The 72,089-nt window shown below is 32.7% G+C and overlaps 2 protein-coding genes and 2 pseudogenes across 2 annotated transcripts; 2 read left to right on the plus strand and 2 right to left on the minus strand.

The window, feature by feature from the left end:
• Window positions 1–14,484: 14,484 nt before the first annotated feature.
• LOC118045228 (protein NRT1/ PTR FAMILY 7.2) lies at window positions 14,485–17,514 on the plus strand. The gene is made up of 5 exons (XM_035053810.2): window positions 14,485–14,677; window positions 15,009–15,126; window positions 15,259–15,476; window positions 15,599–16,167; window positions 16,251–17,514. Exons 1-5 carry the CDS (start codon window positions 14,651–14,653, stop codon window positions 17,122–17,124), a joined length of 1,806 nt encoding a protein of 601 aa, XP_034909701.1. The 5' UTR covers window positions 14,485–14,650; the 3' UTR covers window positions 17,125–17,514.
• An 18,479-nt stretch (window positions 17,515–35,993) lies between these two features.
• On the minus strand, window positions 35,994–44,386 carry LOC140954553 (uncharacterized; annotated as a pseudogene).
• Window positions 39,992–41,062, minus strand: LOC140954520 (uncharacterized; annotated as a pseudogene).
• A 16,448-nt stretch (window positions 44,387–60,834) lies between the features above and the next one.
• Window positions 60,835–66,545, plus strand: LOC118045232 (uncharacterized). The gene is made up of 5 exons (XM_035053814.2): window positions 60,835–61,099; window positions 61,188–61,304; window positions 61,606–61,640; window positions 65,756–65,856; window positions 66,191–66,545. Exons 1-5 carry the CDS (start codon window positions 60,921–60,923, stop codon window positions 66,275–66,277), a joined length of 519 nt encoding a protein of 172 aa, XP_034909705.1. The 5' UTR covers window positions 60,835–60,920; the 3' UTR covers window positions 66,278–66,545.
• Window positions 66,546–72,089: the final 5,544 nt, after the last annotated feature.

Raw genomic sequence — 72,089 nt, forward strand, 5'->3', positions numbered from 1 at the left:
ATGAGAATTCATCCATGAATGAATATATGGCACCCTTCGCAACATTATCAACCAAGATGTCTAAGGTAGAGGAAAGTCATTCTTCAAGCTTGCTTTGTTCAAGTCTTTATAATCCACACACACCCGGATCTTGCCATTCTTTTTGGGAACTACAACCATATTAGCACGTATTGAGGGTAGTAGACCACATCTAAAAATCCTGCATCCTATTGTTTTTGTATCTCTGTCTTTACTTTAAATAGCATAACTGAGTGCATTCTTCTGGTTTTCTGTTTATCTGGCTTATTATCTTCTACTAAAAGAATCCTATATACCACTATGTTAGTACCCAAACCAGGCATATCCATATAAGTCCAAGCAAAAACGTATGCATACTAATGTAGCAGAGAGATTATCCTATCTCTCTTTCCTCAGTTGTAATAAGAATGTTAATCTTCAATTCTTTCTTTTCTTACTCAGTTCCTAAATTTATGATTTATAGCTCTTCACTAGCAAGTTTCCAGATTTTTTTGGACTTTTCCACCTACCTAGTAAACTCTTTCATATCCTCTTCTTCCTAATCTTCATCACCTATTGCAATAATATTATCAAAGTTTGGCTAATTATTCTTAGTGAAATGGGTTTGTGAATTGATGGAACTTTCAGGATTTCTAAACGTGTAAAGTATGCTCATGTAAGTATGTTATTTGCAAAGAAAATGAAAACTCATCATGAAAACAAGGAAATGCATGATCTCATTAAAAAAAAAAAAAAAGCCTCATTTGATAGAGAAGGCCTTATGGCATTATGAGCCAAATTACCATCAAGACTAAAACATGTCAAAATAACATGCAAGTAAAAACACTTCTTATAGACATGATCATCCATCTTCCAATTCTGGTATGCTTCTTCTATAGCTAGTTTCTACACAAAAGCTTTTGCAGGGACCTCATCGATAGTGTGGACAACCAGCTGTGGTAGGATTTTTTGTCTTTTATTTCATCCTCCACCTCCCCAATTTGTTTATTATCTTGACACACCAAAGTATTGATATGAACATCTACCATGCCGAAACCAATCACCTCTATAGACCTTAAGAAGATCATTCAGAGTGGTGGGAAAATGAGTTCCTCCTCTTCTAGTTCTCGTCCTTTAATCTTTATCATTCTTGCTGTCCTTTTGATTTTGACGGCCCACTTGTAGTCATCTTTCTTGGGCTTATATCCAAGACCAAATCTCTAGTATGCACATTTCAATATCATCATATTGATCAGCTTAGGTATCCTAGTTTTTGGATTATATTATAAAGGAATCCCATTCTTTAAAAAGCAATTAGCAACTATCCTTGTAGCTTCTGAAATTTTCAGCCTTCTTAACACCGTTCCTTCAGGAACTCATTCAGCATTCATGATTTTAAAAGCATGAATATTCCCATCTTTAAAATCTTCCACCTTGATAAACGATACAACCATATTTTTTTTATCATAGAAATTTTATTTTTAGTCTTGACAGTTATTAGCATTCCATTCATAATACATTTCAAGCATTAGTATAGTGAGGAAGTTACTACTCTAGCCGTATGGATCCATGGTCTTCCTAACAATATGTTGTAAGATGGATGAATGTCTATCACCTACAATGTAACCAGGAACATTTATGGCCCCACGTACAATTCCACCTCCAAGGTCCCATTTATTTTCCTTAGCGAGTCATCATATGCTCTTGCCATCATTGTACTGGGTTTTATGTGCGACTCATCAACATGCATTTCTTTCAACATGTATCTTGGTAGCATATTTAGTGCAGTATTGCTGTCAACCATTACCTTTCCAACCAGGACGTCTTTACATTGTATTGTAATGTACAGTGGCTTGTTATGCCTAGTATCGTCAAGACTCGATTCATCTTTAGTGAAGTACAAATAATTTGAAGCTTGGATTTTCTCACTAGATGCCTCATGGTTTCTTGGTTAATATATTGAGTCATGTAAGCCTCATTTAACACCTTTTGCAGGGCCTTCCTTAATGGCCTAGAGATTAAAATCAATGACAATAATGATATTTCTAGCAGGAGTTTTCTTAAGTTGCTTAATAACACTATATTCATTATGTTTTATCAGCTTTAAAAACTAACCGGTCTCTTCTCGATAACAAGTTTATTCATTTCCTTAGTCAGGTCAACCACTTATTTTCCCTTAACCCTTCTTTGTTTCTCAATTTCTTCTAAGATGAAGCATCTTCCACTACAAGTTAGGCTTCTGATTTTCTCTTGAAAGACAGGTGTTGGCTGCGTGCTCTAGAAGGAGTACATGTAGTTATGAGGTTACGCACTGTAGTTTCCGTTAAGTGCCATTATAGGTTTGGAAAAGACCAATTTGGGCAACCCGCCTATAGTAAATTGCATTCGGCACACTTCTTTATTTTTGTTAGATTCATCCAACATGGACACCTCTCTATTCATTCCTTTTTCATTTCAAAGAATTCCTTGAATCATCATTTGCATTACTTTATTATGGAAGCCTTTGCATTAGTTGATCATGTGGTTTTTTTTACCATGATACTTACAAAAATTCATGCTTATTAGTCTTTTATAATTACCTTCTTTATACCTAGCTTTTACCAACATCTCATAAACTTTATTCATCAATACTTTTAAACACATTGGGTATTCCACTTCTAGTGTGTTTACCGACCCATTACCCGAGGCATGATTGGGTAAGGGTTTGTACTCATGTTTGGAGCTTCTTCAAATGATACTCACCCAACTTTAATTAATTGCAGGAACATTTTATTGAAGACATTGCAAGTATGAATCTTATATCCTGCAATGCCAACATGGTAGTCATAGTTGAGGTATGGTTTGTTTCAAATGGGGTAAAGCGGATGCAGAGGCGCGAGTGGTACTGGAGCTACATGTCCAATGCTTAGTAGCTTTGGTACATCTCGTTTAAAGGTCATGGTAACAGGGGTAGCTATTTTTGGACTCTTTGGTAATTTTTCTTTGGAAAATTTTTATCTTGGCTTTTTACTTGGTTATTTTAAGGCTTAGATTTTCTAGCAAAAAGTGAAGAGCTAAAGTTGATATTGGCAATTGAGGATGAAGGGGATGAGGTGTTGTAGTTTAGGAATTGGTTTTTCTTGCTTCTGTAGCCACCTTCTTCTTCCTTCTAAAGCCCTTTTTCTCAATAGGTGCGGAGATTCTGCCACTCCTTATATCTTTCTCTATACGCTCAGTGATTGCTACAGTGTTAATGAATTATTGTGTCAAACTACCCATCACATACTTGTAGTACAACGTCTTGAATGTATTTGCGAATAAGATAACCATTTTTTATTTATCTAAAAGTTGAGGATGTTCTTGTGCAGTCAGATCTCTCCATTTTTTAGCATATTCTTTTATGCTTTCTTTATCCCCTTCTCTAGATAGGACACTCTGGTTCTATTAAGAGAAATATTCATATTGAACTTATATTATTTAATGAGAGCATCCACTAGATCTTTCCATCTTTGAATCTTTGTGTTGTCTAGTCTCCTATATCAGCTCAGCGCTACCCCACTTAAATTATCCTAAAAGAAATGTATTAGTAGTTTTTCATCGTGTACTACTTCTGTTATTTAGTTGTAATAGGATTTGAGACGGGTAATAAGGCATTGTGTTCTAGTGTATTTGATGAACTCAGGAATGTGAAACTTCTTTAGTACAATCATGTTTAGGACTAGACACATTTATGTGGCTTATACTAGATCACACAAATCTCCTTCCTTAATAACCCTTATTTTGGCTTCTAATGCTACCATCTTATCCTGATCAATATCTTCAGATGATTTTGTCTTATGAGATTCATTGACAAATACATCTACAATTGCAGAGGCTGGTGTCGATACTGTCAACTGCACAAATATTGCATTATATTAGGGGTACTGATCTTGTTCGCTCATCCCCTCTTTGCGTTGAGTTGTTACTTAAGTTTGAACAAAAAAGACAAACTGATTGGAAGAGCCTTTACCAAAGGCATTTTTAAGCTCTTAGTCAAGTAAGCTAGCGATGCAAGCCATACTAACCTTCAGACCAATTCTTCTCGGAAATGAGTATCATGGTAAGCGCACTCTTTATTTTTCACATTTCTCTGTTGGAGTGGTGTGTTATAGATTTTATGGATTAGAGCTCTTTAGGGACCTATATTTCAACTTGAAATGTATTCATGTCATTTAAAAATGAATGTATGAGTGCTTATGAATGCCAATGTATATTGAACAAAGTATTATCTTGAAGTAATGTACCGTTGCTTGTGGCTAATGATTTGTTATTCCTATCTAACATCTGACATGTCTTCTCTAATTATTAGATCTAGTTTCCAACCTTTTGAAGTTATTTCATCTCTACATCGAGCTCAACTATCTTTGTATTTAGTTGTGCATTGAAATTGCCGACATGGTTCTACCACTCCTTAAATTGGTCTTTCATTTTCTCCACCTCTTCTTCCCAGAACTCCAACTCATAATGGATTATAAAGACCTGGTCTCTCAAGGGATTTGCTCTATTCTAGTATTCCCTTATATCTAACTCAATTGTCTTTTACACTTCTCTCTCATCATCAACTCGAGCCTTGTATTGAGCTTTTAAGAAATAATTTGGAGATGGAGCAAATGAAGAATATTTAATATGCTTTTAAAGTTGGAAGTTTAATGCATGCTCAAGTTTGTTTAAGACCTGACATTGCATATGCAGTTGATATGTTAGAGAAATATCAAAGTAACCCCATTTTAGACCATTAAAGAGCTACAAAGAAAGTCATGTGATACATTCAAGAGAACAAAGACTACAAGTTTAATTATAGATGATTAGATTATCTGTAAGCAATTGGATATTCAAATTCTGACTTCACTAGCTTCTTTGCCTCGAGAAAATAGACATCGGGATATGTTTTTTTTATTAGCAGGAGGGTCTATTTCTTAGAGAAGTGAAAACCAATCTTTGGTTGCTACTTGTACCACCAAAGTGGAGTTTGTATTATATTTTGAAGTGACATCACAAGTAACATGATTGATTTTTATTTTGTTGACATAATTTCCAAGCTAATGAGGATTTATTGCGATAATTTGCAATGTTTTTGGCCAAAGCGGAAGTCGCAATAAACACATCGACATTAAGAATCTAGCTATTCGAGAACATGTGAAAGAAAAAATATAGTTGTTGAACACATCATCATAGATTGATGTTTACTTATCCATTGATAGAATGTTTACCACCTACTTCTTACAAGGAACATGTTGAGCATATGAGACTCAATTGTATTATATAGTTTTATTTGATTAAGATATCCTTTATGTTTGTAGCATATTTTGTCAATTTGAAAGACTATTAATTTCATATTTTTTTTTCTTGTTTATTTGTATTCATAAAGTTTAGAGAATGACATTATCTATTTGGATTTTATTTGAGACCATGAATGAACAATTGGATGTTTTATTTCATCCATAATTTTTTCCACATTAATAATTTTTCCATGAAAGGTTGTATGTTTTGGATATGTTAATTGCCCATTAGTTTATATAATATATATTCATGGAAAAGAAGAATTAAGAAGAAAAATACATTTTCATAGAAAAAATAAAATGAGTCTCTAGTCTACCACTCAAAACATGTGAATTTCGAGAAGGATCCTATTGACAGATAGAACCTGTCTGCTTTCTTGCTGCACCAAAAAGCTTCAAAAGGACAAGAAAAAGGTAGGGGGGGATGGCCGTCAAGCAGAAAGCTGCCTTAAAGGTCCAAGAAGTCGTAAGCTTCCCTGTTAATGTTATCATCATTGTCCCACATGAATGACATGAGCTCGACGATGACATATATCTAATCCTCTTCCCTGAAGGTAGATAATGAGGTCTAGCCAGTAGCTTAACCTCAGCACAAACATCATCTTTAATTAAACTAATAAAGATGGAGGATTAATTAAGTGATTATTCATTATTGATGGCCATAGGTGACATGCATACTCATCTGTAATCGCAGCCGTGGAAAGACTTGCTTGCACAGCGATTCCATTTGATTCATCAGATCAAGGGTCAATCCGTGCTTATCCATGCATGAAAGTGAATGATAAAAGAGACATGTAATTTGAAGAGAGGCAAGTTGCTGGATAGGCGGCCGGCCTGGCGTTTGTTTTTCTAAACATGATAAGCAAGCTTTACAGAAGATATTTACTTGTGCTTATTCATGGATATATGTCTGTGTATGTATTGACCATTTTTTAATGTTTATGGTACGTAGGTTGTCTGACTTTTAGTGATAAGCAATTATGGATATAGCAGCCGTGCGTGACTTGAATTCGAGCTGCTTTTCAATTCCATGCATCTTTCCGGCAGGAAAAAAGGGGAGGTGGAAAGGGAAAGGGGAGGAGGATTCAAAGCCTGGCCTACCACTTTTCATCTCTTCTGGGCTCCAAAATAGACTCCGTTAATGTCTTCTTCCACGTCTTCTCTAAGCAATGACATAATTGACAGTTTTGTTTTCTTTGCATCGATCCTCGCAGTTTCTTTACAATGACATGTTCTAGCTATTTAGTAAATAAATAAATAGTAGGTTTCTTTCAAGCTGCATAAATGGTGGGTGATCTGTGTCTAGAGATCATAGCTAGCTGGAATCTTTTGGGTTTATTGGCTGTAAGTGCGTCTTAATTTTGGAGCCGGGGAAAATGCATCCCACTATATATTGTTATATATAAGATATTGATTAATTAATTAGCTTGTAACTTATCATTTCTGAATTGTTATATTATATATTCTGAGAAGCTGGGTTGATGATTAAATGCGTGTTTGGAATTTATGGATATGATGTTGTTTTAAAATGTTTTTTACTCTAAAATGTATTAAAATGATCTAAAAATATCAAAAAAAATATTAATTTAAAACAAATTAAAAAATTTCAAGATTTTTTAAAAGTGTTTTTTTTAAATAAAAACAAATAGGGTTAATATAAAAGTGATGACGCATCTTTTAACTTCCTAAATTTTAAAACTAATATTCTTAATTAAAAAACAGTAAATTACTTTGAATATATACGTGAAAAACTATATTGATGTCGTTGAAAAACTATACTATATTTTTTCTATGTCCCTTCAACAATCTGTACATATAATAGCGGTCGTGATAATCTCAAACGACTGAGAAAATGGAGAAAGAAGAGCTTTTTCTTTCATTTTTTGAACAGAAAGTGATGGTTATCATTTCTCGCACGAATGCCTTCCTCTGTTTCAAGGAAAAACAGGTGGTGTTAACGTGGCAGCAGCCAATGGCAGCTAGGTTATGGACCAGACGGACCTGTTTGAATTAATTCGTAAATCCTTGACATTTCCATAGCAAGAAAATATGAATTTGCACGCTAAATTGTCAAGGTACTGCCTTACTCTTTACGCTTGTATGGATTCCATAGCAAGAAAATATGAATTTGCACGTTAATTCAATACTAAGTTCTTCTATATTCCGTATTAAATTTAATGCTTAAGAATAAATAAATAAGATAATGCTTTTCCTCGTGCGTGGTGGTTCCTTGTGTTTGCAGGGAAACAAAACAGATTTTCAGTTCCATTTTTCCTAGATCCAGGGGTGAATGCGTGTCGGGCACCGGTTCGAGGTTTCTTGCATGCTAACTACAGCAGAGGCATACATATCTGTTCTTAGCGTGGAAATCTTAAGTTACGTACAAAATAGAGGAAAAAATTGTTAGTTTAATAGTAGTAGGTAATTGGTTAGATAGATATGGTATTATTATATTTATTATTAATAAAAGTATAATTTATTTTTAATATTCATATAATATTATATTAATGAATCTAAAGGTAAAGATAAAGTTCACGTAACAAAAATATTTTGCAAAAAAAATTATAAGATTGTTATAATTATGGAATTTCTATTGCATCAAAGTATTGTTTCTCAAATATACATGGTCGATACTCTCTTAAAAATTAGACATTCAATAGAGTTGTGGAGACTGATACATATTATGTCATTTCTTTTATGAAAGAAAGCAGTTACTTTCACAAGCTGAGATATAAGGGATACTTGAAACTGATATGTAAGTGTTTGTCATAAGATATGTACACTGAACTGACTCGCATGAGAATTTCATATAAAGAGATCTGTTATGTTTATGGAAAGGTTCGTATGATGGTTGTGTAAATGATATTTAAACTTGAGATCACTAAGTTATCTTATATAGAAAATATTATGCTTTGATCATATTACATTTATCTTAATCGAGGTAATGAAGGGGCAGACATTAAGTGTAGCATGAACTATATGAAGGTACTTGAATGATCAAAAGAGGATTCATCACTTTAGGTGAATTAGAAAAAATGTTTCATCTATTTTTAAATAGTATTGACTGATAAATACTTGGCTAAGGTGGAATGAGATTTGAAAAGAGTTTCAAATCTTATTCAAATGTTCAATGACTATTATTTGAGAACAAACATAATTTAACATAACAGACATACTTTATGCTTTAATGTTAAATCATAACATTATTAATGAAAGGATATTAATTACATTGAGAAACTAATCACTAAAATATTAAGCCAAACTACTAATAAATTTTATAATATTTTGGGGATCATCACACATTGCTTGACGATGATCTTCAAATATAAATTAATTAGTTGTTGAGTTAACAATAAATTAAATTGTTTAATTTATTTAAGTATAATTATAATTTATATTTGATCCAACATATTAAAAACATAATGGGTAACACATATTAAGAACCATTAATCAAAAATTAAACTAGAATGATTTAATTAAATATGACTTTATTAAAATATATTTTAGAAATTAAGGATAAGAATATAATTAATATAGAGATTATATTTCTAGATCTGGAAAAATCAAGTAAGGACTTGATTGATTAAATTTTTAAAATTATTCTTAAATAATATATAGATATTATTTAAAGGAAAAATAGATATTTTGTCATTTATAGGGTTTTTAAGATTTATTATAAATATAAAGCTAAGCCTGTTATTTTGTAAGTATAAGAGGAGTGGTTGTATGCTGGACAAAAAAATTACTTAAATACATAATGAATTTAGTCTAAAAATAATATAAATATATTAAAATGATATCATTTATAAAAAAAATCAACGAAAACAAAAGACTCATGGCAACTCGTGTTAACTTGCCTAGATTGTAGTCTAGGACATAATATCAAGATAACTCCACATAAAGGAAAATGAAAAAAAAATAAAATCATAAAGCTCAATCTCAAACCACCCCAACATTGAAAACGAACCAATGTGAAAAAAGGACCTCAAAAAATATCAAAATCAACTCGAGCTAATCCTCAAAACTCGTAACTCGAGACATGAGCCGAGACTAACCCTATAAAAGAAAAACCTAAAAAAAAACATTCACAAAGCCAAATTCCTAATCAATCAAACATTAAGGGGTGGAATTGAAGAAGAAAAAAGATTCAATAAAAAAAGAAACAAAAAACAAATAGTAATCAAAAGAATGATGATCAAATTTGACATAAAAATAAACTTAAATCAAATGTTGAAAGATTAAATTGAAAAAAACAATTAATTTTAAAAAATAACAATTAAAAAAAATAAGAGTCACATTTAATATAAAAATTAAATGGCTTCAAATACTAAGGGATTAAATTAAAAAATAAAATCAATTAAAAAAATAACTCAAAACAAAATAAATAATAATCTAAAGAACGATGACCAAATTTAATACAAAAATAGAATAACATGACATCTTTCAATTTTGATAGATTAACGTAAATCTCAATGAGAAAAAAAATATATCATTATAGCCCAATCATCACATCGCTACTGACACATATTATACCATTAAGAAGTGGAAGGGAAGCCCTGTCCACTGCCACCTTAGAAACCAGTGTTTGGACATAATGTGATGTCTAAAAAATAGGTAAAGGGATAAAAAAAATTGAAAAAAAAAAAAAGAGCATGAATTTTCCCTAGGCAGTGCAAACCAATTCCTGATGTTAGCAATAAAAAAAAATTAGATTTTTTTTAAGCTTCAAATTCAGTCCCTAAACTCTAATTATTTTAAATCAATCACATTGAATTTTATTTCAGTAAATCAAAAATTAACTGAGTGCAAAATATTTTTTTAGCACCTTGAGATTCTATACACATGCATGAAAAATAAATCACATAGACAAATTACAAACCAAAGCAATTTTAGAAGACCAAATAAAAAGACAAAGAAACTGAGATACCAAAGTGTTAAAATACCTAGGGACTATATATATATATATATATATATATATATATATATATATATATATATAAAATAAACATTATTCGAATGAATTGTGCTTCACCTCACTATTCAAGATTGAGGGGCTTAGATTTTTTTTATAATTTTAAAAAAATTCTAAAATGAGCTATTATTTTATAGAAATTATATATTTTTCCTGAGTTTTTTTCTTCAAAGGGGCACAGTAAAAAAAGAGAGGAAATTAACACAGTTTAAAATTTATTTTAAAAAATAACATAATTTAGTGAATAAACGGATAGAGGCAAATTTAAAAACTATTTTTAAATTTTGAATATTTAAATTTAAAAAATAAAGCAAACTCTACTTAAATATTCAAATAGAATTTGGTTTATTTTTTAAAATGAAATATATTTGATTTTATTTTTATTTTTATAAAACTAAACTCTATTTTATCTCCAATAATTTTTTCTATGATATGCATTTTACATAACTTCCGGAATGTAGAACGTATTCCCGAAGCTACCAACTAAATGTTCCATCCACCTCTTTCGGAAAGCAAAATCAATTGCTATTAGAATAAAGTGAAACTCACAGCTGGAAAGGTTGAGAAAATTGAATTTTAGTTTAAACAGATTTGATGATAATTTTAACTTTGAAAAAAGGGAAACACAATTTCAATTTTAAAGGCTGTCGAGATATTTATGGATTATCTTGGCCACTAATTTGAAATCAAGTGTGATACATGATCACATCAAGCTACGTAGAACCTGTAGTTTTTCTTCACTAAATTAACATCAGTCTTGCATCAAATTTCCCTACCCACCAAGAACATTGACAGAATATAGACAAAGTACAGTCCCCACATTGAACTACTTTACCACTTTCTCTCACATCATGCTTTAAACTAATTTCTGTGTTTTAAAAATATTTTTGAATAAATTTTTTTATATATTTTTTATTAACTTTAAATTAATATATTTTTTAATATTTTTAAATTATTTTGATATGGTGATGTTAAAAAAAAATTTTAAAAAATAAAAAAAATATTATTAGCATATATTTTGACACAAAAAATTATTTGAAAAACAACCGCAATTATATTGTCAAACAAGCTCATATGATCTTTCAGGGCATGGATTAAGTAGTGAAGATTTTAATTGTGCTTCAAATTGAATATCTATGTGATATTTTTTGCTAGAAAAAAATCTTAAAAACAATTTGGATCTGGTAAATATGTAAAACTCAAAAAACTAGACTTGACAATTAGTAAATTTTAAAATAGCGTAGTTTGGCAAACATGATAGACCTAGAGCATTTGGATATAACCATTACTAGATTCTAAAGCTATATGTTTCATCCTAGATAATCCCTTAAATTAAAACTATTGTAGGCATGATAAACTATCATGTCTCTTCATCTACAACAATTATATAAGTCATTCATATCCAATATAATGATTTTTCTTATACCCATAGGTGTACAAAGGATCTTTTAACGGGCATACCACACTTATTATCTCATTAATAAAATATAAAGAATATTTGTCTTTTATTAATGTAAAAAAAAAACAGAGAATTTTTCAATCTTTTTTTCTCTGAATTCAACAAGGTTTAAGGAGTACAAATACCCCATAAACCATCAAGGTACAAGTTAAGAACTTTCATTTTTTAAAATAAATTTATATAGATTTTAGAGTATTAACTATTTTAAAACTCAATAACAAATAAATATTTTTGTTCCTTAAATTTAAAGCTTTTTTAAATTGTTTATTGACTTTTTCATAAAGATATTAACTTTATTATTGAGGGGTTTTTAAATTCTCTCAATTAGAAATATTTTTACAATACACCAACTTGTACTGTTAATATAAAATTCCTTGGTCTAAATAAAATCTAATTATCTGAATATATTAATTAACTATCATCTCCAACATTAAATAACATATTATTTATACTTCCTGAATTTTAAGATATCATTATTGATGATCAGTGTACGTGCATGTTTTTAAATATTCATACATAAAATTCAAAAAGGCTTGCTGAATTAACAATTTATTTCATTAGAAAAATATTATGCTAAACTAATATGATTTGTAAACTTTTTAATTAAAATAATTTTTTTTTTATTTTTAAAGAATTAATTTTATTATTAGTATATTAAAATGATTTGAAAATATTTAAAAAATATTATTTTAAATTTTTTTAAAAATTCTTCAGAAATACAATGCCAAACACAATATCCATGATATAAATTTAGAAATTAATTAGAGTGTCGGCCTCCTGAACTGTAACCAGTTAACAGCACCAAGGCATCTTCGTAGCATTTATATTAATTTGAGTTAATCTAATATTAATTTTAGTTAATTAGATGAAGTTGATCAATATCCCAGCTGGATGCATTATAAGTCCCATCACAGTTGGACTCCAGTACGACTGATAGCCAAAAGCTAAACAACTTTCACCGCTGCACCGCAGCGGTGCTGGCAGGTGCTCAGACTCCAAAATAGTAACCAAGAAAAATCCCCAAATTAAAATGGCGGATCAGACTAATAAATATATAGAGCATAATGGGAGCTGCAGGGATGAATCTAGCTTGTTGTCTGCCTGAAACGACATGCATGGTGGCCGGCAGAGAGAAGAATGTCCACATGCTCTGTACCAAATTATTCTCTTACGGATCAACTGGATCCAAGTCCCGATGTTTCTCAGAAAAAATCAAGAAACTCTCAGGATCATCTTCTCAACTAGGAGCAAAACATGGTGTTACCCTCGTACGATCCGATCAGAAGAAATAAGAAGGTGAAACCACCAGCAATGGAATTTCTGGATCGCATGTAAATCGTGGTGATCTCTGTTCTTTCAACAAACACAAAAGACACTCCCCCAGATTGAAACGACACTAGCTAGCTAGATAGAAACAGCACATCATGAATGATTAATGATTAAAAACCGCGTTCAGTACGATACTAATTTTTTATAGTGCATGATTAGCGATTGATGAACATCCATGAGCGTGTAATTTGCCATCAAATTATATGCAGTTTAAGCAGCTAGACGGGGGCCTCCTCCTCCCGGAGGTGGCGGTCCCAACCACAGAGCAAGTGTAGAAAAAGATTCGCTTGTCGACTCCTAGTAGCCTGGAACCATCTTAATGACGAGGCATTGTCCTAGGAGATTTTTGCTTAAAAAATGAATGATTAATGATTAAAAACCGCGTTCAGTACGATACTAATTTTTTATAGTGCTTGATTAGCGATTGATGAACATCCATGAGCATGTAATTTGCCATCAAATTATATGCAGTTTAAGCAGCTAGCCGGGGGCCTCCTCCTCCCGGAGGGGGCGGTCCCAACCACAGAGCAAGTGTAGAAAAAGATTCACATGTCGACTCCTAGTAGCCTGGAACCATCTTAATGACGAGGCATTTTCCTAGGAGATTTTTGCTTAAAAAAGTGGAAAGGAGATCAAAACCAAGGCCATCACGCAGAAAATGCATGTTTCAAACATGTCCAAATCAAAGACAGCTAGTGCTTAACAGCATCGCCCTGTCCCTAATTACGTGAATGAGACAATGTTATATTAGTCATCGATGATTCATCATAGCCGATGCTAATGAACTCTGCATGACTGTGTTCAACGTTCTCATGCTCTGCTGGTTTTGGGACTCTAGTTGCAGTTTTTTTTATGTTAAAATATATTAAAATAATATATATTTTTTAATTTTTAAAAATTAATATATTAAAATAATTTAAAATACACAAAAAAATTTATTTTTAATAAAATAAAAAAAATTAAATTTTTTTAAGAAACACGGTAAAAAACCGTGTTCTCAAACGATGGCTTCCCCTTCATACTTTGGCAATAAAGATACTTTTAAAACAATCTGGATCAAGGGAGTAGTGTTTGGATGCTGTTTGGAAGTGTTCTTTAATTTATCTATTTTTTTAAATCAAAGTATCCAACGTTAAAAGTTAAAAAAATCTGTATTTTTTTTATGTATTTAAAATAAAAAAATATCTTTAAAAAATATCGTAGCTATAATATTAAACACACTCTAAAAAAAACCTTAAAGACCAATCTTTAAATTCTTTAATTTATCTTTCTTCCCTCCAATATTTCCTATTATATTGCTTCCAAATTACTTTTTCGTAAATATTAATTTCCCCATTTTCATATACAGTGGAGTAGTATTCCTTAACTTTATCCATGTAATCTCAGCCGTTAGTTGCTCCATGCCATCCTCTATATATAGAGTGCATGCACCATCTTCTCCTTCACACACTTCGAGTTCATCAAAAAATCCCTCCCTCCCTCCTCTCTAATCAAAGCCAGCCTTCCTTCTAAGTATCGATCTCTAGTTAATTATTGCCTTGCATTTCTGAAAGAAATATCTATATAGTGATCGATCAGAGTTAAGGTAGCTCTAACATGGCCTGCTTAAATATTTACAAAGAGGTTGGTGAAGCTTATTGTAATTTCTCTGCAATGCTTGCAACCTCTCTCCTTGTGTTATGTTTTTCATGGCTAGGTGTAGGTGTAAATGAATTCATGCTCTTCCAGCCGGCAGCTTAGGAATTGCTGGCAATTTTCTGATTCTGGTATTTACTTTAATTAAAGACTAATTAAAATCAATCTAGTAATTAAAAAACAAATTCGCCATATTGAAATTAACTTATCGGCTTCATTTTGATTTCTGAATATAATTAATTCTTAATGTGATTAAACATTAATCAACATCAGATGGCACATATATAATAGTACTGTGCATGCATGGTAAAACCTGCAGGGGAAGCTCGTGAAGAAGGAGCAGGAGGTTTGCACTAGGGATGGAAGCGTTGATCGACATGGCGATCCTGCAATCCGGGGGAGGACTGGGACTTGGTTCGCCGGAATCCTCATATTAGGTATGTAGCTACCAGTTAATCAACAGCTGATCAATATTAATCTCCTCTTCTAATCACTAGCTTGTTCGAGCAATTAAGAAACAGTTAGATAATCAAGCATCATTAATGAATTAATTATGCATGCATATGCAGTGAATCAAGGGCTGGCGACGTTGGCCTTCTTCGGGGTAGGAGTGAACTTGGTTCTGTTTTTGACAAGAGTGTTGGGTCAAGACAATGCCGACGCTGCAAACAACGTCAGCAAATGGACTGGAACTGTTTACATATTCTCTCTTCTCGGTGCCTTCCTCAGCGACTCTTACTGGGGGAGGTACAAGACTTGTGCTATCTTCCAGGCCATCTTCGTCACTGTAAGTGATTAATCCCCACCTTTAATTCCACTGATAATGAGTTAACTTGATTCGCTTAATCAGGAGTTATTGTTTTTCTTTATTATTTCATCTGGAATTAATTTCTATCCCTTGGCATGCAGGGTCTGGTATTGTTGTCACTGTCTTCCTACTTGTTCTTACTCAAGCCGAGAGGCTGTGGTGATGAGCATTCTCCATGTGGATCCCATTCAACATACGAGAATGTCTTTTTCTACTTCTCCATCTATCTTGTTGCCCTTGGAAATGGAGGCTACCAGCCTAACATTGCTACCTTTGGGGCTGATCAGTTTGATGAAGAGGACCCAAAAGAAGGCCACTCTAAGATAGCTTTCTTTAGCTACTTTTACTTGGCTCTCAACCTTGGTTCTCTCTTTTCGAACACCATATTGGGCTATTTTGAGGACCGGGGCATGTGGGCATTAGGATTCTGGGCATCTGCTGGCTCTGCTTTTTTGGCACTGGTCTTGTTTCTCATTGGGACTCCCAGGTATAGACACTTCACCCCCAAGGGCAACCCCCTCTCTAGGTGCTGCCAGGTGATGGTTGCTGCAGCAAGAAAATGGAAGGTTCAGAGGATGCCAAATCAAGATGATGATCAGTTTGAATCGGATGTCCCGAAGGAGCGTTCCAAAAATGGGGATAGAAAGATACTACACACCCGAGGATTCAGGTATGTTATTTGCTATTCATCAAGAAAATTAATGTTCCCTCATAAGTACGCCGTACTCATGTAAATTACTAAAATCTTACCAGATTCTTGGATAGAGCTGCAATTATTACATCCAAGGACTATACAGAGAATCGCATTCACGATCCATGGCGTGTCTGCACAGTAACTCAAGTTGAGGAATTTAAATGCATCCTACGACTCCTCCCTATCTGGCTGTGCACAATTCTTTACTCTGTAGTTTTCACTCAAATGGCATCACTATTCGTCGAGCAAGGTGCTGATATGGAAACTACGATTTCGAAATTCCACATTCCTCCAGCAAGCATGTCTAGTTTCGACATACTCAGTGTTGCGGCTTTCATATTCATCTATAGGAGAGTTCTTGATCCCCTTGTTGCCAGAATAAGAAAGGACCCTAAGGGCCTGACAGAGCTTCAGAGGATGGGGATTGGTCTGGTTATCGCCATAATCGCAATGGTTTCGGCAGGGATTGTAGAGCTATTCAGGTTGAAGTACGCAAGAAAAGACTGTCCAAGTTGCGAAAGTGCGAGTTCTTTGAGCATACTGTGGCAAATTCCTCAATATGTTCTGATAGGAGCATCTGAGGTGTTCATGTATGTTGGGCAATTAGAATTCTTCAACGGGCAAGCACCTGATGGATTGAAGAGCTTTGGCAGTGCTCTTTGCATGACCTCAATATCTCTAGGCAACTATGTGAGTAGCTTGCTAGTAACAGTCGTAATGAAAATATCTACAAGAGATGAGATGCCAGGATGGATCCCAGGAAACCTTAACAAGGGTCATCTAGACAGATTTTACTTCCTCTTGGCAGTTTTGACAACCGCAGATCTTGTTGTGTACATTATCTGTGCTAGATGGTACAAGTACATCATGTTCGAGAGGCAGCAGGAAGAGGATAGTATATTAAGCAATGAAGAGGCAGACCTTAGAGTTTGATCAAATTCTGCCTTGCAGCGGGAATTTAAGAAGGGCAGAAGAAATCTATATATATATATATATTGTGTCATAAATAAAGTGAAAAGTGGGTGAGGGATTCATGATAGTGAGTAGATAGGAGGAGGGTTTAATTTTCAGCGATGATCCTAGACAAGGGCATTATATTTTTCACTTGTCCAGGTTGAGCTCGAGAAATTGTGGAACTACTAGGCCAGTACCAGTCTGTAAGGCTTCAAAATCTGATTTTCAGAGTCCTTTAAAAAAAAGAGAAAAAAAAGGGCTAGCTGGTGTAAATTTCGATCCCAGCAAGCAGTGATATAATCCCTTTGTAAAACCATCTCAGGTGGCATTTTGTGATTTGCGTTGTTTAATCTTTTTTTATTTTTCAAATCCTTATATATATATATATATATATATATATATGCACACACCGTGTGTTCTTCTGACATTCAAGTGAATAAACATGTTCTTTCGTTCCATGTCGGGCTCACAAAACAAGATCGATGATCGTAACTGGCAATATGAGTCCATAAATTGAAATAACAGGAAGAGTGTCGTGCTAGCGTAGCAAATTGAAGCGTAATAAACTACAAAACTGCCTAACTTCTTAGCAGTAACGTACAACGCAAATTGCAAGTCTCTTTGATTTCCACGTAGGCATTCCTTCTCCAGTTCATGGAAAGTAGCTGGTTATTTATTTTTTTATACAAGAGATGTTTGAATTTGAGTCCTTTTAAAAAGAGACAAAAATATGAACTGTTATGCTAAACCATCTAATCCATGAATTATATGTTTACGTGTGAGAGTTTAAGACTAATATTTGAGATGTAATTAATCGACCAATTGTACCTAATTTTCAACAAACACTACCATTACAACAAAATAAAATATACACCAAACTTTATTACCTGTAATCTAAAGCATTTGGGGAAACTGCTGAATGTAACAATAGTGTTTTCCCCCACATGTTTTTGTGTGGATCTAAAAAATACATTTGTTTTGTTTATTTTTATGTTTTTTTTTCAATTAATGTTTTTTTTATTCTTTTAATATTAGATTTTTTATTGAAATTATCTCACTCTCAAGACATGGATCACAAATTTGACAAATTAATCCAATTAGCTAAGGTTTTATTCCTCCTTATTTAATTTTGTTTTTAAACTTTATCATTTAATATTGATTTAATTGAAAATTTGACTTCATCATTTATTTTATTTACTTTCTATTAGGTTAATCTAGTCTCATGTCCTAGGAATAGTGCTTAACGGGTTAATCTCGAGTTGTTTTTTTTGTGTAATTGAATTTCTTTTTAATTTTATCATTTAATATTAAGTCAGTTAGAAATTGAGTTTTCATAATCTGTTTTGATTTGTTTTCTATTAGAATATCTTAGTCTCATTATCATGGTTGCGAGTTTTGGTATTTTAACTGCAGTTAAATCAGGTTATTATTTTCTTATTTTCTTTCAAGAGATTACCTTAGTGTCATGTCCTTTAACATTGAATTTGTTTTTTATTGGGTTGTTTATGTCTCGTGACCCGAGTTGCGTGTTTGACAAATTAATCCTATTGACGCAGTTTTTTTTTTTAATTGAGTTTTTTTCAATTTCATCATTTAATATTGTGTTTGAATGAGAATTAGCCTTCATGATTTATTTTGGTTTGATTTTTATAAGGTTATTTCAGCTTCATGACCCGAGAATATTGTTTAACGAGTTAACCCATATTGACTTGTATCATTTTTTTAATTAATTTTTTTACAAATTTCATCATTCAACATTGAATCCGATATAATCGATTGAGAATTGAGTTTTATAATTTTTTTTTTTTTTTTATTGAGTTATATTTAGTCTTATGACTAGTTCGTGAATTTAACAAGTTAATACAAGTTAAATCAAGTTATTTTTTTTTTTTGAGGTTATCTCGATCTTTTGACCCGGGTCATGAGGTTTGGCTAATTTGACTTGGGTAATTTTTTATGTTTTTTTTTAAAAAAAAAATTGATTTCTTTTTTTAATCTCATCCTTTAATATTATCCTGATTGGGGATTGAACTTCATAATTTATTTTTTATTTTCTTTCTATGGAGTTATCTCAATCTTATGACCCGAATCGCAAGTTTGACAGGTTAACTCGAGTTGTTTTTTAGGTTCTTTTTTTAATTTATTTTGTTTTCAATTTTATCCTTAAACATGGAGTTGATTGGAAATTAGGCTTTATAATTTGTTTTGATTTGTTTTCTATGGGTTTATTATAGCCTCATACTCAAGTCACAAATTTGACATGTTAACCCTAATTAACCTAAGCCAAGCCAATATGTTGTTATCTTAATATTAAAAAAAAAAGTTATCTTGAAATTTTTTTGAGTCAGACTATGTTTTTACTAATTGTTCGGGTTGCTTTTGGATCCTCAAAGTCAACTAGGTCATATCAAATCAATACTCATACAATTTAATTTTTTTTCCACTAAAATATACATTAGCAATATCTAAATATTTTTTTTCTATTCAAGAAAAATTTGACTCGACCTACAATATAGCGCAGGTCAATAATCGAGCCATAAACCTAAAACAAGTGGCCATTTAACTATACAAACATTGTGCATCCAGAGTGCAAATGTTGTGGATTCATACAATTTTCTTTCTTATATTTATCTCTTTCTTTTTCCCAACTCTTGCTCGATGATTTTGTGTTCTTCTTTACCGCTAGATTCCCTTATGCTTGTTGTTGGTGAGGGGAGAGCTGACTTTTCTTTATAGGACCACTTTTATGGCTGTAATTTTTGCTATTGATCATTTTGGCTTGCCTTTAAAAAGGGTGTTGACTCTTTTTATTTTTTATTTTTTTTGGTTTTGTCCTAGTGGATTTCAGCTCTTTGTTCAATCATTTCATTTAATGGCTTTTGTTCCTTCCTTTGTTTTAGGAGTGGTTTTCAAGGAAAATTAGGCCATTATCATTCATTGATGTGGTTGGGGGTGGGTTTTTAGGGTGATGGTTTTGCTCTCTAGCTTTTTGTTTGGATTAGTCCTCGCCATAATGGGCCAATAGCCATCATTATGCATTAAATGCATAATCCACTTACCTGGGGCCTTTGTCCCTTATGCATTGGAAGAGTTGCAACTGTTTTAGTGAAATTTGACATCTTTTTTTTATCGAGATGATGGGTTTGAAATGCTTTTTCTTGTTATGTCTTTATTGCCTTTAATTTAACTAAATAAGTTCTCTTTCCTTTATTAGTTTCATTTTCCCTTATATCTAATAGTAGTTCTTTTAGTTTCATTCCTCTTTTTTTTCAAACACTATTTGATTGCATATTTGTTGTACAATGTACATTTGATTGGTTTGGATTGTGTTACTCTCTCTTGGCTTTTTTTTTCCCCCTAGTAAGAGCTTTAGGTTCATTTCATTTGGTTCCCTCATGAGGGTCTTCTAGGTCTCTCTCCAAATTTTCTTCCTTGTTTTAGTTTTTTTTTTCCCTACCATTTTGTTGTTGTAGTTCTTTTTTTGCTCATACTCTCTTGTTTTTTGTGATTTGGTTTTTTTAGTGTTTATATATATTATTTTTAGGTTTTTGTTATTTGATTTCCAAGTTCTTATTGGTGTTTGGATGTCCTAGGTGGTTTTTCTACCTTATGTAGGTCTACTCTCTTTGCTTCATTGACTAGTTAGCTCTCTTTTACTTTTCATTTATAAGCTTGGTAAGTGGCATATGTCTTTGAAACTGAACTTTATGTATAAAAATATTAATCCTAATTGAACTTGGCCCACACTCTAATTAACTTATCATTTTCCTCCCAATTGCCAATCATCCAAGCCACTCAAGCAGTGTGTCACTGAGAGGCATTGAGATGTTTAATGTTTTAAGTCTTGTCATCATAGCATAAGTGATAATACTTTTTCTAAACCTCAATTACTACAAAGAACATGGGTCTGCAATTTATTCTTCTTGTTTTAATATGCTTAAAAACAAATGTGCTAGAATGTGTGGTATTGAGACTAGATGCTCAACACTAGATGTTTGCGCTAAGTTTTCCTTTTCATTTACCTATTTCTTCCTTCTTTTTTTATTTTATTTTATGTTGGTCCGCTAACACCTGTGTTTGCTTTACACATAACTCTTTTTTTTCCGATAACAATTTCATACATTTAGAGAGCATTATAGAAAACCCTTAATTCTAAGATTCTGAGGATCACCCTATAAATGTTAACTAAAAAAGAAGCTAAAAAGAAAAAAAAGGAATTTTTGTGATTCATGCTTATCGCAAACCCATTTCATTACCCATTTATCTAATGGAGCTGAACATGCCTTTTGTTATCTTAACATAATGCAATATTGATATTTTTGCTCAGTGTTATTTCTCTAGTCTATTTTTCTTTTATGATTTGCATGCTTTGCAAATATATATTCACCTTTTATTTATGCATGATGTTTGATGTTTTGGCATTCTATGATGTTTGTTCTAATCTCCATGTATAAATTCATGATTTGTTTTACCCACCCTTCTTTGAATAAATGCTATGGCCAATTCACAATATAAAAATCTGATAGCTAATAAAAAAAGATTGATAGAATTAGCTTATAAATACATGATATATCGTTACTATATATTGTTTTATGAAGAAGGTTATAAGAGATTAAAAAAAGAAAGAAAGATAGAAAAACATCCTTCTACAACATCCACAATGATCCTAAGGCCACCTTCATTCTAGAATCCTCACAAATACCACAACTTTCTTTCTCACCCTTATGGCTACCAAACCATTAGTACCTATTTATACTTACACTACTTACATTGATTTGCTCATGTTTGAATGTTTTTTCTTACCTCACAAATGCCACACGTCCTCGCGCGACGTCGATGACGAATTCGATTCAAGGTTACTAGAAAACCTGAGTGTACTGGTTTTTGTTAGAGATTCGAAGGTAATTGACTCGTTATGACTAGGGAAGGGATTAGCACCCCTAGCGCACCCTACCTGAGATAAATTGCTTCGTGGTTTTGATGTGTTAAATAAGTTTTAAAAAATTTATCTTTTTCATTGGATATTAGAAATATGACTTACATGTAAGTTCATAATTCTTAACCGTGAGCAAATAAAAAACATTAAATTCTTCTTTTGTCTTTGTGGCTTTATCATAAAAAATACATTCATAAAAAAAATTCAAACACACACACTTTTACTATATTTTACACATACAACCATGTTCCAAAATAACAAAATTCAAAATAAATCAAATACAATTCAAAAAAATTACAAAATAAACCCCCAAAAATCCAAAGCCTTGTGAAATTTGCAGGAATAGTGTCGAGGAACCCCTTGGATGGTGGGAACTATGGTCACACATTTTCTCCACGCGCCACCGCTACTAGCGGCGCTAGATTTATGTGCCGCTATAAGAAAAATCAGGGGACGAGGTGGATCTAGCTTGGCTGCATCCCCTCTTCCCTTCCTTGCTGGTAGTGACCTGTAAAAAAAAAAAATGCACAAAATAATTGATTTTACTTTTGTTCTTCTCTCTCAAGATCCATTATTAGTTTTCTTAGATATGTTTTCTTTTATCTTTCTTTCTTCTTCTTGGTTTGTTGTTTTTCTTCTTCTTCTTCTTCTTCTTTAGGTAGTAGATCTAACAGTTGAGCGGCAAGGGTGCTAGATTCGAGTGGTTGCTTTGGCAACAGACATGACCAAAAGATTGATGTCTTCTCCCAAGTGTAAGAGTGTCGAAGTAATAAATAACCCGACAAGACCGGGGTCGAACACAGAGAGGTTAATTGTATAAATTATAGACAACAACAACAACAACAACAACAATAATAGTAATAATAATAATAATAATAATAATAAAGAAGAAGAAGAAGAAGAAGTTGATGAGAACTTTGAGATGAAAGATTAATGTAAGGATTAAACAATGATATAAACAAATGTCAAGATTAAAGGATCCACTAATTGTATTTCAAACAAGTATAGTATAAACTCTTATTATTCAACTGGAAACCACACATAAAGGAGGTTCCAATTAGATGATTTGTCATTAATAACTCATTATAAATTGTTAACATGATCATATTAATTATCTTATTTAAGTAACACCAAACTTTTAAATGTTGTCAGGAATTCATGATGTTAACTTAAGTTAACAACAAATCAAGTTCCTTTCATAACACAGGTGTAGGTTATACCATACGGTTGGGCTATGAGAGTGTCAAGCATTTGTTGTACCAAGTGTTATACAACACAAATCTAGATTAACCATTTAACAAGCAAGGTATTAAGAATTAGTAAGATAAAAAGATAAGACATGTTAATATTAAACATTAAGGTCCATGTTGAGTTTACACTATACTTATTCTTATACCATTAGTGTAACCTTTTCATCTTGACATAATAAACTTAGCTAAACATAATGAAGAAGAGAAACATAAATAAATAAAGAAGAAAACATAAATAAGATACAAGTTAACGAAGCAAAGGAAAGGAAATAAAAAGCATAAATAAGATATTAATGAAAGCAAAACTTAAGAATTACAAAAAAATATAAAGATAGAGAGCAAAGCAAGTTCTTGATCTAAATAACCAAGTACCTAAATGCATGGCAAATGCCTCCTTTTATAGGCCACAATTTGGAACTATTGATTTAATGACTAATTGTTGAGTGGGTGGCCAACTCTTGACTTAGTAAAAATCCTTATCTTTTTGTCAAGAAAAAACAATTGAGGTCATTTGGACTTCTAGAACTCGAGATATGGGTTGAGCACTGAACAGTGTCTGGGCTGCAAGATAGATTCGGACTTCTCCATTAATGCTATAATTTGGACTTGAAAACGACCTTTTTAAATCTTGGACTCCACACAAAAGTTGTAGGCCTATGTCTTACATTTCTATCCATATAAAGCAGACCTAAATCCGAGATCTACAGCTCTAGATATGACCCAATTACTAAACAATGTTCCAGTTTAGACTGCACCAACATCTCTTTTCTAAGTTTGGCCCTCTATTTGTCCTTTCAATTTTAGTACTTAAACTCATCAATCAATCTTTTCATTTATGTGATAGGCCTACATTTAAGATAAACATTTACCATCAATTAAAGGTATCTTATATTATTAGATATGTTATTATAAAACATGCTTTAGTTAAGGAGTTATTGATACTTCAAGTGCAAAATGATGATATAAAACCTTGATAAAAATGCACTTTTAAGTATTAATCAGCCGCTGCTATTGGAGGCCAAATGGAGGGAAGATCTGGTTTGGTTTAACAACAATGGGGGAAGGTGGAGATGATGTATGTGGGGTTGGCCTCCGGTGAGGACAACACTGATGTGGCTAACAATAAAGGGGTCGATGAAAATGGGAAAGACCTATGAGATCTAGTCGGGTATAGAGGGAAGATAGAGTGAGTCAATGGCTCCGGTTTTGGGAGGCCTTGGTCAAGAGAGGGAGGTTCTGGTGAGGCCAAGACACGGGGGGCTATGAGAGGGGAAATATGGGAAGGACTTGGAAGATGGAGGATGAGGGAAATGTGTGGCCTTTGTAGGAGATGCCGAAATGGCAGTGGGGGATAAGCTGGCCTATTGGAAATGGGAAGAAGCGGTAGTTGCTGGAAGAGAAAAGGTGAGGTGGCATAGGGGGGTGTGACCGCTTGTCTTGGTAGAGATAATTCAGGTTTAGGGTATTTTATGGTTGCCTTAAATTTCTCTGTCTTAAAATTATCCCCTTCTTATATGTGTTGTGTACACTGGTATTTATAGGAGAAGTGTGGCTTGGCCACAAACACATTGGTCCCTCAATCTCTTTATTTTTTGCAAATTTTGATTTTTCTATTTTTTTTATTTTCTTTGAAAACAAGCAATATCAATGTCGACTCAATGAGGAAAATCAATGATTGTAAAAATAACACGTTAAAAGTTGAACGTGTTCAAAATACCTTTGAAAATTTAAATTCTTTTGAGACGACATTGAAAATGCTAAAAACAATGCAAATATATCCAAAATGTTTTTTTTGTTTTTTTTTTTGTTTTTTTTCTCTAAAAATTTATCAAAAACATGGGTCAAAAATTGGGTGGTAATATATGCCCCTTCTTTACAATGCTTATGAAGCAAAACTCCTCAATGTTTTGCATTGTAAAGTTTGTAAAGAAAACTTGTCTTCTTGTCTTCCTAACTTGCTGAATGATCCAGTTATCTAAAGACTTTACTTTTTTCTCTTTTTCTGTTTGTTTTTCTTTCTCTTTCTCTTCATTCTTTCTTTCTTTACTCTCTCTCTCTCTCTCTTTTTCGTTAACCTGAGATCCCATCTGATGATCTTCTTTAACCAGAGCAAAATAAAATGTTCTTCCTAATGGCAGGGTTTCAACTTTCTCTTTTTTTTTTTTTTTTTTTTATTGAGAATTTCCTAATGGTAGGGTTGTTCTCACTTTTCTTCCAATGCTAAGATAATGTTGGTGGCTCAGTCAACCTGAGATCCCATCTGGTGATCTTCTTTAACTAGAACCAATGTCTTTGTATGCAGCTTGGTCAACCTAAAATCCCATCCGGCAACTTCCTTTTGATGATTCCTTTTAACTAGAATCCTGTGTGTGGTTGGGCTAAAAGTTTGGTTAGGCTCACCTGAGATCCCTTCTAACGATCCCCTTTAACTAGAACCGAAATCTTGTGTGTGGGTAGCTTCGACTTCTCGTATACCTAGGGCACAATCTTGCAGTCGGCCTCCAGTCCAATTTGACCCTGTTTCCTCATCTCAAGCTTCTCCGCCTAGAACCAGGGTGGTCTTTGTTGATTTCGCTACTCCATCTTATGGAGCCAGGGTTTCTTCTAAGTGTAGGAATAGAGTCATGCACAAGAATCGTTCTTCTGCACCATCGTCCCCAATCCTTACTCCTAGTGACAACAAAGCTGATTCCTCTAATGGCTCTAGATCTGGCACTTTGGCGAGTACTAGGCGGGTTGGGTCTAGCCCTTCTGATTCTTATCAAGTCTCCAACCCCAACCTTGGTTTGAGTCATGGCTCGCCCCTCCATCCAACCTCTAAGAAGGGAGGTAATACTCCTCAACCATCGGGGTTCTTTGCCCATCCCTGGAACATCCTACTCTTTTGCCTATTAGACCATAAATGGATGGCAAAGAATCTCAACCAGGTACTTCTTAGTCTCCTGGTCTCATTCACTTCCCTGATTTTGCATCTTCTGCTTCTTGTCATTTTAAGGAAACAGATATTGATAATCATATTGATTTATGGCAATTCTGTTTAATTGGGTTTGTTGCTGGAAAGTTCCTTGGCTATGCTTCTTTGTCTCACCATATTGGTAAAAATTGGAAACACAAAGCAACATTTACAATGCATAATTCTGGTTGGTTGATCTTTGCATATCCCTTTAAAAACAAAATGCTAGAAGTTTTAGGTGGCAGACCATACTATGTTTTTGGCAGGCCACTCATTCTTAAGGGCATGCTTGATTTTTTTGACTTCAAGCCCAACGATATGACCAAGATGCCAACCTGGGTAAGATTTCCAAACTTACCTTTGATTTATGCTGGTTATTGCTTGGGTTTGTTTGGTTTATTCTGCTGGTGTTATTGTGCTGTTGGTTTGCTTCTGGCTTTCTGTAGCTTTGTTCATGTGTTATGTCTTGGCTTTGTGGGAGCCTATTCCCCTAGCTTTATTTTATTCTAGGGAGCCTGTTCCCTTTATTATTCATATCTGTACATAAACTTTTGTCTGCTCTACTGGTGCTCTAGTTAGAGCCTATGTTGGTGTTTGGCCTCGTGCTAGCATTTTGGGTTCTTCTCCAACATATGTTTTTGGATGCACGTTACGTTCTGTTGTGCTAGTTCCTGCCTAATGGTTTGGTTTGCTTGCCAATTTTTAGGGTTTGTTTCAGGGAGCTTGCTCCCTTTTTTCTCAAGGGAGTCTATGCCCTTTTTATGGTCTGTATATACATATACAATTGTTTTGTTGGTTTCCAACGATGTTTTATTTTGATTTATAAAATTTCTTACATTTGATAAAATAAAAAAATCTTGTGTAGTTGGGCTAACCTAAGATCCCATCCAGCGATCCCCTTTAACCATAACCAAAGTTTGTGTATGGTCTTCCTGATAGCAGGGTTGACATGAAGACTTTTCTTGATGATAAGGTTGATCGTCTCATTTCCTTGAGATTTTTCTAATGGTAAGGTTCATCTCATCTCTTTCTCGTTCCAAGGTCAAAACTATGATTTCTTTGTTATCATCAACCTAATGACTCCTTCTTTATCCACAAGCTCGCTAGACTTCATTGAGGATTTTCCTGTAACAAATCAAAAATATATGGAATGCTTTAAGGTTAAATGTCATGTATGCATCCTTACCTGGTTTGAAACATAGGTCCTCCATCTTCGATGCTCCATCACCTTAAGGTGTCTTTGTTTGCATTATAAAGCCTTCTTTGTCCTTCTGATTTGCCGATTCATTCATGTCCTAGCCTTCCATTTAAATGTAAGTGCAGTTCCCATTCTGGGTTGTCCATGATGATTACTGCTTTTGTTGTTTTTCAAGCATAACCATGCCCCCAAGTGTGGTGTTGCTTGATTCATCATAAGGGAGCTTAACAAGCTATGCATTTCTAAAATTCTCTTAAGAACTGTTCTTTGTTTAGTTGTGTGCATCTTGCCAATAGCCATCAAAAGGTTTTCTAGTGTTGTCCTCATCTTAGATTGCTAACCAGCCATGGACTTGCCTTTAGTTGAAACAATACTCTAAAAGTATATGTTATCGTCAGTCTTCTTGGAAACTATCCAGTCATCCAGACATGTATCTTATAGCTTGCAGTAAAAGACTCATGGTGGTATGCTTAATGTTCTTTTTAATGGATTCCTCTCATCTTGTCGAATTAGAATGTGATAAGAAATGCATTGGCATCATCAATGATGTTCATTTTATCACCTATATTTATATGGTGAAGTGTGTCCTTATGCTTCATAATAGATGATCCCACAATTAGTCTTAGTGGTGTTCATCTTTCCAACATTCATTCCAATACAATTACACGATAACATCTGTTACGAGTCATATCCATATTTTTAAAGGGTAAATCCAAATGGAGATATAAAGTTGTCCCTCAAGTACAATGTTGTTTTCAATTGCTGCTGGAGTTCACTAGATCATCGAATGATTTTTAACAACATTCCCTTCAATATGATCTGAATGTGCTTGTTCATTTGATTATCTTTCTTTGAACACCATTGTCCTCAGTTCACTGATTCATCATTTAATCATCTTTCATTGCCCCCTAGATGATCAGAATACTGCTTGTTTTTCCTTCTCAAGGTCCACTGTATTGCCCTTGGTTGCTCCACTTTTCAAGGAGTGTTGTCAAGTGTCAATGTCATTTTTGTCAAGGATTTTGCAAACTTGATCAATGCTCTTCTTGTTTGACAATCTTTCTTATTCGGGAATCAACTCTTATATTTCAAAAATCATGTTTATTCAATGTCTAATTGTTGAAATGAAATAAGAGAGATGTCAGTTTTTAAAAGTATTTTTGAAATTCAAGCTTCTTTGGTTAAAGACCCAACACACGTCATTCAATACATGTAGTCATTTGATTATCTTGTATTTTGAAAATAGAAATTGACTAGTTGAATTATTAAAATAGCTTTTTCCATGGTTTTTTTGTGTCAATTTTAGTCTCTAATCTTGGATATATCTTTTGATGGTCTACGATGAGGTGATCTTTTTTATGAATTTTAAAAACAAGATGCTAAAGTCAAAACTCAGGCTTTATCAAGAAAGGTTGTTTCTTTTTTAGCACTTGTTTTTATCAATATGCATAATAACTAGTAGCTTAATTCATGAAGCCACAAATCTTATGGAAAAGCTCTTCAAGTTTTGAGAACGTCATTTATCGGTTTAGATTGCTTACTTGATCGAAAAGGGCTTTCAAAAACACATAATGCAGGCTATGGTTCATGGCTATGAAAGAAAGGAAAATTCACAAGCTCAAAAAAGTATTTGAGGGTTTCAAAGACCTAGGATCAACATCAACTATTCATCAATTCTTTTTCTCTTGTTGTCTCTCTAGAGGAAGTGGCATATAACCTTGTTAACCTCAAATATTTGAATTCTCTTAACATAGTCATAATACAAATCCAACTTTTTCTTTGATGAATAATCAATCTAACCATTTGAATACATTAGAGGCTTTATTATTGATACGAAAAGACAATGTTTGTAACTCGGTATTTTTTTTATATTGACTTTTGGTGTTTGTTGTGTCTTTCCTTGATTGAAACTTCTTTTGCCTTTTCTAAACTTGATAGGCATTCTCTTTCCTTTATCTTTGACTTGTCTTTAAGTGTAGGCAATTTCCACTCCTTTTTTAGCTTTCTCATAGCATTCCTCAAAGTTTTCTTATATACGCCCCCCAATCTATGGTTTCTTTCTTTTAGCCCTCTCTCAATCATTAGACTTTTGTTCTTAACATTTCCTTTACCATTAACTCTAACCTTGTCTTCATCCTTTTCAACAACATATCTCTCATTTCCCTAGTGTGGGGGTGATCCTAGTCAGGGTTTTTTCAAAGAAAATATTATACCATGCTTAAAATGGGACCGCAAGGGATAATATTTGAAGAACTGTGAAAGGTGGCATTTTCTCATTTCGAGAAAGCTAAGTTAGAACCAATAAATTTTGACTCCGTCTAATGTAATGATTTGGACTTGTAAGAATCTTGATTTACGAGTCCATGACTACTGAATCCACTATATGTCATTATGCATACTATTAAAACTTAGCTACATGGTGGGTGATTCAGTTTCATGTGTGAGCTTAAAATTTGTTTGGTCAGCCTATATCATTTCAACAAGTATCGAGTTATTTATGCAATCAAAATACTTTTAAACTTTCAGGATTGATTAGTCTTAATCGTGTGTTGGAGTTTGATCAAAATATTTTGCCAAAATAAACTTTAAAAGAAACATCTCGTTATTTCAAAGAGACGAATAAAAAGACGTGTTTTGTTAAAATGATGAGATGCAACCCCAAAACAAAATGCAAAATTCCATAACAATATGATCGACAATTCATCGTCATTCTTGGATTAGCTTTTCTGGCAATATTTGTGCTTTGCCTAGCATTTTCAATCACATGTCATTCTGAAGATGTTCTGGGGACAACATAGCCAATGACACATCTTTCACAAACTCAACTCGCCTCTTGCTCAACATCCTCTATACTAAATTCTTAAAATTCTTGCAACTATTCAATTGAATGACTCAAAATCCCCCCATGATGTTCAAATCTCTTGTTTGGATTATACCACGTAGGAAATAGTATTTGCATGGGATTTAACGGAGTCAAGGCAACAAGTTTGGAATCTGGTAGATGTTGGTCGACAAACTTAAGTGGTAGAGAGATGTAAATCTTGGCAAAGACATTTGAGCAGTTGATGCTACAGTGAGACCTTACTAGACCACATAAATAAGGTTTTCCACCCTTAAAGTTATCTTCAGATTCATCTCTTATTATTATTCTGGAATCCATGACAGAACCTTCAATCTTTCCCCTCTTCATAGCTTGTTCAATTCTTTTGACAATCTTCACAACATCATGTCAGTCTTTTAATGTTGTGGTTGTTGTTTGAGGATTGTTCGAAACTTTTCAGTAGATAGGTAATCATAGCACCACCCGAACACATGAAGCACCGCCACTACCGACATGTGAAATCACACGTTATCTTTGTTGGGGGATATGATGAATTTAAAACTCCTCTTGTCTCCTCTTTGATTCTTCATTGTTGGTGTGGAAAATGGACACTTGTAAAGGGAGTTCTACTATATTGAAGTTTCAATCCCCTTCATGTTTTTTCAGTCTAAGCATGTCTTTTCTTCCTACTTCTATCTTTTAATGCTAACGCTAATAGAAGAAAATTATAGATGATCTAAAATTAATGCATCCCTTCTTGGATTCCCCACTTGTAGAGCCACAAACAAATTTTTGTAGAGAGAGGTCTGCTATGTTGAAGTTCAAGGTATACTCATGTTTTTCAGACCGAGTCTAGCTCTTCTGCCTACTACAGTGTTTCGATGCTGAAACTAGTGAGAGAAAGTTTCATTGCATATGAAACTACTACATCTCCTCTTGTATTCTCAATGATAGTTCCACAAATATATCTCTGTAGAGAGAGCTCTACTACGTTGAAGTTCTATATCTACTCATTTTTTGTAGATCGAGTTTGGCTCTTCTCTCTACTACTGTGTTTTGGTGTTCTTGTTGATGAGAGAAAGTTTTGTAGTGTATGAAACTATTAACTCTCCTCTTGCATTCCCCACTTGCAAAGCCACAAACCGATTTATATGGAGAGAGTTCTGCTACGTTGAAGTTCTATGTTTCCTTCTATTTTTTTCAGATCAACATCTTGTGCTACGGGGCGAGAATGAAGCTTGCGATGGGGGTGACTTCAAAGAAGGCTAATGCACATGGCACGGAAGGCTGAAAACTATTGGGTGCTATTGGAAGATGTAGAGGGAATGAATAATTAACAGTGTAACTAAACCAAAAATAAGATCATCTTTAATTGATGATAGAAGACGCTATTGCTGCTCACGATTGAGATGAAAGAGAGGCGATGCCACTTCAATGTTTATGGCCTTTACTAATGGAGTGTTGAGGAGAAGAGTAAATTATGTTTTCTTGTGTGTGGGACGTAGACTAACAATGTTCCCTTAAAAGATTGTGCAAACATTACCTTTCCATTTATTGCTCAACACTTGTTCAAGCATATTTGTGAGTCTAGCTACTCACCTTTGAAGCTCTCAATTTTCTTTTAACAATAAGCCTCTTTTGGACTAGTTTCTTCATTTTTAATCTTTTCTCAGTCTAATCAAGTGTAGCAGAGCTTATAAGGGGGAACCTATGATACGATCAAAGAGTTTGATGTCTTATCCCAAGTGCAGGAGTGTCAAAGTAATAAATGAGCATTTACCATAAACTAAAGCTATCTTATATTATAACACTTGTTACTATAAAACATGCTTAAGTTAGGGAATTTAATGATACTTTAGGTGCAATATGATGATATAAAACCTTAATAAAAATACACTTTTAAGTACTAATCACACCCCTAACCAGCTTATTACTAGTCCCTAGTAATTAACGCGTTAAAACAATTTGCGACATTCAAAAGCAAGGCATTCATCATTCAACTTTCATTAATCTATCTAAACAAACAAACTCTCATTAAATTTATATATATGCTTCATACTTCCTAAACAAGATATTAATAAACCTTTATTTTGTGCTTAATATATCAAAACATAGCTATGGGGCTTTTCTTAGAAGAAGTCAAAATTTTGTTCTAATGTTTAAGGTTAACTTCCTTGGATTGGGACTATTATTATTATTGTTATTATTTTGATAACTTGAAACACAACGCATCCCTAACTCATGTAATGAGCTTTAAGCTAATGACTCCTAGACCAGTTTGTCTTAGGGCATTAGGTGTTGAGACACCCCTTCGAGCTTAAGAACTCGGGTTATAGATACTAAAATGTAGATAGTGCAATATTTGATTCCTTTAAGCTTTCTCCTCAACCCATGTAACAAGCACTAGGCCAATAGCTCTCAAGTCAATTGACTTTAGGGTACTAGGTGTTAAAACACCCCTTCGAACTTAATTGCTTAAGTTAAGGAGGCTACGAAACCAAACTTATCTACTTTTTTATTTATTCATTTTATTATCAATTTTTTTTTTATTCTATCCATTTCCCTTAGTTGTTACCTTTAAAAAAAAAACATAAATAATATAATAATCCAATGTGCAACCCACAATCATATGTTAAAGTGTGTATGTGAAAATGAAGGTTTAAGAATATTTGTTAAATGAACCGAAGTGTATCTCCTTGTGGTCAACACTCCTCTAGTCCTTTAAGGTCCACCTCACCCCCTTTAGGCCCTCCACGAACTATAATTACTCTTACAGGTGTTGTTCATTCCAATCGTGTAGATGCCATAGGTGACAAAGCATGGAAAAGGGATCTCCATCATTACCTCCAACTGCTCCTCCATCATCTTCCACTAAGCCATGTGACATACCTTAAACTTCCCCTGTCTCTACTAGACCACGTTGTGGTCCCCCTGCTGAGATTGATTCCCTGAACTCACGGTTTGGCGCTGGTAACCCTAACAATGGGCAGATGGTTGGGACTACTCCTTCGCCGACTCCCCCATCACAAGGTAAAGCCTCTTCAGGGAACCCTGGTCCCTCCCCATCACAACATCATACAGATACCACCATTCCATCGCTTTCTCCCTTAGTGCATTTCTCTTATTACACTGCTACATCTTCCTGCAAATTCCTTGAAACTGATTTGGGTGACCACAAAGGATTGTGGTAGTGTAGTCTAATTGGGTTCATAGCTGGAAAATTTCTTGGTTATTCGTCCTTATCCAAATATGTTACTTATGCCTGGAAATGTAATGTCAACTTCTTTATACATGACTCTGGTTGGCTCATTTTTAAATTTGCATCCGAATCGGATATGACAGAAGTGCTAAATGGAGGGCCTTACTCTGTTTATGGTCAGTTATTAATATTGAAACCTATGCCTGACTATTTTGATTTTGACATTTCTGACATGGTTAAGATGCTAGTTTGGGTTCGTTTCCCTAACATTCCCTTTCAGTGCTGGTCACCACTATGTCTTTCTAAACTAGCCAGTGTGATTGGGAAACCAGTACATTCTGATTCTCCAACATCCTCTATGACTTGGCTTTCCTATGCTCGAGTGTTGATTGAGATTGATTTACTTGTTGAATTACCATCATCGATTGATATCACTCTTCCAAATGGTGTTTCTAAAACACAAGCAGTGATATACGAATCTCTATCCAAATTTTGCAAACAGTGCAAAACACTAGGGCACTCCACTTCAGTATGTAACTCAGCTTTCAGCCATAAGCGCAAAAAGCATTCCCCAACACCCACTTCTCCCTCTGGATGCCCTAATCCCCCAGTGGACTCTGAAACTGTTGAAAAATGGTCAACTAATGAGGAACCCCATGATGACCCAAGGATTAACCCAATGGCTGCTAAGGTAATTGTGGCCATAGACAAGAGTCCAGGTCGTTATGTTCATAAGAGAGCAAAGTTGGCTTCACAACCAGGATCCCCTGGATCTCCTCAGATTGTTCATGTATCTGAAGATTGCTTTGAAGATGCTGTAGCATTCCCTTTAAGGAGGCAATACTTGACAAGAAGCAAAGCTGCTGCCAACTTTGGATGACCAAGGATGCCATCAGGAATGAGTGGATCCAAAACCTCCTCTTCAACTGACTCCAGGACTCAGGGCAGCACCCCCTCTTCTTCCTTTAAAACATTATGCACTTGTAATTAATTGGCCAAGGTATTACCCTTGTGTCCAATATGGGCTTTACTTATATTGTATGTTGTTGTTGCCTTCATAGTTCTGTATTATAGCTGGTGTAGTTTATTGCTGGTTTGGGTTGTGCCTCTTGTTTCCTCTGTTGGTCTTGACTGCTAGCCTTCATTGCTGGCTTGTTGCATTTTGCCTTTTGCCTTTTGTTGCCTTTGTTGAAATGCTTGTGGCCTTACTGGTGGGCTGTTGAGCAGATGAGACTCGATGAGCCATGTTATGGATCTTCGGTTGAATTGCTTTGAAGACAATGGTACAGGCTGTCTTGATGTTATTTTGCTGATTAGTTGTACTTTGCTACTTGTCTAGCCTAATGGGAGCATGTTCCTCTAGGCTATTTGTTTTCTATTTTGCCCAGCATAGGTTGTTCATGCTTTTGTTTTTGGGATCTTATCCCCTTTTCTCAAGCTAGCTTGTACTAGGGAGAATGTTCCCCTGAACTCGTCTTTTGTATTTGCTATGATTTGTTTAAGGGAGTCTGTTCTCCTTGCTGGTGCATGAAATGTTTCTGCTGGTTTCCAACTTGTACTGCAAGCTTGTCTTGCTCTTTTTGATCTTTATAATTCTTACATTTGATCAAAAAGAATATTTGTTAAATGAGCATATGAGTAGAATAAAGTGATAACAATGCGAGAGTTTATAAACCTGAATATTTCAAGAAGTGTTATGATAGACCTTGTTACAAATAACTATTAGAAAATGACTGCTAAGATGCGTCTTAAGAGTCAATATAATTCCTCCTTACTTTGCTATCCCAACAACAACAATTCTATCAAATGGTTTTAATAATAGCATAATAGTTATATATATATATATATATATATATATAACTATAATGTCTCGTTTTGGTTGATATATATATATATAGATTGGATTTAAGCCTTAGTTTGTAAAAACTTATGTCTTTTGATTTTATTAATAGCATATTATTTGTGTTTTGTTCTTTCTTATATTTGTTTCAGTGTATTTCAGGTTTGTCAGTAGTCGTTGTTTCAGGTGATGTATTCTATACTCTATCTTCATACCAAAACGAGACATTGAGGATAATGTCTCGTTTTGGTATGAAGATAGAGTATAAAATACATCACCTGAAACAACGATTACTGACAAACCTGAAATACACTGAAACAAATATAAGAAAGAACAAAACACAAATAATATGCTATTAATAAAATCAAAAGACATAATTTTTTACAAACTAAGGCTTAAATCCAATCTAAGCTTTTTACGGCATTCTGTGATTGACCAATTGATTCGACTCGTAGAGGAATCAACTACAGGGATAAAAGATTGTAGTTCATCAATTAATTGCTTAGTAGTAGCAGTAGAAATGAGGATTTTTCGTGATGAAAATGTTCAAAATTATTGTTCCACAACATGATCAAGAAAAGACAGTAAATTATTATAAAAACCATTAACATTTAGCAAACCTATAGATTTATGGTGAATGTTCAGCTGGGCCTAAGAGAAAATAAGAAATGTCTTTTCTAATGTGCCCAGACCACCTAGTAAGGCAATGAAGGCGTCAGCATGATCAAACATTACAGATAGTTGTTTAGACATTGTAGAGACCTGTAGTTCCTCTCTAATTTTTTTTCCAATGATGTCCATTTTGGCCAAAGCTAAAGGAATGGCACCCAAAACTTGACTGTTGCCTAAAAATAAAGCTGTTGACACTCTCCTTATTAACCCAAGGTTGCCTCATCCATACACTAAATGAATCTTCCCTTGCTTTTACGTCCAAGAATGGCTTAAACGCCTTTTATGGGTTAGGCATAAGCTTCCCATCCAGGTTTCTTAAAAACTGACAAACAAGGTCTTTTTTAGTCAGATTCCCAATACTAAGTCAATCATGTTTTTTTTTTTTTTTTTATGAAAATGGGGCCATAAATCATGAATTGTATGATGGACATCTCCACTAGGATGTGTGTCAAGAGTTAATAGAAGATTATCTAAAGACTCCTTACTCATTCCATCCTTAATGAATTGTATTTTATCTTCACAATTTATAAATACCATTTTTAAAGAACGACATTGTGCATTGCAAGCCATTTGGTACTTTAGTGACAGACTTTCGTTCATTTTGCACACGTTTCTTTGCAAAAGTGCTTTTACCTGTCCCAGGCATTTATGAAATAAACGTATTGGAAGACTCACCTGATAATCAGACCTTTCCTTCAATCATCCATCAAATATCTTCAGGAATTCCATGGTTCATTAACAACCTTAATCTTTCACACCTAACACGAAATATTTTTGTAATTGCATTTTGAGGCAAAGCGGGAAAATATTTTTTTCAATTTTTCAAGAGTGGTGTTTATTTTTTAGATGAGAAGTAGAAAATAGATGCAAAGAAAAGAGAAGGAACAAGAAATTGAATAAATATATACACAAATATCAGTTTTTCATGGGAAACTAAAAGAACCAACTTAAGAGTCATGGTGTACCATTATCCGCCATTTGATTGGAGTTGGCGAAAGACTAGTAAAACAAGAGTCACACCAAAAAGAAACACAAAAACAATGTGAGAAAAACAAAATAATCAACCTTTATATACAAGATCATTCAAACCAATGGATTCATTTTCACTAGGAAAATTATCAAAGTAAGCTTTCAAACGATGTCCATTTACCTTAAAAACATTGTCATTCATTGGATTCTCAACATAAAAAGCCCTATAGGGATACACATGTTTCATAATAAATGGACCGTTCCATCTTGATCTTAGCTATCTAAGAAATAAATGGAGTCAAGTATTATAAAGCAAAACTTTTTTACCAACATCAAAAGTTTTTCTCAAGATTCTCTTATCATGAAACTCTTTGATTCTTGCTTTATGAATTTTTGAATTTTCATATGCATCATTTCTTATTTTCTCAAGCTTATTTATTTGTAACTTACGTAGTTGGCTAGCATCACCAATGTTTGAATTGAAAGCTTTAGTAGCCCAATAAGCTTTATGTTCAAATTCCACAAGCAAGTGACAAGGTTTCCATAAACCAGCCTATAAGTTGACATACCTAATGATTTTCTAAAAGTAGTTCGATAAGCCCAAAATGCATCATTAAGTCTTAAAGACCAATCCTTCCGATTAGGGTTCACTGTTTTTTTCAAGATTGGTTTGATCTCCCTATTAGCAAGTTCTACTTGTCCACTTGTTTGAGGGTGATAAGGGGTGGCAACTTTGTGTGTGATTCCATATTTCTTCATTAAAGACTCAAATGACTTGTTGTAGAAATGTGTTCCACCATCACTTATCATGGCCCGAGGGATTCCAAATCGACTCAAAATATTTTTTTTCAAAAACTTGATCATTGTTTTGTAATCATTGTTATGACTTGGAATTACCTCTATCCATTTTGAAACATAGTATACTACGACTAAGATGTACATAAAACAAAATGATGGAGGAAATGGACCCATAAAATCTATACCCCAACAGTTAAAGATTTCAATGACAAGAATAGGATTTAAAGGCATCATGTGATGTTTTGAAATAAATTCTAACTTTTGACAATTTTCATAAGTTTTGCAGAATGCATACGTGTTCTTAAACATAGCGAGCCAATAAAATCCACATTGTAAGATTTTTGCAGTTGTCTTCTTTGATGAGAAATGACCCCCACATGCCTTAGAATGACAAAATTTAATAACACTACTTCCCTCATTATCGGGAATACATCTTTAAAATATTTGATCAGGATAGTATTTGAATAAGTAAGGGTCATACCAATAAAAGTTATTCACTTTGTTCAAAAACTTTCTTTTGTTTTAGGTACTCAAATGAGCTGGCAAATCTCTTATTGCAAGAAAATTGAAAATGTTAGCAAACTAAGGCATTGTAGAAATAAAAAGTAAAGATTCATCATGAAAGTAAAGATTCATCATGAAAGTAATCATTGATTTGTGTGATGTCAGATGTAGAATTTATTGTCAATCTTGACAAATGATCCGCAATAACATTTTTGGTGCGTTTCTTGTCCTTGATTATGATATCGACTTCTTGAAGTAACAAAATCAACCGCACCAATTTAGTCTTAGAATCCTTCTTAGAAAGAAATTTCAATGATGCATGATTGCTAAAAATAACAACAAGAGAGCCAACAAGATAAGATCTGAATTTTTCAATGCAAATACTACTGCAAGTAATTCTTTTTCAGTGGTAGTGTAATTCATTTGAGCACTATTTAAAGTTTTACTTGCATAGTAAATCATATAGGGTTTCTTATCTTTTCTTTGTCCTAAAACAACACCCACGACATAATCACTAGCATCACACATTATTTCAAAAGGTAATGACCAATCAAGAGGTTGAATGATAGAAGCAAAAGCAAGCAAGTTTTTAAGTTTAACAAAGGCTTTTTCACCATGTTCAGTCTATTCAAAAACATTATCATTTGTTAGAAGGTTACATAATGGCTTAGATATTACACTAAAATCTTTGATAAACCTTCTATAAAAACCAGCATGTCCTAAGAAACCCTATCTAACATCTTTAATAGATTTTGATGTTGGCGAGTTAGCAATTAACTCCATTTTAGATTTGTCAACCTCAATTCCTATTGATGAAATAATGTGACCAAGTACAGTGCTGTTTGTTACCATAAAATGACATTTTTCCCATTTCAATACAAGATTCTTCTCTTCACACATGTTCAAAACCTTTTCCAAGTTAGTTAAACAATCATCAAATGAATCACCAAAAACAGAAAAGTCATCCATAAAAATTTTAAGAAAACGTTCAACCATATCACTAAATATATTAAGCATGCATCTTTGAAATATGGCTGGTGTATTACATAATCCAAAAGGCATCCTTCGGTATGCAAACTTACCAAATGGACATGTAAAAGTAGTTTTCTTTTGATCTTCAAATGCAATTTCAGTTTGGTTGTAACCTGAATAACCATATAAAAAATAATAAAATTCATGACTCTTTCTAAAATTTGATCCATGGAAGGTAAAGGAAAATTATCTTTTCTAGTCACTGAATTAAGTTTTTTATAATCAATGCACATGTGCCAACCAGTAATAGTCCTTGTTGGAATTAACTCATTTTTCTCATTTGTTATCACATTAACTCCAGACATTTTAGGTACAACTTGGGTAGGGCTTACCCATTTGCTGTCAGAAATAAGATAAATGATTCAATTATCTAGAAGCTTAATGACTTCATTCCTTACTACTTCTTTCATATTAAAATTAAGCCTATGAAGCATTTCTCTAGAGTGCAAATCAAATGATTAATTCCTTTTTATATCAGCTATGGTCCATCCTAATGTATTTTTGTGCATTTTCAGAGTCTGTAATAACTTACCTTCTTGATGAGCATTAAGTTTAGAAGAAATTATTACCAGAAAAGTTTTATTTTCTCTAAAAAATAAGTATTTGAGATTAAATGGTAACGACTTCAAATTAGGTTTTAGTGGTTGAGCACTTGAAGGTATGGACTCAATTGATCATGGTGGCAATTCCTCAATTTTTGGTCTCCAACTATTTACCTTTGATTCTTCCTGAAAATAAATCATTTGCAAATCTTCAGATTCATCAAACTCAGTTTCACTCGCAGTATTCTCAAATTGATTATGAACTAATTTTTCAATAGAGTCCACTTCTTGTAAATCATTATCATCTCCAGGTTGCTTGCAAATGTTAAAAACATTCATCTCCAATGTCATGTTCCAAAGATAACTTCATCATTCCATTCCTACAATTAATCAATGCATTAGAAGTTGCAAGAAATGGACGTCCTAAAATAACTGGAATTGAATTACATGCTCTAACAGGTTGTGTATTCAAGACAATAAAATCCACAGGATAAGTGAATTTATCAACTTATACTAACACATCTTCAACTATTCCTCTAGGCATTTTTACAGATCTATCAGCAAGTAAAAGAGTTATAGAAGTTGGTTTTAACTCACCTAGATTAAGACTTTGAAAAACCAAATATGAAAGTAAATTCACACTAGATCCAAGATCAAGTAAAGCTCTTTTGATTTCAAAGCTTTATTGTTTTGAAGAATGGAACTTACTTGTTCGACTAAAAAAGCTTTCTTTTTCACATTCAATTTTCTCTTCACAGTGCACAAGTCTTTCAAAAATTTAGCATAAGAAGGTACATGTTTAATAACATCCATCAAAGGTATATTGATCCTTACCTGTTTGAAAGTTTCAAAGATTTTGAAATTGTGATGGACTTTTCTTTGTTTGGTTATGGCATAAGGAAATGGAAATGCTGGTGGGGAATTAGTTTTTTCCTTTCAATGTTCAGGTTCAACCCTTTCCTTACCCTCAGAGATTAACTCATCATCTTTCTCACAAGGTTTAAGAATAGGTTTTTCAATAACCTTACCACTACGGAGAGTAGTGATTGATTTGACTTGATTCATATGTTGACTTCTAGAGCTACCCACACTTGAATTATATTTCCCTTTAAGATTTTGTTGTGGTTGAGATGAAAACTTACCTTTCTCCTAAAAACTAAGAGCATATATGAACTTTGCAAGAGTATCTTTCAAATCAGCCATAGTTAGAGCATTTTGAGTGTTGATTGTCTCTTACTTTTCAATGAATGCATGCAAAGTTTTCTCAAGATTTCTTCTAAGAGGGGGAGCATAAGGAGGTGCATATCCATGAGAATTTTAAAAATTATGGTGTGCTTGAAATGGTGGCTGTGAGGTTTATGCATTATTGTTACCATTCTTCCAACTGAAATTTGGATGATTTCTTTAACCAGGTTTGTACGATTATGAGCATGGATTATGACTTGGCCTTTGGAAACTGTTTAAATCATTGGCTTGTTCATGGAGACATTCCTTAAAACAAGGTAAAGTTGGACAATCATTGGTTGAGTGTTCATTAGTTTCACAAATTTGGCACATATTTTCTTGAGTAGATTTTAATTAACCACTCTTTTCAATTTCAGTGTCTCGACTTTTATAGCTAAAGATGAAAATTTGGCTTGAAGGTCATGATCTTCCCTAAGGTTGTACATACCTCCACTAGATGTATGAGGTTGAGTTTTACCTAGTGCCTCATAAGTGCTTGTAGTGTCCCAATTTTGAGCATTTTAGCTAGCAAGTCTAGGTACTCCATTGCTTCATCAGGGTCTTTATCTTCAAAAGTTCCATTGCACATCAATTCCACCATTTACCTATTTTTAGGTGTTAACCCTTCATAAAAATATACAATCAATCTCCATGTTTCAAAACCATGATGAGGACAGGTATTAAGTAAGTCTTTATATCTATCCCAACACTAGTAAAATGTTTCTCCTGGTTTTTAGGTGAAAGTGGTGATTTGTATTTTGAAAGAGTTTGTTCTATGAGAAGGGGAAATTTTCTTTAAAAAATATTGTTGCATTTCATCCCAAGCATGAATGGATCCTGACCTAAGATTTTGTAGCCATGTTTTAGCTTTATCTTTTAATGAAAAATGAAAAAGCTTTTAACCTGATGGTGTTCATGCTACAATTTAAGTCATTATAGGTGTTACAAACTTCTTCAAATTCTCTCAAATATAAGTATGGATTTTCTAGATCTATGCCATGAAAAGTGGGTAAAAGTTGAATAATAGCTAGCTTCAAATTAAAATGAGATGCATAAGAGAAAAAATTATACATGATGGTGCACTTGTTTTTATTGGATTCATATGATCCATAAGTGTTCTAACACGATTATTTTTATTATTCTCATTATGAATTAACTGGTTATCTTCTTTGGCCATGTTTTCTGAAGAAGGTGAGGATTTTCTAGAAAGTATACCACTTAATATGCTTGTCCAAACTCTCATGCAAGTGCAAAAGGAAAGAAAAAGAAAAGAAAAGAAACTAAAATTAGAAAAAACAAATAAAAGAAAATATATAATTTATACAATAACTTACCTCCTCAGCAACGACGCCAAAAACTTGACACAATTAAGGAGTTTGATGTCTTATCCTAAGTACAGGTGTGTCAAAGTATTAAATAACCCTGTAAGACCGGGGTCGAACCACAAGGAGGTGAACTGTATAAATTACAAATAATAAAATGATATTGATGTTGAAGAGAACTTTGAGATATGATAATGATGAAAAGATTAAATAAGAATAAAATAATTGTCAAGGTTAAAGGACCACTAATGGTATTTCAAATAAGTATAATATAAACTATTTTTATTACTCAACTGGTAACCACACACAAATGATTTTCCAATCGAATGATTTATCATTATTAGCTCATTATAAATTATTAACATGATCATATTAATCATCTTATCTAAGTAACACCATACTTGTAAATATTGTCAGGTATTCATGATGCTAACCTATGTTAACAACAAATCAAGTTCTTGTAATAACAACAATCGTGGCTAAAGACTATGAAGAATCAAGTGTTTATTGTACCAAGTGTTATACAACATAAATCTAGATTAACCATTTAACAAGCAAGGTATTGAGAGTTATTAAGATAAAAAAAATAAGACATGTTAATAACAAACTTTCTTGGATATAAAAATTGAAGTCCATGTTGAGTTTATAATATACATATTCTAACACCAATAGTGAAACCTTTTCACCTTGACATGATAAACTTAGCTAAACATTGTGAAGAAGAGAAACATAAATAAACTAGATAAGAACGTTGTTATGATGAAAAGCACAAACAAGAGATTAATGAAAGCAAAACTTAAACATTACGAAAATACAAAGAAAGAAAGCAAGAATATGGTATTGATCTAAAAACCAAGATACCTAACTACATAGAAAATGCCTCCTTTTATTGGCTAAAATTCAGAACTATTAATTAGATGACCAACCATTTACTTGGTGGCTAACAATTGACTTGGTGGCTAGTTATTGACATTGTTGGTTGGTTATTGACATTGTTGGTTGGAAAAAATGTCATTGCTAACATCTTAATTTGAGCACATAGTCCTCATGAAAGGTATGGGAAATTGTCTTCGATTTTCAACAACAAAAAAAGCTCATTTGGACTTCTAAAACTCGAGATATGGGTTGAACACTGAACAGTGTCTGGGCTACAGGATAGATTCAGATGTCTTTTTTTATGCTAAGATTTGAATTTTGGACTCTTCATGAAAGTTTTAGGTCTATGTCTTAGCTTTCCATAAAGATAAACCAAACCTAAATCCAAGGTCTACAACTCCAGTTATGATCCAATAGCTGAATAGAGTTCTAATTTGAATTGAATCAGCATCTCTTCTCTAAGCTTAGTCCTCTCTTTGTCTCTTTACTTTCAATAGTTAATCACAACAATCAATCCTTTGAGTTGTGGGATAAACCTGCATTTAAAATGAGCATTTACCATAAACTAAAGCTATCTTATATTATAAGACTTGTTACTATAAAACATGCTTAAGTTAAGGAATTTAATGATACTTTAAGTGCAATATGATGATATAAAGCCTTAATGAGAATGCACTTTTAAGTACTAATCAACTTACTTTTCATCCTGGTGTATGCATGAAATTTATATGATGAACTCGCCCTTCGAGGGGTAACACATGATCGTAACTCTTGCATTATGAAACAAGAATCTTGATTCTTGCCCAAACTATACAATGAAAATTTTATGAGTAATGGTCATTGTGTCACCCATAAGTCTTGAGTTCAAGATGCTTCAAAAAGGGTTTGCCCTAATGCAAATAAAGATAACACATACAACCTAAGGACAGGTCCTATTCATTATGTAAACATGGGTAGGTTTTCTACCTGGTCTCAAAAGGGTCTCACATCTGCCTAATGCCGATCTTCGTAAATATAGTGTAGGGGTTTTGCGAGAAATGGTTAAGGCATGTATACCCACCATTGCCAAGCAGACACTCAGATATGAGTTGGGTGTTTCACTCATCTGAACCGTGGCCAATAGTCATAGGGCAGATTGCTAGTTCCCCACCTAACCTAGAAGCCTGTGTGTGTTTTTAAAAATAAAAATATGTGATGCATGAGACAATTCTATACAATGCATGGAAAAAAAAATTTACAAAATAAGACAAAACATAAAAACTTAAACACATCAAATACAAAAAGATTCGTTAGTCCAATATTGTCAAAAATAGTACCTTCCTAGTGGAGTCGCCATTCTATCAAAAATCCTTGCATGGCATCGATGGCTGTTATCATTCGTTTGTTTGATTCGTTAGGAAGTCGCCACCTAGTATTCGATTCAAGGTTATTAGGAAACACGAGTGTACTAGTCTTTGTTAGAGATTCGAAAGTAAGGGACTAGTTGTGATTAAGGAAGGTATTAGCACCCCTAGTGCACCCTACTTGAGGTAAGTTGTTTTGTGGTTTTGATGTGTTAAATAAGTTTTTAAAATTTATCTTTTCATCGAAAATTAGAAATACAACTTACATGTAAGTTTATAATCCTTAACCGTGAGCAAATCAAAACATTAAATTCTTCTTTTGTCTTTATGGCTTTATCATTAAAAAAAAACATTCATAAAAAAAATACAAACACACACATTCACTTTTACTATATTTTACATATACAACCATGTTCCAATATAAAAAAAATTCAAAATAAATCAAATACAATTAAAAAAAAAATAAAAATAAACCCCAAAAAAATCCAAAGCCTTCTTGAATCTGCAGGAACAATGCTGAGGAACCCCTTAAATGATGGGACCTTTGGTCGCGCGTTTGCTCCACACGCCGCTGTAAGAAAAACCAGGGGACAAGGTGGATCTGACTTGGCTTCATCTCCTCTTCCCTTCCTCACTGGTAGTGACCTGCAAAAAAAAAATGCACACAACAATTGATTTTACTTTTGTTCTTCTCTCTCTAGATCTGTTCTTGGTTTTCTTAGATCTATTCTCATTTGTCTTTCTTTCTTTCTTTCGGTTTGCTATTTTTTTTTCTTCTTCTTTATGTAACAAATCTGATAGTTGGGTGGCAAGGGTGCTGGATTTGGACGGTTGCTTTAGCTGCTGCTATTGGAGGCCGAATGGAGGGGAGATCTGGTTTAGTTTAGCAACGATGGGGGAAGTTGGAGACGATATTTGTGGGGCTGGCCTCTGGAAAAGACAACACTAATGTGGCTAACAGTGAAGGGGTTGTTGGAGACGGGGAAGATCTGTGAGGTCTGGTCTGATATAGAAGGAAGATGGAGTCAGTGGCTCTAGTTTTGGGAGGGCTTGGCGGAGAGAGGGAGGTTCTGGTAAGGCCAAGAGATGAAGGGCTATGAGAGGGGAAATATGGGAAGGATTTGGAAGATGGAGGATGGGGGCAGTGTGTGGCCTTTGTAGGAGATGCCAAAATGGCAGAGGGGGACAGGCTAACCTATTGGAAATAGAAACAAGCGGTGGCTGTTGGAAGAGAAAAGGTGAGCTACCTGGGGTGGTGTGGTTGCTTGTCTTTGATAGAGATAATTTAGGTTTAGGGTTTTTTGTGGTTGCCCTAAATTTCTGTCTTAAAATTGTCCCCTCCTTGTGTGTGTTATGTACACTGGTATTTATAGGAGAAGTGTGCCTTGGCCACAAACACATTAGTCATTCAACTTCTTTATTTTTTGCAAATTTTGATTTTTCTATTTTGTTTTTGTATTTTCTTTGAAAACAAACAATATCAACGTCGACTCAATGAGAAAAATCAATGATTGTAAAAATAACGTGTTAAAAGTTGAACATATTTAAAATACCTTTAAAAATTTAAATTCTTTTGAGACGATGTTGAAAACGCTAAAAACGATGCAAATATATCCAAAATGCATTTTTTAGGGGGGGTTTTGTTTTGTTTTGTTTTTTTTTCTATTTTTGGTTTTTTTCTGAAAATTTATCAAAAACATGAGTCAAAATTGGGTAGCAGCAATGTTTATGCTCATTTTTTTTATTTTGTGATCTTTCTTGTTGGGTTGACATTTTTTCTAGGTCATTACCATTCATTTTATTATAATTGTTGTTTTGAACAAATGGAATGATTGTTGTTAATAATGATTTTAAATTGTTTATAAATTGCTTTGTGTTTTTTATTCAATGTTAGTTAACTCATAGAAGCATTATGATCATAAATATTTGAAACTCTTAACATTTGTTTCTCGTTCTTACTTATATTGAATCCCCTTCGATCAGCCCTACTAATATGTTGCTTCATCGAATCCATATCATCTTTCAAATTATTTGCCTTTGAATAGTCACGATTATCAAAAATCCAATCCACCTTTTTCACCCCCTCCAAATATACCTCGAGATCATTTTTACCATGAAAGTTAGAATTTTCAGTTTAATAGTGTCCAAGTCCCCATCCATATCTTTATAATTTCTCATGCCATATAAATTCACTTTTCTCCTAGCCCTATTTGGTCCAGACCTGATTCCTTAGCCAACAGATCCAAAATCATATTAATCTTCACCCGCATCTGTGTTTTCATCAACAAACTTTTAAAAATCAGATCTGACATTTCATATGGCTTTATAAACCATATTTCCTCGGTGATTAACCCTAATATTCTATTGCTTTATTGAATTCACCTTATCTTTTAAATCCTTATACATTCTACACATGAGCTCAAGCTGTTGGCCTATGGCCTATAATTAGAAAGTGACATCAACATTTTGTGTTGCTGATTTGTTGTTTATGGACATTCTTTGAATTTGTAGAATTTGGTTAGTGGCGTAAAATATATCCTTACACCTATCATTTTTCACACACAAATCAAGGCTTTCACTCTGATAAGCTAAAAAAGCTAACAATGCTTTTTACCTCACAACTTGCTTTCTTTTAGTTTTTTAGGAACTGAATTCAACAAATCAAAGTTAGTAGCCTTCATAACGCAATACAATTATAGTTTTCAGACTTAAGAATCAATAAATATACTGAAAACAAAGCAAAATAGAACTATAATTATGATTTAACGAGTAGCTACGCAAATTCGTATGAATTATGGACGAAACGAAGACACAAAATAAAACAAAAGCGAATATTAGTGAAAACAATTACTTATAATAAAAATAAAAAGATTTGGATGAAAACAAATAGTAAGGATCGCGTTTTGGAACTTGACATAAATCTAACCTACTACACAATTTTTACATAACATAATTGAAACTCAGATCAAACAATATTGAATGATCTCAAATTCAATATTTAATATTTTGATATCAAACAAACAACAAATCTCAATTTATAAGTCTTTCTCTTATGTCAAGGTACCCAAACCCCTTGTATGATTAGTTTGTGGCAGAATTGAACCTCGAATTAAAACTACAAGAAAATGATTTCAAAATAAGCTCAAATTTAATATATGATCCAATCTTACCCCTAATAAACAAAATATGAAGTTTTAATTGATTTTAAGGTGGTTTTTTTATGGTTCACTAAGAGTTGTATTTCTACGGAAGAATTGAACCTCAAATTAAAACCTCAAGCAAACGATATCAAAATAAGCCTAAATTTAATATATGATGCAATTTCACCTCTAATAGATAAAATATGAATTTTTAATTGATTTTAAGGTGGTTTACTTATAATTCACTAAGAGTTGTATTTCTACGGCACAATTGAAACACAAATTAAAACCTCAAGCAAACGATATTAAAATAAGCTCAAATTTAATATATGGTGCCATCTCACCCCCGGTAGATAGAATATGAAGTTTAAATTGATTCTGAGGTAGTTTTCTTATGCTTCACTAAGAGTTGTGTTTTTGCAGTAGAATTGAATCAAGCTTCAAATTTCATCTATTCTTTTTTTTTTTTATGTTACTGATATGATTACAGATAGTAATATGATGAAATATAACTTCTTCTTTTTTCTTAGATGTCGCAGACATAAAGAAAAGAAGATGAACGATGCAAACATTGAAAAACTTAAAAGAACACTAAAAAAACAAAAATAACATAAGGATATAACCTTGTTTGAGAGCCTAACTCTAATACCAACTTATGCAAACCCTATGATTGGTCATGCAACTCATAATCAAGATTAAGATCTGATCCCAAAAAACTATAATAGGTTTAATAGGATTATGACCTAATAAAAATCTACCCCGAGGCACCAACACTATTGGAATAAAGTAGAATGATATCACAAAGCCAGTTAATTTTTAATAAGTTAAATTCAGTTCATTTAAGAACTAAAAAATGCAAGAATCACTCTCACACATTAAAACTGAAAAATTTAGAAGCATTATTCATTAATGGTTGCCAAAATTTAGGCTTATAAGTGTTTAAATAGTTCTGAAAAATTAACCCTAATGGATCTATCCTTGTGGGCTTCAGTTTTTTACCCATATATAAAAATTGACGCAAAACATTTACTAGTAACCCAAACTTCGATCCAAACAAGTCTTGGATCCTAACTGGAAAAAAAAAATTTAATTAAGCCCAAACATTAAAGAAAATAATAAAAAAAACTAATTTGTCATTAAATACCACCAGCCCTCCTTTCCTTGTGTAGTTAGGATGAATAAGGAATCCTTATAAGAAAAGAATTTTGGAACATTAATGAATCTTTTTCATACTTGAAAATTATGTTGCATTCCATTAAAGATCCTTATAGAACTAGAAAATTCCCAAAACAAGGTCCCACATCCTCATAGGGAATGGATACTTGCTGAAGTTCATAAGTAACGAAAAAAGTAAAAAACAAAATTTGTATAGCTTGTTCTGACCTATATCGCAAGTCCTTCTTGAACTCCAATTCACCTGACATTTTACGTCAATATGGAAACATACCTCTGGAATATTCTGGTAAAGTTTTAGCTTGACCCAATGATTTAGTTTTAAGTTATGCTCAAATCTAAATCTAACTTTTGCTTGAACTAGAACTAATTGTAAACAAACAGGTGTGAAAGTGATGAAAATGACTCAAACAACAGCCAAATATCCCAAACATGATGAGATCAACATAAACAAAATAACTTTTGAAAGCTAACGTAAAACATACCCGTTACATCAAGACAAAACCCAATAATGAAACCTAAAGAAAACTATATCCAAATGACCTCAAATTTAATTTATTTTGTGATTAAGATCCCAATTAACATAATATAAATTTTGAGTTGATTCCGAGTTGATTTTATATATGGACACGAAATAGCCTCTTTAAAACCTAAATTTAGAACTTAGGCCCAACGATGTCTAAATGACTTGAAACTTGATATTTAGTGCGATTTCATTCTAAATACCAAGAATATCAATTTTGAGTTAATTAAAATAAGTTTTGATATGCTACCAAGAAACAAATGTGTTACACACTTGTCTTAACCCAAATAACATTTTATGATTGCTTCCTTTTTTTTCTTTTTTTCTTTTTCTCAAAATAGAACACAATAAACACAGAATAATAAGAATAAACATACGAAAGAATACAAATTTGACCCAAAACAAAATAAAAATAGACAAAGAGAAACTGACGCGAAACAAATAGATAATGAAAACAAGAAGGATATAACCTGATTTCAAAACCTAGCTCCAATACTAACTATTGCAAACCTTATGATCACGTAGTCACGCAACCCACAATCAAGATTGAGATCTAATATTGAAAAGCTAAAATAGGTATGATAGGAATGTGAAAAAACATGCCCCTAAGGCACCGATACTAATGGAATGAAGTAGAATGATGTCACGAAACCAATTAATTTTTGATAAGTCAGATTCAATTTATTCAAGAACTAAAGAATGCAAGAATCAATCTAACACGTTAAAATTAAAAAATTCAGAAGTATTATTCATAAATGGCTACCAAAATTTAAGCTTACAAGTGTTTAAATAATTTTGAAAATTAATCGTAATGGATCTACTCTTATGGGCTTTAATTTTTGACCCACATACAAAAAAAAAACAAAAAACCTTTACTCGTAAGCCCAAACTCTGATCAAAACAAGCCTTGGTTCTTAGCTGAAAATAAAGTTTTAATTAATCCCAAACATTAAAGAAAATAATAAAAATACTAATTTGTCATTAAATACCACAAGCCCTCATTTTCTTATGTAACTAGGATGAATACGAAATCCTTATAAGAAAAGAATTTTGGAACATTAATGAATCTTTGCTACACTTGAAAATTATGTTACAGCCCATTAAAGATCCTTGTGGAACTAGAAAATTCCCAAAACAAGCTCTCAAATCCTCATAGGAAAAGGACTCTTGCCAAATAGAAAGTTCATAAGTCAAAAGGAAGTAAATAACAAAATTCATACAATTTGTTCTGACCTATATCGCAAGTCCTTCCCGAACTCCAATTTACCTAAACTTTTACCCCAACATAGAAACATAACTTTGAAATCTTCTAGTAAAATTTTAGCTTGATCCAACAGTTTAATTTAGAGTAATGCTCAATAGCATAAAATTGAACGGTTAAAAATTTTACGTAAAAATCCAAATCTGACCTTACTTGGATCATATCACAGTACAACAAATCTATCTATATTTATTTTCATACTCTTTATCTATAAATTTGCTCAAATATTTAAATGTTATTTGTGACATTGCGTAGATAACATAACTATTATAAGCTAAAGAAGAGAAAGGTAAAGAAACTAACAATATGTAAGGAAATATAGATTCAGCCAAGAAAGACCCAATAAGAGAAGCTTTGAATCCTATTTGTTTAAAAAGGTTCTCATTTAGTCCTCATCTTAAATATTATATAATGCAATTTAGTCCAATTACATCAAATTTATAAAATCTAGCAAACACAGGGTAATATATGACCAAGTATTTTTCACTAGAGCTTATTAGTAGAATGCTTACAAATATAAAACTAATTTTAGGAATTCATTTAATGGAAAGTAAAAAAAAAATGATTTGTCATTTTGAAAACTAAAACATTTTCCAAGTGTTTTGATCAATTTTCTTATTTTTCTTCTTTGCAAATTTATCACAACTAATTTTCTAAAAAAATAAAGTCTTAATGATATGAACCAAGAGAGTAAGAATCTTTAAACCCGTAAATAAGATAGAAACAACCTAAGAAAGCTAGAATTATATTTAAAAGAATCCAACATAATGATTACTTGAACCAAGAAACTTAAGTTATTAGATAAAAGACCATAAATCTTTTATTATAACGAATCAAGAACTAAAAGTATAAGGATGAACACCACAAATATAAAATTCTTTTATAAGTTTGAAGAGTTCAATGAAAAACCAAAAGTATGAATAAAACCTTGGACACACACAATATTATTTCTGAATAAAACCAAGTCTCTAAAAAGTTTATGGGTTCAAGAGTTATTACCTTTCGAGCTCACATCACCTAAAATTTTACATTTACTAAGATATGTAGAAAAACACATCAAAGTTATTACCAAACCATGATTATCATCACAATCATCAAAAATCTTCTCCGTCTAATTTCAGTTGAAATAATATTGTTTTTGGGCCACAATCACTACTACTTATCCCTATCATCAATCAATTATGATTCCTTAAAATTAGGTATTTCAAATCACAAATCCGATGGAACTCGAGCTATTCATTGACTATAACATGTGTTTAGGAATATAGAAAATGCTAATGATGGAGTTTAGCTATAGACACTCATAAATCTGACTTTTCACATTGAAACTTGGTTTTGATTTATAATAAATGCAACCTTTTATGGGCCATGCTTAGTCTAGTTTCCCTAGTAATGATCCCATAACACTTCAAAATGAGTAAGTCACTTGAAATGAATCTTACTCTAATGTTACCCTTAGGTGGAGAGATAGTAAACAAGTATTTTCCTTAAATATAGACCTAAGGCCAATGATACGACTAAAAGAATAATATCTTATCCCAAGTGCAAGAGTGTCGAAGTAATAAATAATCCAGCAAGATGGGGTTAAACAATAGGGAGGTTAACTATATAAATTATAAATAATAATAATAATAAGTTAAAGAGGACTTTGATATGTAAGGTATTAAGAATTAATGAGATAAAAATGATAAGACATGTTAATAGCAAGTTGTTTAGGATATAAGCATTGAAGTCCATATTGAGTTTATATTATACTTATCGTAACACCATTAGTGAAACCTTTTCACCTTGACATAATAAACTTAGCTAAACATAATGAAGAAGAGAAACATAAATAAACAACATAAGAACATAAGTATAGTAAAGAAAATGAAAAGCATAAATAAGAGATTAAGAAAAATATAACATGAAATAAAACTTAAACATTACAAAAATATAAAGAAAGAAATAAAGAGCATGATCTTGATCTGAAAACCAAGATGCCTAAATACATGACAAATGCCTTTTTTTATAGGCCAAAATTTGGAATTATTGATTTGATGACTAATTGTTGAGTGGGTGGCCATATCTTGACTTGGTGACAATCCTTATCTTTTTGTTTGAACAAAACGTCGTCTCTTTTCTAAGCTTAGCCCTCTCTTTATCTTTTCAATTTCAGTAGTTAAACTCATCAATCAATCCCTTGATTTATGTGATAGACCTGCATTTAAGATGAACATTTACTATAATTTAAAGGTATCTTATATTATTAGATATGTTATTATAAAACATGCTCTAGCCAAGAAATTATTGATACTTCAAGTGCAAAATAATGATATAAAACCTTGATAAAAATGCACTTTTAAGTACTAATCACCAGCATCTAGTAAGAACACATTCTAAGATGAAAAGGGAAAGCCATTAAGTAATTATAGTAATAGTTGTCAATTGGTGGAGTTTCTCTCATAAAAAGTGACAAAGAAACATTATTATTTAAAATTCGAAAAGGATCTTAATCCTCCAACAGGGTTAACTTTTATGTTTTAAATGTTTCTAGCTCCATAAAGAATCTTGATTTTTTAGATAAGCTACAACTTCTGGCTAGGTTTCATTGAACTTTATGATTCTTCCGCTGCTCCTATTTTATGGCTTTCACATATCTATGTTATAATGATTATGTTACTAAAAGGTATTGTTGACCTTTGGGTCACATGTTAATATTTATATATTTTAATGATAATAATTAAATAAAAATATACTAATAATATGCTTGGTTGAGATTAAGTTTAAACAAGTTTATATGAAGATCATAAACAAGCATGGAGAATTAAATAAAGAAACAAATCAATAAGGCCAAGATACAAGGCAAATGAAGACTTAGTTCTTAAGGATTCATTTTAGTGCTTATTATGTAAATATTTATATCTTATTTGATATCACAAATTAAAATGAATTTACAAATTTCACATTGCATACATTATAGGATTGATATGCATTTAGTCGGTTCAAGATTCACTAGGCTTATAACTGTTAAAACTAGATTTTAAGTTGAATTGGTAAATCGCTTAGCCACTTCAAATGAACCAATTGACTGCTTTTTCATCAGAGATGAATACCTAGAAATCTACAGGAACTAGTCGACTGATTGACTTGGCCAATTTGAACTATTCGACCTTTTACCTATCAGAGGAATAGTAATGGCTATAAAACGATTAGTTTTTACTAGAAACATATATACAATTTGTCTAATTGAAGAATTAAGTAAAAAATTTGAATATATACTATATAAAAGATATTTTAAGAGCAAAAACGACTTTAAATCATCAATCTCAAGAGTATAAATTCTCACTTACTATACTTAAACACCTTCATACATTCTAAGTGTTATTGAGTAAGCTATAAAGATTGTCATAACCCATTTTTGGATTATTTCCCAATTCACATTTTTTCTCTCTTAAAAAAAAAACAAAAAAATCAAAAAAAATATTATCAAGAAAATATAATAGTGAAAAAAGGATGCCAGAACGCTCAGAAAATGGTCAAAAATTGGTTGAGGAGGTTTAAAATATAAAAATTAAAATTTGACAATATTTTGTTAACTGATGATGGCCCTGTTAACAAAGAAAACTCAATTTAAGGAAGAAAAGTCCAAAATCAGATGTTTATGGACTTAATTAAATTTTATTGGAGGTTTAATTGAATTTATGAAGGGTTTGATTGCAAGAAAAAATGATTTTGGAGTTAATGTGGGCTTTAATTGGAAGAAATTAAAGTTAAGGGGTCAAATTATAATTTTTTAGAGTTAATTTGGTCAAATCAGATGCTTAATTGCATAAATATTAAAGTTTGATGACCAATTGAGGACTTAATTGAAGAAATTCGAAATCAATGACCAAAATGAAAAACACGCGTAAATATAGGGGTTGTAATTAAAACTGAATCAGGGGCCAAATTGAAAAAAATAGAAGTATATTGCTTAATTAAGGGTCAAATTGCATAAATTCAAGACCAATGATCAAAGTGAAAAAGGTGGCCAACTTCAGGGTCACTGTCTGATTTTTAACAGGGATGCAATTGCTTTGATTTTTAAATCAAAATTGCAATTTAAGACTTGATTGAACAAATCACAAATTGAGGACTGTTTTATATTTTAACATAAGTTTGGCACCTTTTTCATTTAAAAGAAATGGCACATTTTGCCTAAAACAATGCTGTTTTGAAGGCCATGTGGGTCTTCTTCTTTCCCTGGACTCACGAAGCAGGGGAAGAAGAAAATTTTTCTTCCTCTATCACCGCCATCTCTCTCTTCAAAAAGACACCGACACCATTTGCCCAAAGCTTTCCATATGTTAGAGAAGAGGGAGGAAATGTGTTCCTCGGGCAATTTTTGGGGCGGTAGCACAGTGGCCCCCCAACCATGTCCCTCCCCTGTTTTTGCCTATAAAAACAAGGGGGCTGAGAGAAAAAAATGCAAAAAAAAAGAGAGAGGTCTGAAGACCAAAAAAAAACAGAGAGAGAGAGAAGAAACAAGCAGATGAGAGGGAGGCAGCTGAAGGAGACCAAAAGGAAAGGAAGGAAAACAAGGGAGAAAAAAAAAACAGGAATAGAGAGAGAAGAGAGGAAAAGCATAGGGATATAGAGGAGAAAACCGAGAGTAGAAATAGAAAAAAGAGAAGAAAACGCAAAGGCTGGTGTCTTTACATAGAAAAAGAAGAATTGCAGCCGCTGCCACCAAGCTTCCCAGCCGCCGCGAGCCACCATTAGCTCAGCAACCATGCTCCCTCATTCTAGGTAATCTTCTCCCTTTCTCTGTCCCTTATTATATGTTCTCATTTGCGTGCAGAACGTGAGCAATTCACGTTTTGCAGCAAATGAAAATAATTAGCTGGTTACTGTGTTGTGCACAGTAACCAGCTAATTATACAGTAACCAGCTAATTATAATTTGGGGCCGATGCTGGCCCATTTTCCTTATGTCTGGCCGTGTTGGCCCATTTCAATTAAACGTACCGTAAAAATATAAATTTGGTATTAAAATACCTGGTTTTTGTTAAAACTTTCAAAATACAAAAAAAATTAGAAAAAGAAAAAATATTTTTGTGCATACGGCCAAGTGTCTCAAAGCTAAAAAATCATGTTGTGTTTTTTTTCATACACCAAAAAACAATGTTTTAGCATGTATTTTGGCTTTAATAACCAGTTTATTAAAGTCAAGAGAACATTGGCCAAAATTTCAAAAACAACAAAAATTTTATTTTGTATTGTTTTAGTATCAAGGATTATGAATTTATACGTAAAACATATTTCTGATATTAAAAAGGTATTTTGTTGACAACATAGAACAATTGGGTTTGACCTCATTAAGATAAGAACCTCCTTATAAAGGAGGGCTTTTCTTAAATCTTAGATAGACCGGACCAACAATTAGAAACCATAACAAAACCTTAGATTTTTATTAGACATTAAAACAATGCATGTTACCTTAGGTAGGGCATATTTGGGGTGCTAATACATTCCCTTTACGCAGCCAGTCTCCATATCCCATCTCTGAGACTAGTTAGGGTTTCTAGTGACCAGAATACTAGGTGGCGACTCCCAATCCATATTTTACTAATAAGAGACAAGAATTCCTTGTCTCTTCGTATTTTTCCAAATAGACCTTTACATCTTCCTTTCCTTGAAGGTGGACGATCGCTGCGACGCCACACACGTGCGATAGAGATATAAGCTTCAATTGTATTATCTACCTTTTGAGATAATGTTGTTACATTTCAAACAATTGTAATCCTTTAAGAGTTTACGTGAAAAACTCTTGGTCAATTGTGAGGTACATCACCAAGATGAAAAATCTTAAAGAGGGTATTCTTTAAGTGGAGAAAAAAGGCTTGGTGAGGATTTATTAAAGGCATTGTAATCTTTAGCTTGTATTAGTAAAGAATACAATATTTAAGACTAGTTTGGTACTTAAGGTGTGGATGTAAACTTGTCAAACCTCGCTAAAAATCGAGTTTGTAATGTTTATCCCTATACTCTTTACTTTAAGCATTTTAATTATATTTTTGGTTAATTGTGTTAATTGTATTTAATTGAGTTAATTGTAATATTTGTTATTATTAGTGAAACACATAATTCACACTCTCATTTTAAGTGATATTGTTGTCTTAATCCTAGAATAACATGTATGCCCCATGATTTAAAGTACTTTTCCATGAAAGCATTTTGTCATCAATTTTAGTATAATACCACATCTGAAACTGGTCTCTGATTGTTTTTTCATAATGTTTATTTTTCCTATACATTTGTTTTTTATGTTTCATACCTTATAACTTATCACTACTTATACCAACTTTTAGCAAGTCCTGACAGTTAGGAATGTTGAAAGTGATGATTTTTTAAGGGAAGGTTAGACCTTAAGCATATGATTGATTGTCTCAAACTCTTCAATGACATCTACTTTGCTTTTCCTTTCTTTTCTTTTCTTTTCTTTTTTTTAAGACATGTTTAGGTTCAAAATACTCTCTTGTTGTTGGTGGTGGTTAAAGGACTCCTACAGTATCTATAACGAACTGCATATATCTAGTTTCATAAAGGCTTTCGGTCTATAATTGTAAGTTCCAGTTCTAAATGAAAAAAATGAGAAGACTTTCATGTTCTTTTTAGTTTTTTCATTTGTTTTTCTATAAAATATTCCTTAATGTTTGTAATTTTCATGCATTTTTTTCACTTAAATCATTAATGACATTGTTTTTTATTTTTCAAATGTTTTAACTTAAAGTTTTATCCCGTGAGCAAATTCTTATGCAATATCAATAACATATTGATAGTTATTCAGTTAATTGACTATTAAGTTCATCTTATAACCAAATTTGTCTTTCTATGGTCATTATATCTCATATAATAATGCATATTTGTGAAGTTTATGGAATACTTAGATAGGTTGTAACTTTAGGTTTAATGGTTTTCATTAAGCATAAAGATTAAGAATCATTACATGATTTGCACCTACATATGTTGTTACCTTTTTCAGGTTAGGTTTGCTTTAAACATAAATTTTAGTATTGAATTGGTTATTCTATATGTCTAATCACATGCGAAAAAGAGTTACTTGTATTAGCAGAGCTATCCTTGGATCATTCTACATGTGGTTTATGTTACGTGGATTATTTTATGATTTTATATCTGTATTTTTTACCTTATTGATCATATATAGTTGTCTTATTTATAAATAAGAACTCTAAGATTATATATTTTAATAGAATCAATTGTGTTGATGTGATTTTAAAGTTGGAAGGAGGATACTTCATGCTAACTTTTTGTACCTTCCTATATTCATGGCTGGGTTTCTTCTTCATCGTATCCCCGATAACAACAATATCTTTAGAAGACAATTTAGATAGGATCATTGAGTTGGAAGCCATAACACAAAGCAGCAAAAACCTTAGGCCGGACAAGGAACACACGTCCTGTAATTGGTAAGCAAGCATGTATTTTTATAACATATGCTTCTTTTACACCATTTCCTTTTCTGTTTGCTCTTTCATATGCAAGTTTCTAAGTTACGGGTTTTATAGGTTTCTAAGTTATGGAAAGCAAACTTTTTTAACTTGATTTTTCCCCTCTTTAATATACATAAAGGGTTTTGTTTTTTCTTATTCTTTTTTTTTTTCTTGTGGGAATTGATATAATAGGTTTTAGCTTAATATATATTAGGTGATGTGGTTGTAAATATGTATAGTAAGACATACCTTGAATGATAATAGCTTAGGTGATATGAGAATGACAGATTTAAGACATGCCTTGAATGATAATAGCTTAGTTGATGTGGTTGTGCATATGTATAGTTAGATTTTTGGTTTTGGGTTTAACTAATAGGCACGAGGCTTAAAAAGTATTATCATGTTAAAGAAAGTATACTTAGGATTGGACATGACAATTTGCAATTGTGATTTTGAATCAACAAATTGAACGAAATTCAAAGGATTAGATATGAATTTAAATGAGAATCACATGAGTCAATAAATGTCAAAAAATATTCACGCTACACTTCAAGTAGGATTCTAAGTTAAGAAGAAAGTGTCAATGTTATAGATACATATTATTACATTATGATTTTTTTTATTGAGAAATGTAATGATGTTATTTACCCTTAATAAAATAAATTAAAAAATATATAAATTAGTAAATTAAAAAAAAGGTTGTTAAGATTAAATACTAAAATAAAAGGTTGATTTTTATCCTTAAAACAAAAATTAGATAAGTATGCAGATATTTAACTCGGTATTTTATTTTAACTTATATGTTTTTATTTTTTATATATCAGAGATTATTTGTTCTTACCCAGAATAAATTATTTTTATTTTTATAAATAAATTATGCAAATACAGTTTATTTATATCAAACATAAAAGAAAACAACTTAATGAAGAATTACAATAATATATTTAAAGCATTATAAAAATACAAAATAATTAAAAATATATATTCATTATTTAAAAAAGGTTGACTAAACATTTAAAAAATCAAAGAGAAATATTATTAATTAAAATAAAAATCAACACAAATTTTATATATATATATATATATATATATATATATATAAAACTAAAATTATAAAAACAAAAAAGGTTATGTACTAATAGGCCTAGTAAGCCAGGCTTGTATGCTAAAGCTAGTCACCTAAAAGCTCACGCATGCTTGGGCTAATTATTATTTTTTTGTTTTTTTATGAAGTAAACAACATATTATCCATTTTATTTTATTTTTAATGGACATTAAATCGTCTAAAATATTTCTAGGCAACTTCTAGTAATTAAAAAATCGAGATTCAAGTTTTGAACCCCAAAAATTTATTTTAAACTTCTTTTCACCTAATAAATATCTTTATAATATCCGTAAACCAATCTCTCATTTCAAAACACCTCTAATTTTTCCAAAAATAAACTAGAAAAAAATATTTCTCTTTTAATTTTAATTTGCTTTTTCTAGGAAGATGAATGGTAAAAAACAATTTAATGAAACTTGTCTCGTAAAATATAACCGAAACTAAAAATGATATTATTGTTGCTGCAATATGAGAACCAATGGTTTTCTCTCTATTTTGCTATTTTTTGATAGTTTTCTCTCTCCACCCTCAAACCCATAGACTAAAAAAAATGAAAATTTAAACAAAAAAACTATAAGGATTATAAAGGAAGAACATGAAAAATAGGTGGACTATACAAATAGCTTTTTCATACGAATTTAAGATTGGATACATAGTTTCCCATTGTGTTTACAGTTTGGTTTTTTTTTTTTTTAATTTTATCTTTTTACTATAAATTATAAGATATTAATCATTAAATTGCTCACAAAAGGTTGCAACCGGAAAAAAAATAAAGGATAAAAACAAAAATACTATGAATTACTATAACAAAAACCCATTCACTTTTAGTTTATAATTAATTATTTTCTCCTTGCAATTGTCCTGTTAATTCTCATAAAGGAAATATTGATTGATTTTGAATATTGAACACTAATGATTCTTAGACATTCAAAAAGATGCTTAAACTAGTATAATTTCAATATGGAAAACCTTGATTTAATCTCATCAATTGGGTTGTAGACCTAAAACTTTTATCAATTTCATCCTAAATATTTCAAAAAAGTCTTAATCAAGTAAAGTTATTCAACATTTTTGCCAATTTTCTTGAAATTTACATCATTTCAATGCATAAATGTGCATGTTAGAATGAAAATATAAGTGTTCAACTATTCATCAACTTTTTCATCAAATTCTCTCTGGTACATAAAACATAGAAATTAGACATAAATTGTATATAAAAAAATAAACAAAATGATTCAATTGAGAAAAGTAGAAAATGTTTTGGGTTTAATTATTAAAATTTACATAATTGGATGCAATTGAAAGTGAGTATATAGGTTTGGACTAAGTTGAGGTTTCCCCCCTTCAATTTTCAGGCAAGGTGGTTTTGTTAATGAATGAAGAATCTGTCACAAGGATCCAATTGCATAAATAAATACCTCTCCGCTGCCACTAGAACCTTTGGATGTGGGTCAAACCAAATGTTATTTCAAGCGAGGAAAGGAGCGGCATGTCGTTGATCCACCCTAGCAGAAATGGTTCGCTAAGTTGACATGTCGGCTGGTACCGAGTTAAAGAAGAAGGGAAAAAACGACCCTGCTCAAGCCAAAGCCAGCCATTGTTGAAGGAAAGAAAGTGAAGATGGGAGGAGTGAGACAGAGAGCGATGACAACAACACTTCCAAAGCTGATACAAAGTCTCCGAAAGGAATGCCCAAAGCCAAGAATAAAGCAGTTGCCATCGCTGAGACGCGCTTTCTCTCTCTACGATCAGATCAATATCATCGACAACGTCCCTGAAGACCAACTCCGTTTTCTAGGGTATTATTAATGATTTCCTCTATATTTTAGTAAATCAATTTTATAATTTATTCAAATAATCAAAAGCCTTTTTTTTTTTTTTTGGAAGGTATACTGATACGGGATTCAGAGTGAATGGGGTGGAGTATGAAGGTAGCTTGCTTTGTGTGGGCAACCTGCTCACCTCTTGGGCACCCAGTTCCTTCTCTCAGATTACTCCTGACAGGTCTCGTCTCTTCCCTTCCTTCCTTTTTCTTTTTTTTTCCCTTTCTGGGTTTCTTTTTTATCTTTCTTTTATTAAGCCATCCCATCAATAAGTGCTGAGGCCTGAGGGTACTTTTTTGTTCACATATAAGGGGCATTGATAAAGATTATTAAGTTTTAGTTACTGTTTTATAATGTTCAAAACCATGTATTCTTTCTTGGTAAACTGATAACTCGTGCATATTCGCAATGAAAATTCAAATGTCAGGCTTTTTATTTGCTCCTTTTTGTGACATTTCGTCATTGTTGTGGCCATTTTGCAGTTTATCCATCTTTCAAATTGTGCGGCCTATACCAGGTGAGAGAGTGGGAGACTTCAATACCATTATATAAATGCGATTCTATAGGAGTGTTGTTTTAGCACTTTTACTTGATTTATTCCTTGGCTCATTGCATCCTGCTTAAAATCGCTAATAATGTGATGAGAGAAAATCATCTGAAACACAACTCATGCTCATTTTTCTATTGTTGCATGCTCTCATGCTATTTAGTAATTTTATTGTTTGTTCACATAAAACATTAAATTCATATTGAATGTTTGATCCCAAGTTGGCTTGGTGGACAATTTTTTGTCGGGACTCCAACTGTGGGCACAATTAGAGTTGAGGAGGTAAAGTTTCAAACATGTCTTTTGTAATCATAGACGCTGAAGGATTGGTGGATTTTAATTAGAGGCCAATGAGGGGAAGGACTAGTGAATTTTAGTGCAAAGACTAGCGAGGGGAAAGTTGAAGTTTGTCGAAATCCAAAGAGGAGGAGACGTAAAAGAAGAAGACATTTTGTGGGGATGAATCCAAGCATGCTACTTACAATGGACAATCAAAAGCAAAGGCTAAGGGCAAAGGGTTCATAGCCAAATTCAAGTTGCTTTATTTGCAATGGAAAACACTTTGCAAGGGATTGCCTAAAAAGGGTACAACTTAAGCTGTAAATAGCACACATTAATCCATACTAATTGTCATAAAGATAAAATTTTCACACAAATTTTAGCCCATTGTGTGACAATCTAATCCCCTTATGCTCAACCTTTTTCTCATTAATTCGCTCGTGTTTGCCTATAACTAAGTGTTTCACTCGCCCGAAGAGGATTTCCTCATTCTTGTTGTAAACAAGTGGAATATACATGGGCAAATGAACAAAACAATGCACAAAAATTATAGAAAAAATCTCATTTTTTATTATACTTTTAACAAAAGAATTACATAAGCCTTGTGTGTGCTATGCACTTAACTTGCATGTTATATAACATTTTATAGTTTATTTAAAGAAAAAAATAAGCAAGTTACAAATGCAGTTGGAGTCTGATAGGGTGGAGAGACTACACTAGGCAACCAAGGAAGACATAATATGTACGAAGCTAATTGACCTCATATGAGAAGGGACAATATGACATTGTTGGTTGGAGAATGGCCTTTTTAATGCAAAAAGGGGTTAGATATATGTTCTAAGTGGGAAGCTAAGGAAGCACTTCATGTCAGAGACTCATGACCCATAATGAGCAGGCTATCCAGGACAAGAAAAATGTTGGTTCTCTTGTCCCAAACATATCATTAGCTGAAGATGGAAGAAGTCATAGAGTTGTAAGCAAGACATGTCTTATGTGCCCACAGGACAAAGTGCTGCGGCAAATAGAAGTAGGCTTGTTTCAGCCTATGCAATTCCAGCAAGACCTTAGGTATCGGTTTTGATAGATTTTGTTGTGGGGTTTTTGAAAGATGATGGAATGAATGTTGTAATGATGGTTGTTGACATGTTCACTAAGTATGCAATAGTCATTGCCACTGCGACAATATGCTAGGCCAAGGTAGTTGTGGGGTTCTACCAAAATGTGGTGAAATATTTCAGAATTTCATTGGACATTGTCAACGATTGTGATGTTTGATTCACAAGCGAATTTTGGACAGCATGTTTAACTTGAATGGAACTAGGCTAAACATGGGCAGATGAAGAGAGTGAATGCTTTGTTAGAGGAGTGCATGAGACATGTGATGACAATGCAATGAAACTAGTTAGAGTTGCTTAGTTATGCTACAACCTCCACAAATCTTTAGCAACAGAAGCAAGTCCATTCGAGTTTACTAAGGACTTGCACCAACTCGAATGGACTTGCTTCTGTTGCTAAAGATTTGTGGAGATAGTGATACATAGATCTGGTGTGAAAAGTCCAACTACATGCAAGTTTACTAAGGAGAGGCTTGAGTTGTTTGAATAGGTTGATGATAACTTGCGTAAAGTGAGCAAGAGGATGCAAAAGTGCGCAGGCCTGAAGAGGTGACCCCTGGAGTTTGGCAAAGGTGACAAGGTGTTGTTCAAGTTAACTCTGCAAATTTGGAAGAAAATCATTGGGCAGAATAGGGATCGTTGGTTGCATTTAGGTTAAAGTTACTGGAGCGGCTAAAACTTTATCCCATATTCCACATGAACTATTTGAAACCATTCCATGAAAATCTAGTGAGAAGCAAGTCCAGCAGACACCTCCTATAATTCAGAAGTAGTTTGACAATAGGATTGTCACAATCCTGAATCACCGCATTCTTGGTCATGTATAAGAAAAATTGACGAACCAAATTCTTGGTGAAGTGGGAGAAGAGAGGAAACAAATTTGTGGTAGTTTGAAGACAAAGTACAAAAGTACTTCACATCTATATCCCGACGAGGGTGTCAGACTCTTCTAGTAAAGGAGGTTTGTTAGAGGCCTAGTTGCAAGGGCATGCCAACAAAAACATTGTAACAAAGGACGCCATAGGTATTGACAATTTGTATGAACAATGACAAAATTAGCAGGCAACATGCAACAGTATGTGCGAGCATTGGGTTAATGCCTTGCAGGAATTCTGACTTGGATCATAGACTGTCCAAGACAAGTAGAAACACGATAATTATAGCAACATTGGTGTTGATAGATTGGCCTAATGGTTTTTGGGAGGCAAACTAGGGAAGTTGCAACAGTTATCGGCAGTTACTTATTGGAATAAAACCAGCCCAAACTTGTAATTATCTATTAAAAAGTTTGTTGGAAATTAGCAAGATAGTTTCCATTTGTAACTTACATATTTTGTTCTTTAAATAGGCTGTAAAATGCTATATTGGAAATAAGTTATGTGCATAGAGCACACACAAGGGGCTTGTGTAATTTCTTCGTCAAGAGTTTAAAAAAGATTGTGATTTTTCCTATAATTGTTTTGCATTGTTCTTCTCATTTGCGTATGTACATTCCGCTTGTTTACAACAAGTAAGAATGGGGAAATCCTTATTTAGGGAAGGAAACACTTGGTCGTAGGCAAACATGTGTGAAAAATTTGTGAAGGAAATCCTTTTTTCGGTGAGCATGGGTTGAGTCTAGATTACCGTACAATGAGCTAAAATTTGTGTGAAAATTTGCCATGTGATAATTGATAGAGTAATGATGAAAAAGAGATTACCAGTGAAAAATATATATGAATTGTGCTTCATTGGATGTTGGATGTTGGATGTTGGATGTGGGAGGGTACTATATATGAATTGTGTTTAATTTACCCCTTTCATGCTAACAAATGTATTTTTGGAGACTGGGCAAACTGACTAGAAGACTTTTATTAGTGACATCTAATCAAAATGTGTAGTGACAGCATGTCTCACCTGAATGGTATGTTTCTGAGGTTAATAATACTAGAAGGATCCATGCGTTGCGCCATACTTATGGATGAAATTCCTGCTATATCCACCATTCACTTCTGCATGAGTTTATTGTTTGACGAGGCATAGCAAAGGAGATTTCTTTGTTGCTTTCCTGTGGTGTTATTTACTTGCTCCTCGCACCATGATGTGCCCAGCTTGATCTCTGTTTCCTTTTAAAAAAATGTTCTTAAGCTATTCCATGGTTTTGCCCTTGTTTCCTGGAAAATGGTTTTTGAAAAGTGCACAGTCAAACCAATATTCATGGAATGTTGATAAATATAATGCAGCATTTACCACTTAGAGTGCAACAGAGTACATAAGGGGCAGACTTATTCCAAGTGTGAATTCAGGAACTTAGGATGTAGCATGGTCATGTTGAATGGCAATGCCATGTTGGACTGGTAACTAGATAATATAAGTTCCTTAATTAGTATTTCATTGACTTGATTATAAAATGACTACCTGTGATACTAGCAGTGTGAAATAATTGGGGAATATTTTAACTAGAAGTTTCACTTAGTGTTTGTGAATTTTTGGATTTTAGTTTTCCAACTATACTTGATTGTTAACAAACATCTAATAATTGGATCACTGAGAGTTCTTTTCAAGATTTATCATCCAAAGATATGAAATGCTCTCTCAAGTAGGTGTGGAAAATTGTCATAACTTACTGTGACTCTGCTGGTTGCATTATAAATGTTGTTATGACTCCTGACTCCCTTTGCTAGCCGATTCACCTGTGAATTTTTGTTTCAGAGATTTTGATTCTTGGTTGTGGAAGATACACTCAACCAGTAGATCCTGAACTTAGGCGCTTCATTCGGTCTACTGGCATGAAGTTGGAAGCTGTTGACTCGGTATTCTTTTTTATATAGCTTTTTGTATGTATGAGAAAAAGTAAACCAAAATTTTGAAATGACTAGCAATGAGTTTAAACAATGACAAACTTACATACCAAGTTTGTTTGATCCATATGAATTTTGTAATTGTCTATGGAATTTTCCAAATTCTAAATTCCCTTCTTGTAATCTCTGGATGATTAAATAGCAGTAAATCTTCTGTTTGGAAAGGAAAAACCTGATAACCTTCCCAGAAAAACTGATAACAGATGTTAAATGCATTCCGCCCGCATTTTAAACTTGATGAAATGTTGCTGACTTCCTCTACAATGTTTACTTTATTTTGTTTCAGAGGAATGCTGCATCAACCTACAACATACTGAATGAGGAAGGGAGGTCCGTGGCTGCTGCACTTCTCCCATATGGAGTTTCTTCATAATGCCTAAATTCTTGAGTTGCATCCTTTTCCAGTCAAATCTCCATGATCACTCGGCTGATTTCACCTTTATTTCACGCGAGGCCTCTGGAAAGTTCTTAACTTTACTACATAGCCAGTAGCGACTTGCATAAGATTGTCAATTTACATGTATTTAGAGAAAGGTTTTTGTTAGGATGTGTAATATTCTGCATTTCTTGTGCTGATAAGAGAGGCTCAAGCTGCAAATGACTGTACGGACCTTTGAATATCATCCTTTCCTTTTGATTTCCTTGCTGGTTGTTATTTATTTGTTTATTATCAGCCTTCTTGGTGGGATGTTATGCTGTGATCTTGAAATATTGGTATTTTTTCACTAATATTTTGGGTGAGAGGTTGTTAGACCCTATCATTGATTCAATGTCCACGTTACGATACTTGTGAAATGGGCAATAACTCCATTACTTTTTTCTTGTTCTTGTTCTTGTTCCTTGTTATTTGTTTAGTGGAGATTTCATCATTTTTAAGAATGGGTTTCCTATTATTCGATAATTATCCCATTTCTACAGCTATCCAGCCATAATAAATACATGATGTTTACATTCCAAATATAAAATGATAAATAATTAACACATTTTTAAAATTTGCTTTTTTTTTTCCATTCATATTAGAAATATGTATTTGGTAAGAACATGAAACCTCATGGTTGGGATGACAATGTATGAATTTCATAGTTTTTGTCCTGCGCTGCACTGCAAGTTATATTAAAAATATTTTAAAAATAAAAAAATTGTTTAGATCACAAAAAACTCAATTTATCAAGTCAATCTTAAATTCTCTTAACCCAACTTTTTATTTAGCTCAAGTTTAAAATTAACTCAAGCGAGAATTGGTCTAACATGATGTTTTTAACTTGACGAGTCTAAATACAATCAAGATAATCAATAAAAAATATAGTTTAACTTGAAAACATTTCAAGATGATATTTTTTTTTTTAATAAAAACATCTACATATGTAGGTTGACTTGGGTTTCTCAGCTTAACTCGCTAAACCTGTGAGCTAGATCAAGAACTTTACTGGGTTTAACTATTTTTTACTTAATAATATGAGAACAAAAATAAACACTTGTAAAATTGAGTATAAACCAAATATATGCACAATTGTTTTAGACTGCGATAAACTCATAGAAAATAAATCAAAACAAAATTATAAAGACCAATTCAAAATCAACAAGATATGAATTGAAAGATGAAACTTAAAAACATAGATCATTTGACATTGTTATTAAACTAAATCCAGCAGGTCAACTTTGAAATCTTTTTACTTGACTCATTGCCTAACTTAGGTTCAAAATTAACTTGGGAGTTGCTCTTATTTGACCCAATCAACTTGACGTGTTTAAAGGCAACCAAGATAATCATTTAGAGTGTGGTTTGACTTTAAAAAAAAATTCAAGATTATATTTTTTATATATATTGAAACAACAATATATTGTATCGACTTATGTTTTGCGGTTTAACTCTCCAACCATATAATCCGGATCATTAACTCCATCGATTTTTAAATCTTTATTCTTAAAAATTATTTTTTATTTAATAATATGATAACAAAAATAGACGTTTACAAAATTAAATATCAAATAAATATCAAGATGTTTGTTTAAAATTATGATAATTTCATAAAAGATAAACCAAAACAAATTATGATAACCAATTCAAAATCAATAAAATATTAAATGATAAGATTAAAAAAAAAAAAAAAACATTCCATTGGAAGAAGAAAAATTTGATGATATATTTAAAAAAAGAAAAAGGAAAAAAATGGTCCATGAATAGTGAAGAAGGTAGGGAAAAACCCAACTTTTTTTTTAATATATTAGTTAATTTCTAATTGTATTGAAAATTTTATATGATACAATTTGGTCCAAAAAATAAAATTAAAAGAGAAAAACGGACCAATTTGTTAAAAAAAATAATAAAAAAAAAGAAGAAAAAAAAGTACCAAATCAAAAGGAGAAAACAATCCAAGTACTAATCTAAATAAATAAATAAATCAAGTCTTTTAGCATGTCTAGATAATACTTTCCTTGTTCCTCCTTGAGATTTAAGAGGGTTTGGGTCGATGAAAGAATTTTTCTCCATCAAGTTTGTTGGTTTTCTATTGATAAAAAGATTTATTTATCTAAATAACTAAATAAACATGAATTTTTCCTTGTTTGTTTTGGGATTACAATATCACATTTAATAGTTAATATAAAAATAAATATTGAATTTTATCATAAAGTATTGCATATATAAATATAAATAATTAAATAAAAAATTAATTGCTTAAGAAATAAATTTGATTAAAAAGCCAATATATATAATGGAGTTTAAATTTCTTGGCTTCCTTTCTTATTTGTAATTTTTTTTAAAGTGTTTTTCATACCCACTCATATGGGTGGATAACCACCAGAATGATTAATTTTGCCTTAAGGAATTAACACTTTTTTTTTTTAATGATATATATGCAAATTGACACTAAAAAACAAAATTGTTAAAATCATGATTTTGACATGATTAATTTTAATGACATGATTAATTTTTCCCTAATATTAACATCTTTTTTGTTAATTATTTGCAAATAACACTTACAAACAAGGTTGTTAAAATCATGATTTTTAACATGATTTTGGCGTGATTTTGCCATAACGTGCTTTTCATGCCCGCTCATATGGGTGGATAACCAACATGATGATTAATTTTTCCCTGAGGTATTAACACTTTTTTTTTTAATGATCTGCAAATTGACACTCACAAATAAGGTTGTTAAAATCACAATTTTGACACGGCACGAGAAATGCAATACAAACTCGAATCGTAAAAATAGATTGTAAAATCGTAAGGAATTTTAAAATACATTAACAAAAACTTCATGCTTCAAATAAAAATTCATACATAGTTCAAAAATTTTTTTTTTCTTTGATAAAATGTTAGAATTATATAGATTAAAAAGTCAAACTATTTGAAAAACCAATAAAGCTAATATACATTTGTACAAAACAAGCCAGAGGAACAGGCTCCCAACAAGAACAAAGAAAAAAACAACCTAAAGAAACAATCCTTCAATTATTTTAGGAACTCAAAACAGGGCCATGGATAACAGAAGGAAACACAAGCCAACTACACAAACCATCAGCACATAAATGCTTAAGTGCAATTACACAAAATGCCAGCAGCCATAAACCAGAGACCATAAACCGACAAAGAAAAAGCAGGCAGGCCCAGCAGCAAAATGAGTCACGTGAAGCCAATATGCATGAACCATGCATTAATGTAGCGGCAATTCATAACGAGAAAGCCATAAACAAAGAACACAGGGGGGAAGGGCCCCTACTGCAAGCAACGTGCACGTCCAAGATATCACCATGCATGGCCAAGACTGCACCATGAACAGACTAACCAGAAGGCAAACAATAAGCATGAGAAAGACTAGCCATGAAGGACCGAGTAAGAATCATACAGAGGGCATCAACAACCAGCAGCGGCCAAACCAGCAGAAGACAAGCCTAAGAAATAACACCTGCTACACGTCCAAGATGATCACCCTATGGCAAAGTCAGCATCCTTCTGCCAAAACGAAACCAAGATTGTATCTTATCCCACAAACTACCCGTCCAATTCCATGGGATTCTTCCTCACACATATCCATCTTATGCTTCTTTATGAGGCTAACAACCTCATGCTGCTTGTGTGAGGGGATCTACTCGGATTAAGCATTCCCCCGATATTCCAGCTGAAATTGATCATCTATTTGCAGGGAAGGGGAAATCTTTCCACTACGACCACGGCTGCTTCTGCTTGTTTTGCGAGTTCGAACTCTACTCTGGTTACCGACATCTTCATCGACGAAAAACGTCCGTCGGCTTTCTTTCTGTCGACTTTCTTTTCATCGATAATTCCACATTCCGTCGCTATATCGGTCGGAAACACAAAAAAACATTTGCCAATGATTTTACAGATGGAATTTGCGGGAAAAAAAAGTTTATCACTTGAAATATACCGACGAATTTTATTCCGTCGATGATATCGTGATTTACCGACGACCACTTACCATTGGTAAATTTTTCACTGAGTGTTTGAAATACCAATCAAATATATATGTCTGTACATTCGTTGGTAATTGTGGAAGCTACTGTCAAATGCCAACGGATTCATTCCGTCGATAAAGTTGTCGGTGAGTGTATGAAATACCAACCGAATCTATTCGTCTATAAATTCATCGGTGAATGTGGCATCAAATGCAGACGGATTCGTTCCGTCGGTAAAACCCTTTATAATAGCTTTTTCTAAATTTGTTTTATAAAAATTATTTAGAATAAATAATAATAAATTAATTGTAATAAAAACCAATTATGCAAATAAAATTTGTATTAAACATCAAAAACAAAAAATCAAAGTTAAATAATATTCATTACAAACTGAACGTGTTTCAAAAAAAATATTAAATGAAATTTTAAAGGTAAATAATGTTTATTACAAATTAATATAAAGGTGGAGCTGAAGGAGGAGGAGTAGGAGGCTGGTGGTTATACGGCCAAAAAGGATTAGGCGCACATGTTCCACTATGTGATGCCATGTTCATGATCATTTCACGAAGTTATTCATAAGCTGCTTTTTGTTGTTCAAACTCCGCTCATTGTTGTGGTTGAGACGCTTTGAGTTGTGTGTACTCCGTTGATAGGTGGTTGTATTTTTCGGTGAGCTAGGCCGTGTGTTGTTGCAAGGCCACGAACTCCTTCAATTGGGAGCTCCCAACAATTGAAACACTACGGGCCGACCGCAAGTTGTCAGCCGTAGTGTTGGAGAGCCCGTAAACCTGATTTTTATCAGGTCCACCTAACGATCCAACCTCCATCTACAAATCCGAATCGAATTTTGGATGGGTCAAAGTATCGTCCCCGTATCTCTCCCTCAATTGATTATTATAGGTCTCCTGAAAATAAGAAAAGTTATCATCATATTCAATTCAATAAACATAATAACTTACAAGATAAAATGGTTGAACAAACATACTGACACGACCAAAAGATTGATGTCTTCTCCCAAGTGTAGGAGTGTCGAAGTAATAAATAACCCGGCTACACCAGAGTCGAACCACATGAAGGTTAATTGTATAAATTATAGATAACAATAATATAACAATAACAATAACAATAGTAATAGTAATAGTAATAGTAATAGTAATAGTAATAATAATAATAATAATAAAGAAGAAGAAGAAGTTGATGAGAACTTTGAGATGTAAGATTAATATAAGGATTAAACAATTATAAAAACAAATGTTAAGGTTAGAGGATCTATTAATGGTATTTCAAACAAGTATAGTATAAACTCTTCTTACTCAACTGGAAACCACATACAAAGGAGGTTCCAATCAGATGATTTGTCATTAATAGCTCATTATAAATTATTAACATGATCATATTAATTATCTTATTTACGTAACATCAAACTTTTAAATATTGCTAGGAATTCATTATGCTAACTTATGTTAACAACAAATCAAGTTCCTTTCATAGCACAGGTGTAGGTAATACCATACGGTTGGGCTATGAGAGTGCCAAGCATTTGTTATACCAAGTGTTATAAAACACAAATCTAGATTAACAAGCAAGGTATTAAGAATTAGTAAGATAAAAAGATAAGACATGTTAATATTAAACATTAAGGTCTATGTTAAGTTTACACCATACTTATTCTTACACCATTAGTGTAACCTTTTCACCTTGACATAATAAACTTAACTAAACATAATGAAGAATAGAAACATAAATAAACAAAACAAGAATATAAA

The sequence above is a fragment of the Populus alba genome, chromosome 14 (assembly GCF_005239225.2).
Source record: "Populus alba chromosome 14, ASM523922v2, whole genome shotgun sequence".
NCBI lineage: Eukaryota > Viridiplantae > Streptophyta > Magnoliopsida > Malpighiales > Salicaceae > Populus > Populus alba.

Bases quoted from the DNA above. Each gene is read 5' to 3' on its own strand.
- LOC118045228 (XM_035053810.2), top strand. From the start codon at position 14,651: ATGGCCTGCTTAAATATTTACAAAGAG. The intron at 15,127-15,258 runs GTATGTAGCTAC...ATGCATATGCAG, and splicing joins CGCCGGAATCCTCATATTAG to TGAATCAAGGGCTGGCGACG. The intron at 16,168-16,250 runs GTATGTTATTTG...AAATCTTACCAG, and splicing joins CTACACACCCGAGGATTCAG to ATTCTTGGATAGAGCTGCAA.
- LOC118045232 (XM_035053814.2), top strand. From the start codon at position 60,921: ATGGGAGGAGTGAGACAGAGAGCGATGACAACAACACTTCCAAAGCTG. The intron at 61,100-61,187 runs GTATTATTAATG...TTTTTTTGGAAG, and splicing joins GACCAACTCCGTTTTCTAGG to GTATACTGATACGGGATTCA. The intron at 61,641-65,755 runs GTGAGAGAGTGG...TTTTTGTTTCAG, and splicing joins AATTGTGCGGCCTATACCAG to AGATTTTGATTCTTGGTTGT.